Source organism: Capricornis sumatraensis, chromosome 18, assembly GCF_032405125.1.
Source record: "Capricornis sumatraensis isolate serow.1 chromosome 18, serow.2, whole genome shotgun sequence".
Taxonomy (NCBI): domain Eukaryota; kingdom Metazoa; phylum Chordata; class Mammalia; order Artiodactyla; family Bovidae; genus Capricornis; species Capricornis sumatraensis.
In genome coordinates, this window is record NC_091086.1 from 44,735,479 (window position 1) to 44,795,156 (window position 59,678).

The 59,678-nt window shown below is 36.0% G+C and overlaps 1 protein-coding gene across 1 annotated transcript; it reads left to right on the plus strand.

Annotated features, from left to right (window-relative positions):
* Positions 1-14,881: 14,881 nt before the first annotated feature.
* Positions 14,882-48,313, plus strand: LMBRD2 (LMBR1 domain containing 2). Its single transcript, XM_068990688.1, has 17 exons — positions 14,882-15,055; positions 15,306-15,403; positions 17,003-17,098; positions 19,814-19,981; positions 20,888-21,098; positions 27,553-27,627; positions 30,509-30,622; positions 30,978-31,161; positions 31,551-31,732; positions 32,589-32,722; positions 36,450-36,555; positions 37,197-37,294; positions 41,475-41,578; positions 42,761-42,807; positions 44,085-44,190; positions 47,200-47,329; positions 48,253-48,313. Exons 1-17 carry the CDS (start codon positions 14,882-14,884, stop codon positions 48,311-48,313), a joined length of 2,088 nt encoding a protein of 695 aa, XP_068846789.1.
* The last annotated feature ends 11,365 nt before the right edge of the window (positions 48,314-59,678 follow it).

Genomic DNA, 59,678 nt, shown 5'->3' on the forward strand with positions numbered 1-59,678 from the left:
AGGAGTGTGGGTCCCAAACCCTGTAAGGCTGTGGCGGCCGCGGGGTTTCCAGGCCCTTCTGGACGCTGTCCGGCGAGATCGGACGGTGAGCCCGAGGAGGAGAGCGTGAGGCACTTTGAGGTGTGGGGCCGAGCGCGGACTGAGAGAGAGGGGCCCCGGAGACCCCGAGAGGCCGCCGTCGCGGGGCCTACGTCCCAGGTAGCTGAGTGGAGGCCGTGGCACGCCCTGCCGGCCAGGTGAGAGGCTGCGGCCGTGGGCGTCACACCTGCTCCCCTCTCTGCCTGGAGCTGCGTACTCCACCCGGGTGAGGGCGGCCCTAAGGACTAGGTCTGTGGACAGGATCCTTTCCTTACGTGTAAAATAGGCACCACGGCAAGAACGCTCGTTTCACAGTCGCCGTCAGATCAGAGGAGGCTCGTGAGAGCGTTTTGTAAACGAAAGCGCGGTTCAAACGTCAGGCGGAGGTTTAATTTTAGGGGAGCAAGAGATTGCGGTGAGTGCCAGGGGAAAGCTCAGCATCCCTGGCAGCCTTGAGAAGTCTCATAAATGCTAGCATGAGAACCAATAAGGTGACTGTTGTTTGCAAAAGGCTTTCCGTGCCACGCTAGCGGCCACCAGCAAAACCATTCGATTACTGTCTCAAAAAAAAAAAAAAAAATTCTGTTTGCCTCACGTCCTAAAAGCCAGCTGCTTGCTTTTAGACTATATCCACGGAGAAGAGTTTGGAGATGGTTAGAGAGTGCCATTTTCTGGGTAGGATGACCGTGCGAAATCCATTGTGCAAATGTTCTATAACTGCGAGCCTGGGAAAACAGTGGAAGAGAGAAGTGGAATAACTTCCAACACTAATAAAAATGGAGAGGATTTATAAAGTTCAGAAATAAGCACCCAGCGTCATCACAAAAATACTAGAATATCACTTAAGCATGCTGTGTGGCATACCTTCTTATTTCTTAAAAAAAAATTCAATTTACACTGGAGTTAAACCTCCCCCGCTTGTATATCAGCTTGTTTCAGGCTTGGTGCATAGCTTGAAATGGAACCACCTCTTGACAGAGGAGGGCGTTCGTGATCCTTTAGTAGTTGATTCTTGAAACTAGGTAAAACTGGGGTAAAGAATGGATCTGTTCACTGATTGATTCTAGTTGAAACTAGATGAAGAATACTAAGCTGAATGTTCACAATTCATTAAGCTAATGTTACATGGAAAATATTTTAAAATTCAGTGTTCTATTTTTTACATAAAGTTATCTTCATGATATTGTGGCTAAGGAGAAAGCAGTAGCCTGCTTGAAGTCTACATCCTTTCTCTTAAAATTGACAGTCTAGGTTCGATGCAGGATACAGGATGCTTGGGGCTGGTGCACTGGGATGACCCAGAGAGATGGTATGGGGAGGGAGGTGGGAGGAGGGGTTCAGGACTGGGAACTCATGTACACCCGTGGCGGATTCATGTTGATGTATGGCAAAACCAATACAGTATTGTAAAGTAAAATAAAACAAAAAGTCAAACAAAAAAAGTGCAATTCAGAGGAAATATTTAGTCTTCTTCAGGAAAGTGAACAAGACAGAGGGAGCTTATAAACTAATGGAGGAGAAGGAATAAACAAAATTTTAATGCCATGATGAGAGTAAAGTTTTGAAATATAATTGGAAGAAGGCACTTCAGATAGAGGTCTTATAAAGTGTTAGTCGCTCAGTCCTGTCTGACTCTGCGACCCCATGAACGGTAGCCCTCCAGACTCCTCTGTCCATGGGGATTCTCCAGGCAAAAATACTGGAATGGGTAGCCATTTTCTTCTCCAGGGGATCATCCCAGTCCAGGGATCGAACCCGGGTCTCCTGCATTGCAGGCGGATTCTTACTGTCTGAGCCATCAGGGAAGCCCAATAATTGGAAGAGGGCACATAGAGCTCTTATAAGGAAGGTTTAATAGGATGATTCTAAATTTAAAAATGAGAAATATCCTTGTGCTAGGATTTAGCCTGAGAGCTAGGAAACATTTCTAGTTTTCAGAATATTTGAAATATCTGAATTAGTGGAAACAAGGTCCTTTATAGGGCTTCAGAGAGAGCCTGTCAACTAGGAAAATCAAAGTGTTCAAATTCTAGAATAGATATGGCTCTAATAGTTTGCCCTGGCTGCAGAAATATTTTAGCTTATGAAAATGGAATCATTTCTGCATTCCTTCTAATCATGGCTTTTCTTTTAATATATTAAGTGAAAGTTTAACTTGGTAAATTGGTTCTTTAAAATAAGAAATTGTGTCCATTGAAGGTTTGAAATTATTAGCTACATAGAGTTTCCTGTCTGGTCTTTCCAAGAACTGCATTGTGATTGCTACTGATGTGGATTATTTTGTTTTCCTGATTAAGCTTTTTATTTAATACACTCAGTGTACCCCAAGTGCCATTTTAGTGAGAGAAGTATACCATATTTCTAGAATTACTAGATCAGTATCTAGGACAAATCAATTACATTTTAAATATATCTACAAATGTCATTAGAGTGAGTAATTTCTAATACTCTTCGAAAGTTTCAGGTAGAGGACAAAGTGACTTTGTAAATTGGAAAGGTGTTTCTCATACCTGGGACAAGAGCATAGTTACAAGATGGTCAATATTAGGGCATAGAACTAGCTTATGTGCACATATTTATATATACATATATATTCAGCATTCAGTAGTATATTATATGGGGTTCCCTGGTGGCTCAGATGGTAAAGAATCTGCTGCAATGTGGGAGACCTGGGTTTGGTTCTTGGGTAGGGAAGATCCCCTGGAGGAGGGCATGGCAACCCACTCCAGTATTCTTGCCTGGAGAATCCCTGTGGACAGAGGAGCCTGGCAGGCTACAGTCCATTGGGTGGCAAAGAGTTGGACATGACTGAGAGACTAAGCACAGCAGAGCACAGTATGTTACTGTTTTTGAAAATCAAATGTGACAAGGAGATTCTATTAAATAGCAATGTGATGTGCTTTTTCCTTAGTTCTGTAATGGCATGAAGTAAATCTTAAGATTCCTTTACTTTTTTTATGTTATTTAGCTTAGGTGAACAAAAGACTAACAACAGTTACATAGCAAGAAGTTTCTATCTGCTCATCAAAATTCAAAAGATTCTTTTTCCTTTGGTTAATTTTAAAGTAGATCTTTTAGTTCTTTGCAATTTAATGTTCTCTACAATGGGCAAGTTGGGGCAAGAACAGAAGGGTTCTTTCCCAATTCTGTTTTGCTCTGTGCTTTCTTTTTTACTTTCATCTTGTAGATTACAGTCATGTTTTTATCCTTAGATTATGGCAGACTTACCTGCAAAGTTACACAGTTAGTTAGTTAGATTCTGTATTAAACATGACTTTATTAGCGCTCTATCTTGATATATCTAAAAGAATAACAGGAGAATGTGTCTACTTTGTTCATGGAAATGAAATTAACAAATGAAAGCTGAGCAAAAGGAATGACTTAAACAGTCTAACTTGCATTAAAAAAAAGTATGTCTGGAATGGATTAAAGACTCCAGTATCCGGTATCCTAATTGTGAGCCTGGCTCTGTAGTCAGCATGCCTCTGTTTGAATCCCACTTCTTACACTCTCTTGTACCATTTTCTCTGTTAAATGGGGATGCTAATAATCCTTTCCTACTGGGTTGTGAAGTCTAATTCGATAAAACATGTTAAATGGTAGCAAAGTGCTTGGAATCTATTTAATACTAAACTCAATATTAGCTGCTGCTGCTGCTGCTAAGTCACTTCAGTCATGTCCGACTCTATGTGACCCCATAGACGGCAGTGCACCAGGCTCGCCTGTCCCTGGGATTCTCCAGGCAAGAACACTGGAGTGGGTCAATATTAGCTACTCCTTTAAAAAAAAAGTATTTTGCTGCTAGGAAATAGTCTATGGGTTATTTTCTAATTACTGAAGTGAATCTTATAATCTCTACTGAAAATCTTTAAGAATTCATTACAATGGATCCAGTTGTTTTCTTCTTACCTGCTTAATGATTGCTGCCTCTCATGCCTTGCCAAAGGTGAAACAGTTTGAATATGTCCATTTTTCTTCAAAAGGGCTTGTTACACTTCGGAATTCAGTTCACCTGGTTGGTTTGCCAACTCGGCTCATTTATTAAAGATGGCTTCAAAAGATGTTATGCCTTTTTTGCATTTTTAGAGTGGGAGTTAACGTTCTCTTGTGGTATTCTATCTGTATCCTAAGCTGAATTGTCCTTATACCTGAAATCGTTTAATGTGGAATTAATGATTATCTTTTGAAGATTTAAATTTTGACTGGTGGTACTGTTGACTTTCATTACTCACATCTGGTTCTGTTCTAATTCTTTTGATTTTTCATTGTTTGGATCTCAAGTTGTCTCCTAGTTCTTATGCACATATCTGAGTAAAGATACATATTTAAGTTAACACAGCCTGTGTGATGAATCATTAGGTCTCGTTGAAAATTTTTTATTCAATTTCAGAGTCTGGTTTTGATAAAATGTTTGTCTGTGTTCTCTTGTTCAGTTGATACCAATCTTTCCTTCCTATCTCCCCCACCTCCCTTTTGGAAAATATTTGGGATGGGATGTTTCAGATTCCAAAATGATCTTAACCTCTAAATTTTCTACTTAAAGTGTGTTTAGTCTGAAAAATTATTATCAGCCATAAAGTACTCAGGAAATAGTACCCAGAGGGATTGGGGGCAGGAGGAGAAGGGGACGACAGAGGATGAGGTAGCTGGATGGCATCACTGACTCAATGAACATGAATCTGAGTGAACTCAGGGAGTTGGTGATGGACAGGGAGGCCTGACGTGCTGTGATTCATGGGATTGCAAAGAATTGGACACGACTGAGCGACTGAACTGAACTGAACATAAATAGTACTTAGTCCTGACCAACTCTTTGCCACCCATGGACTGCAGCCTACCAGGCTTCCCTGTCCTTAACCATCTTTTGGAGCTTGCTCAAACTCATGTCCTTTGAGTCAGTGATGCCATCTAGCCATCTCATCCTCTGTCGTCCCCTTCTCCTCTTGCCTTCAATCTTTCCCAGTATCAGGGTCTTTTCCAGTGAGTCAGCTCTTTGCAACAGGTGGCCAAAGTAGTGGAGCTTCAGCATGAATCCTTCCAATGAATATTCAGGGTTGATTTCCTTTAGGATTGGCTGGTTGGATCTTCTTGCAGTTCAAGGGACTCTCAGAAGTCTTCTCCAAGCCCGTAGTTCAGAAACATCAGTTCTTCCGCACTCAGCTTTCTTTATGGTCCAACTCTCACATAGTGTCTTGATGACTGGTAAAAGACTGAGTTGAGACTTTATGAGCTGGTCTTTTCAAAGGCAGACTGTGCCTGCTCATCAGGTACTAAAATTTGAGTGAATGGATTGGCATTTTGATTTTTGAGTAAAACCTACTTTTGCTACTGTGGTATTAATGTCTATTTATGATATTAATAGCTTTATGTCTCCTTTTCCTTTCTGATCATGTGAAACTAAATTTTGATTTGCCTCTAAATTTTAGTGGTTTTTTTTTTACCTGTTAGTCTAAACACAGTTTAAATAAACAGTAGTATTTCAGAAGGACCATTGTTGTTGTCAAAGAAATATTTGCCCTTTTGTCCCTGATTGTGTTTTTGCATAGCTACACCTCATTGCAGTCAGCAAGTGATTCATTTTGATTCGCCTCCATTTTGATACTTTGCCTAGAAAAATGGATGACATTGGTGTGTCAAGTGCTCCTCTTGACGTGGCTTTGAGGTGTGTTCTGTCTCTTCACAAGGGATAGAATACGATAGATAGATGAAAGGGTGTTTGGCCAACTTGTAGACCTAGAGAGGTAACCTTACTTTGTCATGCGAGGCAAGGAGAGCAATTTCTGTGAGCACGAAGCTTGTGTTTTGTTTTATAGGAATAAATGTGACACAAACTGTCGTAACCACAGAGAATGAGAAGCAAAAGGTCTTTGGTATCCACTCATTGTTTTTTGGGGGGGCCGGGGGGGCTGAGGTGGGGAGACCATTTAGGGTAAAGCTATGCTTTGAGACCATTGAGGCAACTAGTTATCTTCTAGAAGCACAAGGTATGAAGGAGGTGGAGAATAACAACTGGCATTTGTTGAAGACCTACTATGGAACTCTTATTTGGTGTTTTATAATTCATTTGACCATCATAGCAATGTGTGTGAGGTGATCATATATTCTCATTTAACAGCAAAAATGCCTAAAATCACATAATTATTAGAGTTGGGATTTGGAATCCAGGTTTCCCATGATATATAATAAAACATTTGTGTTTAAAAATAGTTCTAATTCTAGGCACTTAATAACACCACAGCAAAAATTTTCATTGTCTAGTTGCTATGTGTTTTGCTTTTGTATTACTACACATATTTAATTGTATTAAAATTACAAAAATGCATGTTTATTAGTTTAAATGAAAAGCTCACACATACAAAAGAAAGCACAAGGAAAATAGAAGTAGAAGTCATCTCTTTACCACTTTGTGACAACTGCTGTTAGTATTTTGATGTATATTTGTCCATGCATATATGTGTGTTTCTTTTGTATACTCCCTGAGATCCCACTTAACATCTCTAAATCCCTCTGGATCTCATCTTTATTCTAGACTGAAGGAATCTGGTGGGCTCCTTTCATCATTATCTTTCTGTTAGGTGGTCCTTGACTCTGTCACAGATTCCTGCTCCCATAGGTCATGGCTAGGTTAGCAAGATTAGTGATTTATGAAACCCTTTGTCAAAAAAGATAATGGACAACAATGAGACTGGTGGATATTCTTAAGACTTCCTGAATTATTTAGTACAAATATTTCAGTTGTTTCTATGTTTCTAATGTTTAAATAATATTGCTATGAAAAATAATATTGTAGATAAATTTTTACCTCATTTTGTTTTTTTCTCTAAGTTATTTGAAGAGGAGTTGCTAGGACAAAGGCTATGTACCTTTTTTAAGATTTTTGATACTGCCAAATTTCTGTCCTTGGCAATGAGTTTTGAAATATGCCAGACTTGAATTGTTCAATATTTATTTTTATTAGATTTTAATTGACAATTATTTTATGAATTTAATATACAGGTAACTAAATAAGATGGAGATAAAGTGCCTTCAGCTTTGAATAGAAAATTATTCATTTAAAACAACCAAAGCAGGCTATAGGAATTCATAAGGAACCTTGGAAAGTACTATCATTCTGCACTGTAAAAAATAAAACAGTTCCTTGCTTGCAGTTAGTTACAAGGTCAAACGTATGTACTTTTAAACTGTTATTTTTTCATCTCATGTTAGGGTAACCCGCAAGTTTCATTTCTAGTTTCATGGGACACCCCCCTAGGCATAACACTGTGTCAAAACAAGACAATAAGTATTCAGTTTGAAGAGAAATAGATGGTGTGGTAAACAGAATAATAGAGCCACCAAGGGTATCTATGCCTTAACTTCTGGAACCAGTAAATATGACTATTAATAGATTATTCAGGTGGGTCCAGTGAGGTCAGGTGAACCCTTAAATGCAAACCTTTCTCCCAGCTAAGGGCAGAAGAGAAAGTCAGTGATTTCAAGCCTGAGAAGGATTTGACAAGCCATTACTGGCTCTGAGGTATATACGACCACATGCAAAGACTGGGAAAAAGTCTCTAGAATTAAGGATAAATGCTAGCAAGGAAATCAGGATCTCAGTCCCATAGCCATAAAAACTGAATTTTCAGTTCGGTTCAGTTGCTCAATCGTGTCCGACTCTTTGCGACCCCATGGACTATAGGACACCAGGCCTCCCTGTCTATCACCAACTCCTGGAGTTTACTCAAACTCATATCCATTGAGTTGGTGATGCCATCCAACCATCTTTACCAACACCCTAAGTGATCTTAGTGCTGGGGTCCAGCCCTGGTGGATCCAGGGTGATTCGAAGATGGAGACGGCGTCGGCATCCTTGGAAAAATACATATTTAATTACAAATATATAGAGAGATTAGAAACGGATAGTGTAGTAGGAAGATTGTGTGGAATAGCATTCATGCTCCAGATGGGAATTCAGCCGGAAAAACAGGGAGCAAGAAAGAAACGACATGGGGGAATCAGTCTTTCTGGAAACTGATCCGATTTCTTTATTTTTGGGTTTGCTTATATACCTTTTGTTACACATAGGGATGAATACAGAGTCACGTGGGGGTCAGCAGTCCTGACCTTTATCAAAATCAGGTGCTTCACATAAATGTATAAAAAAAATGTCTTAGGGATATTACATCATCTTCTGACCATGACTGAGACCTGCTGACATTTTATGATCCTTTCTTTCTGATAACCAAAAAACTTATTTTTTCCAAGGGTGCTTTTTCTTAGACCAGGCACCACCCTCCAAATAAAGTTACATTCCTATAGGGTGAGGGTGTAGTGAGTTACAATCAAGAAAGGAATTTATTTAACCCAAGGTTAACATGATTAATCTTAAAGGTTAATACGTATTTCTCCTATATGCTTAAAGGTTAATGCTTATTTCTCCTATATGCTAGTTATATTCATTATAAGGGCAGGGAATATGGAGATTTAGCAGCAAACGTCAGCCCAACAAATAAAAATCCTTTCACCAATGTTCCCCTTAAGATCTATTTAGTCTTAAGATAGTGATAAAGTTACATTTTCACATAGCAAGGACACAGTGATTTATAACAAAGTACAGTAATCTATTACAAAAGAGAAAATTCATTAACTCAAAAAGTCTAGTATTGCTAACATCAAAAACTACTTTATTTCCTTTTCTATATTCCAAATACATTGATTAATATATTCCCAGGTGCCTAAGGATATGGAGGCCTGGCGGCAATCATTGACTCAAGAAGAAGAAAAAGCCCTATGCTAATTAAGACTCTCAAAATACTCCAAAACTCTCTGTGCTGTTTATGGTTGAGAGATAGTAAACAATCATGAGTATGGATAATCCTGTCACACAAGCTAGTCTGTCAGCAGAGAGGTTTGACCTGAGACATCCTTGTCCCACCCAGGGCAGGGAATTAGCAGCAATTATTGACACAACAAATGAAAAACCCTTCACCAATATAATTCCTAACCAACGCACTATACTAATAATTTCCAACTCCCCCAAAGAATTTGCCTTTAGTAAGTCTAAAACATCTCATGCCTCTCAGGTTGGGAGGCTGTAAACAATCACATGTGGCCAGACGAACCTATACAGGCGGGCTAGATAACCTTCAGAGGAGTCCCTAAGCTGAAACACTCTTGTCACGCCCAGGAATTTTTGTTGTCTTGGAGCTGCACGTTTACTCCTCCGAGAGAAACGGTTATGGGAGAGAGCCCCCCGTAAAGTCGGAGGTGTAGGTGAGAGCATAAAACAGACTCTGGTTTTGGGGTAGATGCTCGGGAACAGGGGGTTTCCTGAGGCTTGATCATGCCTTTGCGTATGCCAAGCCTCCTTCCTCATGACCTTTGCCATGGGCGGAGTTCCTCAGTCTCCAGAAAGGAACACCTGCTGGCACTTTAATTTCAGTCTTGAGAATTTAGTTGTACCATACTCTGCTTAGATAGCTGACCCACTGAAACTGATGTGTGGGTGTTGTTTTAAACCACTGAGTTTCTAATTCTTTACAACAGCAATCAGTTCAGTTCAGTCACTCAGCTGTGTTCAACTCTTTGCGACCCCATGGATTGCACCACGCCTCCCTGTCCATCACCAGCTCCCAAAGCTTGCTCAAAGTCATATCCATTGAGTTGGTGATGCCATCCAACCATCTCATCCTCTGTTGACCCCTTCTCCTCTGCCTTCAGTCTTTCCCAGCATCAGGGTCTTTTCAAATGAGTTGGTTTTTCACATCAGGTGGCCAAAGTGTTGGGAGTTTCAGCTTCATCATCAGTCCTTCCAATGAACACTCAGGACTAATCTCCTTTAGAATGGACTGGTTGGATCTCCTTGCACTCCAGTACCACAGTTCAGAAGAATCAATTCTTTGGCACTCTGCTTTCTTTATAGTCCAACTCTCACATCCATACATGACTACTGGAAAAACCATAGCCTTGACTAGACAGACCTTTGTTGACGAAGTAATGTCTCTGCTTTTTAATATGCTGTCTAGGTTGGTCATAACTTTTCTTCCAAGGAGCAAGCGTCTTTATAATTTCATGGCTGTAGTCACCATCTGCAGTGATTTTGGAGCCCTCCCCCACAAAATAAAGTCAGCCACTGTTTCCACTGTTTCCCCATCTATTTGCCATGAAGTGATGGAATTGAATGCCATGATGTTAGTTTTTTGAATGTTAAGCTTTAAGCCAACTTTTTCACTCTTCTCTTTCACTTTCATCAAGAGACTCTTTAATTCTTTGCTTTCTGCCATAAGGGTGGTGTCATCTGCATATCTGAGGTTATTGATATTTCTCCCGGCAATCTTGATTCCAGCTTGGGCTTCATCCAGCCCAGGATTTCTCATGATGTACTCTGCATAGAAGTTAAATAAGCAGGGTGACAATATACCACCTTGGCGTACTCCTTTTCCTATTTGGAACCAGTCTGTTGTTCCATGTCCAGTTCTAACTGTTGCTTCCTGACCTGCATACAGATTTCTCAAGAGGCAGGTTAGGTGGTCTGGTATTCCCACCTCTTTCAGAATTTTCCACAGTTTGTTGTGATCCACACTGTCAAAGGCTTTGGCATAGTCAATAAAGCAGAAGTAGATGTTTTTCTGGAACGCTCTTGCTTTTTCGATGATCCAGTGGATGTTGGTAATTTGATCTCTCATTCCTCTGCCTTTTCTAAAACCAGCTTGAACATCTGGAAGTTCACGGTTCGTATTGCTGAAGCCTGGCTTGGAGAATTTTGAGCATAACTTTACTAGTGTGTGAGATGAGTGCAATTGTGCAGTAGTTTGAGCATTCTTTGGCATTGGATTTCTTAGGGATTGGGATGAAAACTGACCTTTTCCAGTCCTGTGGCCACTGCTGAGTTTTCCAAATTTTCTGGCATATTGAGTGCAGCACTTTCACAGCATCATTTTTAGGATTTGAAATAGCTCAACTGCTGTTCCATCACTTCCACTAGCTTTGTTCGTAGTGATGCTTTCTAAGGCCCACTTGTCTTCACATTCCAGGATGTCTGGCTCTAGGTGAGTGATCACACCATTATGGTCATCTGAGTTGTGAAGATCTGTTTTATACAGTTCTGTGTATTCTTGCCACCTCTTCTTAATATCTTCTGCTTCTGTTAGGTCTATACCATTTCTGTCCTTTATTGAGTCCATCTTTGCATGAAATGTTCCCTTGGCATCTCTGATTTTCTTGAAGAGATCTCTAGTCTTTCCCATTCTATTGTTTTCGTCTGTTTCTTTGCACTGATCACTGAGAAAGGCTTTCTTATCTCTCGTTGCTGTTCTTTGGAATTCTGCATTCAAACGGGCAATAGCAATAGGAGACACATACACTGAGTATGGGAAGAAATGTAACCAAATCATTTCTTTTTTACTAGAATAAAGGATCCATAATTCTGCTTATTCATCTATGACATTAAAAGTAGTATGAATCAAGCTGAAAAATTGACAGCCATCATAAAAGAATAATTAGTAACTACCAGGAAGTTTGTAACTGATTGTGTTGTTTGCTTAAACTATTATCTTACTACCCAATGATTATTAAGGTCTCCATGTATTTCACTGTTGTTCATTCATTGTTATTTTTATGCATATTATGTAAAAATACATGAATCTAGTTTTTCTGTTAATGTTATGGTAGTTTTCTAATGTTATTACATAATCTTAACAAGTATCATTTCTTATACTTTAGTAACATTCTATCATTTCAGTCTGCCATGCTTTAGCATCTCCTTGCTTATCTCTGATATTCATTGTTTTTTTCTATGGTTGTCGTACTCCTTGTGTTGAACAATTTCAGGGAAAATAAATATCTAAGTCAAACCATAAAAGGGGTTTTCATATGATAATTATATTTAGTAAATTCACACTGAATAATTTTTTTCCTAAAAGTGCTGTATTTTAAAGATGGTAATGGTTTTCATCAGCATATTCTACATCTGGCTGTCACTTAACCTATTCTTGGCTTAAAAATAAGATTTGGCATACCGTAATGATATAAGATTTTCCTTTGATATTGAAATTTGAAGTTTTGAGTAGTAGTTAGTAATGAGCAGAATTTTAAGCCTTTTGAGTTGTAATATTGTTGTATAGTTGCTAAGTCATGTTTGAGTCTTTTGTGACCCTTATGAACTGTAGCTTACCAGTCTCCTCTGTCCTTGGGAATTCACAGGCAAGAAGACTAGAGCAGGTTGCCATTTCCTTCTCCAGGGGATCTTCCCAACCTAGGGGTTGAACCCACGTGGAAGATCCCCTGGAGAAGGGAAAGGCTACCCACTCCAGTATTCTGTCCTGGAGTATTCTGTAGACTGATAGTCCATGGGGTCTCAAAGAGTCAGACAGGACTGAGTGACTTTCACTTTACTCTTTACTCCTGCATTGGCAGGAAGATTCTTTACCACTGAGCCCTTGAGGGAAGCCCTCAGGGAAGCCCTTGAGTTGTAATAAATATATGTAAAATCAATTTTGGAGACAATAGTGGGTGTTATGTTATCTTTGAAGTCATCAGTAATAATAGTGTATGTACTATAGTATACAGTAATGTTTCTTATTCATTTACTTATTCACTTGACAGATATTTTTTGAATAGCAACTATATGCCAGACACTATCATATAGACATAGAGTACAGTACTGAACAAAACAGTGAAGCCTCTGCTCTCATGGGGCTTCCCAGGTGACGCAGCGGTAAAGAATCTGCCTGCCGATACAAGAGATGCAAGAGACTTGAGTTCGATCCCTAGGTCAGGGATATTCCAATATTCTTGCCTGGAAAAATCCATGGACAGAGGAGCCTGGTGGGCTACAGTTCGTGGGGTTGCAAAGAGTCAAGACACAACTGAGCATGCCTGTGCTCTGCTCTCATGGAGAAACAGAATGTGTGTTTATGTGTGTGTAGTGGGGGTTTTTACAGGGAAACAATAAAGAACATACATTGTATCAGCTAGATAAGTGCTTTGAAGTAAAATATAGAGGAAATGAAGATAGAGAATGACAAATGGGTTTGTATTTTAGATACCTAAGAATGAAATTAAAAGATGCTTACTCCTTGGAAGAAAAGTTATGACCAACCTAGATAGCATGTTGAAAAGCAGAGGTGTTACTTTGCCAACAAAGGTCCGTCCAGTCAAGGCTATAGTTTTTCCAGTGATCATGTATGGATGTGAGAGTTGGATTGTGAAGAAAGCTGAGCACTGAAGAATTAATGCTTTTGAACTGTGATCTTGGAGAAGACTCTTGAGAGTCCCTTGGACTGCAAGGAGATCCAACCAGTCCATGCTGAAGGAGATCAGCCCTGGGATTTCTTTGGAAGGAATGATGCTAGAGTGGAAACTCCAGTACTTTGGTCACCTCATGTGAAGAGTTGACTCATTGCGAAAGACTGTGATGCTGGGAGGGATTGGAGGCAGGAGGAGAAGGGGACGACAGAGGATGAGATGGCTGGATGGTATCACTGACTCGATGGAAATGAGTCTGAGTGAACTCCAGGAGTTAGTGATGGACAGGGAGGCCTGGCGTGCTGCGATTCATGGGGTCACAAAGAATCAGATGCAACTGAGCAACTGAACTGAACTGAAGAATGAAAATATTGGTTGAAATCCACAGAGGGATGGAAGGAAACTACTTCAGTAATATAAAGAAATAATGAAGTAAATAGTTTATTAAATGTAATTTTCATTTGTGATATTCCATAAAAGGGTATTTCTTACATAAATTTAAATTTAACCTGTAAAGTACTCAGACTTTCCTTATTCTTTTAATAACTAGCTTTGGTTGGGAATGTTTGTTAATTTGACATATTTTATTGATTCTACCTTGTTTTATTTTGGTGGGTTGCATCATGATACTGATTCTCTATGTTAAGATATTAATTTTTCCTTGGGATATTGTAGTTAGTCCATAGACACCCAGAAATGCCTGACATTGATTTTATAGAGGTGGAAAGCACATATATTGTCTTTAGTTAGTAAAGGTAAATTATTTTAGAAGAGTAGAGAGATATCAAATAAACCATTTTCTGATGTCTGTATCATCAACATTTATAATTAAAATATTTTCAAATATATAACTTTATTCACTAATCATTGATAAATTTTTCTGCCTATAAAATAGGGGAAGTAACTTTAAAGACAATAAGATTGATATAGATAGATGGAAAAGATAAGTGTATTTTGTGGCACAGGAGATGAATAAGAATTTCAAGTCCTGAAATTTAGACAAGATTTATGAAAGAAAAATACTGCTTCAAACAAAGGAAATGTTACTTTCAAATGGTTTCTCTCTTTCTGTTTCTCCCTCCCTCTTTTTTAGAAAATCTGAAGTAATGATTATGGATGACTTAGAAACCTTTATTTTACAAAATATCTAATTTTGTAGGATCAGTCAATAGTGTATTTATATAAAATGTTAGGATTTATAATATTAAGGAACAACTCCAAGTGACACTATATTTAAACTTCATATCTAGTATTCTTTGTAATATTTTTGGAACTAGTGTTATTTTTGCTAAAATAGTTTTTTTCCTAAAGATATAATTTATGCAAAATTTTCAACATATGCTTTAAAAAACAGAAGTACTTGAGAATAGGGTTTATCCTTTTTATCTTACTAAGAGTCAGGTGTAAAGCCTGACAGTTTTCCAAAGAATTTGTTAGTACATGAATAAAAAATAATTGGGAAATTTCCAAGTGGTCATTTTATATGTTAACACTGCCTTATTTTTTTTCTTCTTGGCTTATAGAAATGATCCAGGCCTATATATGAATTACTTTGTTGAATCAAAGGAAACATTGAATAATGAGTGGTGCAGCTTTGGGACTCGAGATTGTTTTTGTCTTTTTCCTGGCGTTATTCCTACTTCATCGATATGGAGACTTTAAGAAGCAGCATAGACTTGTCATTGTTGGAACACTGCTAGCTTGGTATCTCTGCTTTCTGATTGTGTTTATTCTCCCTCTGGATGTTAGTACGGTAAGAGGTGAAACTAATTTTCACAATTTAAAAGGCAGTTGTAATCAGACAGCATGTTTGAGATATGTTTTTTTTCTTTATATAAAAGTTAAACTTATATTTTAAGCAAGTGTTAATCATATGAATTTGATCACTAAAAAGCATAGCCAGGAAGGTAATTTTGGGTAAAGAGCTTGATACATTCCAATATCCCTTAAGTACTTGGTAACTTTTTGGTTTTCATTTTTAAACCATGCCTTTATTGCTTTAGACAATATACAACCGGTGCAAACATGCTGCTGCAAACTCAAGCCCTCCTGAGGGTAGCAACATGACAGGATTGTATGCAACTGCTACCCCAATCCCAAGGTACTTTCTTCCTTTTTAAAAAAAAATGTTGTAGGGGGCAATTTGTTTAAAAATTGTCAGTTTTAGCATCTGGGTTTTATATTTATAACTTTATCCTCATTCTCTACTCACCTCCCTTCTTCATCCTTCGCTAATAGACTTTTCATTACCTGTATCCTATTTAAATTTTAATCTTGAATACATTTTAAATATTTATTGGCATTCAAGACCTCTCAGCAGATGCTAATAGAAACTTGGAGAAGACCTGATTTTTTTAGTTCTTTATTAAGAATAGATTTCCAAAAGCTGTTTTTCCAATCCAGTAAAAAAAAAATGGGGTGTGCATTTTCTTGTTTTCCTAATTTACAAGGTTGTAATGAAGGAAGAGGAGGTTATTCCATACATAGGATATTCCTTTGATATATGCGCATCCTTTAAAAACATTATGGTTTTAGACTGAGCATAAAGTGCAAATTATCAAAAGGTTATATTGAATTCATATCAAACTTCCCAGTAAAAAACTAATAAGTATTGGCTATAGGAAATGGCAACCCACTCCAGTATCCTTGCCTGGAAAATCTCATGGACAGAGGAACCTGGTGGATTGCAGTCCATGGGGTCGCAAAGAGTCGTGCACGACTGAGCGACGAACACACGTAGTTTTTACTAGTGCTTTAAGTAATATTATATACTTCTTTATGCAGCTTTTACGGAGAAGGCAATGGCACCCCACTCCAGTGCTCTTGCCTGGAAAATCCCATGGACGGAGGAGTCTGGTGGGCTGCAGTCCATGGGATCGCTGAGTTGGACATGACTTAGCGACTTCACTTTCTTGCATTGGAGAAGGAAATGGCAATCCACTCCAGTGTTCTTGCCTGAAGAATCCCAGGGACGGGGGAGCCTGGTGGGCTTCCGTCTATGGGGTCGCACAGAGTCGGACATGACTGAAGTGACTTAGCAGCATGCAGCTTTTATTTATTTATTTTAAAATCAAAGCTAGATAAGGGTGAATTTTAAATGTAGTAGTTATTCCCTTTTGAAGCACCACTGTGGAGTGTTGGAAGCCCTTGGACTGAAGAATAGCTTTACAATTTAGGAATGCTGACTATTACTGAAAGAATCTATGGTCAGATAAACATGTTTTCAGAAAATTCAAACAGAATTATGTATAGATGCTAGGATCTGTCTCCATAGGACATATGCTATAGTGACTGATAAGTTAGGGTTCCAGTTTCTAGGACTTAATCACCTGATAACCTTTATTTCTTGCCACCATAACCAACCCAATGAAGTGAGTGTATATTTTAAAGGTAATCATCTCAAGAGTTTGATTTCATAATGCATTTACTTTTAAAGCTGTCACTTCATTAGTCTATTAGTACATTATATCCTCTTTTTATTAAAAGACTTAAAAAAATTGAAAATTTAAATGCATTCCTCCTTAAAAGAGTTTTGTTCCCTTTGTGGGTTTTTTGACAGTTTTGAATTTTAATTTTCTATAAAATTTTACAAGATAGAATCCATAATTTAAAGCTGAATGTAAGTGAACTTTGCCAACACAAATTAATTGTGCAGTTCATTTAAGTAGCATTTGATTAATTGGTTTTAAATTGTTATTAGCCAACATCCGTGTTTCAAGCCATGGAGTTACATTCCTGATGGAATCATGCCAATTTTCTGGAGAGTAGTATATTGGACTTCACAATTTTTAACATGGTAAGTGGTGGTGAAGGATAAAATTTTCAATATTTGGGCTAAATTTTAAAAAGGGATTATTTTTTCAGTGAACTTTCATATTTTAGAACTTATTTATGTATATTTTCCCTTAAATCTATATGCTTTCTCCCCTCATTCAGGTTTGTCTTATCTTAAAAGGAATGAAAAGAAATAAATAAACAAGAAATAGAAAACAGAGACAAAAAATTCTCCTTGTCACCATTTCTTCTTCGTTACTGCCTTCTTTCTGGACTTTCTTCAATTCAGTTTTCTTCAAGCCCCGTTATTATGTGAAACTGGTCTCTTGCTAAGGTCATCGTTAACCCCTGGTTTTCTGTATGCTTAGTACAAACTTCTGGATTTCCTTTAAATGCTCCATTTCTGTGGCCCATTTTCTAAATGTTGGTGTTCCCAAGGGTTCCATCTTTGGTCATCTTGTTATCTGACTCTCCCTGAATAACTGTAATTTATAGCCATGGTTTCATTAACCTGTGATGCATTCCAAATCTTTTTTTTTTTTCTACCCTATATCTTTGTCTTTCTGCTGTGCTCCAGACTCATTCATACTTTTTCCACTGCCTATTGAGCATTTTATAATAAATATAATACAAGTAAACTGGAGGTGGAGAACATGGCAAGAGAAAAATCACACAGCAGAGTATAGCATGCCTGTAGCATGCACATTGAACTTGGCTAGTTCTTCAACATTGCCAAACTTTGACCCTTTAAGTTTCTCATCTGTTTGCTCTTCATTCTCCACAGCAAATCTTTCCAGTTATTGCAAATCTCAGCAGTGATTGTGACTCTCTCTTACATCCTAGAAACAGCCACTTTCTCTCCTTGCAGATGACTTTACTTTCTGCCATCCAGTGAAAAACGAATCGTCAGATGGCACCTCTTTTCAGCTGCTCACCAACAAAGCTATCTACTTATCCTTTCTTTCCTTCCCTCCAAGAATGTAAGAGTCATTCTTAAAGTTAATCCCTCTTCCTGAAATAATGGACCTATCTCCTTCAGCTCTTGTTAGAAAATTCGAGTCAGAGCCCTTTCCAACTTTCTGTCTTCCCCTCGATGATCTACTCATCACTGCTGTAATTTTTTAGAGAGACTTTTTTAAAAGCATAAATTAGTACAGAAAATCCCACAGACTGTATTTAGTTTGACTTTTCTTCAAAGTGAATATACCCATATAATGAGCACTCAGATTGTGATATAGAACATTAATAATATCCCCAGAAGCTTCCCACATACCTCTCTCCCAGTCATTACACTCCCCAAAGGTAACACATGCTTCTGACTTCTGTTACCATAGATTAGTTTTGCCTGCTTTTTCAGCTTTATAAATATGGACTTATACAGTATGTACCTTTTTGCTTCTCTTGTCGCTCATATAATTTGGAAGATTCTTCTGTGTTGTATGTCTCAGTATTCTTTTTTTTTTTTAATTTCTGTGAAGGTTTCTACTTATTGAATATACCATAATTTATCCTACATAGCCAAACTTCTAGAATTGTCTGCATTTTGTGTCTCCATTTGCTCACTGCTTATTCTTTCCACAAGCCACTGGACCCTGTTTCCTGTTCTCCCTTCTCCACTTACACATACAGGCTCTTAATTTATTGACCTCTTGGCACCCTTTGATTTTACTGTTTCCTCTCTCTACTTTCAAACACTTTCTTCTCCATGTACTTCTTTGTTGTCTTCCATAATTCTTGACTGTTCCCTCAGTCTCCTTTGTTGGCTTTTCCTTCTGTTTGTCTGCCTTTCATTTAAAAGTTGATATTTTTGAGGCGTCAGTCTCAGATCTTTCCTTCTCATTCATTCTATGTATATACACCCTTCCAGATCTCATCTACTGATGTTATTTCAGTACCATTGATATGATGATGACTCCAAATCTATCTGTATTTCTGTTCTTTCTCTTGAATTCTGAAACTGAATGGCCAGCTACTTCCTGTGCAGCTCCTTTAGGATGTATCCAGGACACTTTTCCCTGACATTTGGGCTTCCCTGTGGCTCAGTCAGTTGGTAAATAGTCTACCTGTGATGCAGGAGACCCGGATTCAATCCCTGGGTCGGGAAGATCCTCTGAAGAAGAAAATGGCAACCCACTCCATTATCTTTGCCTGGGAAAGCCTGTGGACAAAGGAACCTGGCAGGCTACAGTCCATGGCGTTCCCAGAGTCGAACGACTGAGGGACTAGACCTACCTTTACTTCAAAATCAGTATGCTGACAGCCACCCTTCTCTCCTGCTTAGCACACCACCACCCCTTACCCATTCTAAATAGTTACAGTTTTGTTCCATTTAAGCCCATTCTCCATGTTGAACCCGTATCAGTCCATAGAAAACAAAACTTTGGTCGTGTCTCCCTTCAGTTAAAGAAAATGATTCCTCACTATTCTTTGGATGTAATCTAAATTAATTCAAAAAAGCTTTAAAGGCCTTTTTCAGATTCCTTGTAAGTCAGAGAGTACTGTTGTACTCTCTGTTGATCATTGTTTTTGCTCCCAGGAATATGCTTTTTTCTCCCCAGAATTTAATGTTAGAAAATATTGAGCCCTCTCTTATAGTTTGGTTCAGTGTTATTACTCAAAATCATATTGATTCATGAGAAGAACCACACATTAAAACTGAGATTTAGATGTTTCCAGTGTTTTGAAATTATACAGACATGTCAAGTGTTTTCTAATCATATTTTTTCTAATCATCCAGGATTCTGTTACCTTTCATGCAGTCATATGCAAGATCAGGAGGGTTTTCCATCACTGGGAAGATCAAAACTGCACTAATTGAGAATGCAATCTATTATGGCACCTATTTGCTGATTTTTGGAGCATTTTTAATTTATGTAGCTGTCAACCCACACTTGCACCTAGAATGGTAAGATAAACCATGTTCTTAACATTGTTTCTGTGTACATTTGAATTTTTTAAAATGAAATTTTATTTCATATACAGGTAAACATTTCATTGGGAAACCTACCATGACATGTTTTATGGGTTCCCCCAAAAGAATATCATAATACCCCATATTACTGAGAAGGAAAATATAGAATAACTTCTTTGAATATACATATTAGACAAAGAACTGATGTTTTATCAAAGAGCTATGTTAAAAGTATTAACTCTCATGATTTTTTTCATAGACTTTAAAATTTTGCATATGACTAAATACCTGGATTTATTTTTCATTGTAAGTTGTGAATATTTTCTTTTGTTCTGATTATAATATGAGGGCCTATTTCTCTTTAACTTTAGATTTGTCATTAAAATAAAGTTGAAATCTGTGTTATACTTGTTATGTATTATGATATGTGTGAAGAGTCATATCTGAAAAGTTTAGGAATAGAGTAGTAGTGATTATCCTTACTGTTGGATTCTTGAGATGTGTGTGTGTCTGCTTCAAAACAAAATTTTTTCAGGCTTAAAATTCTTTTCAGTCTTCTCTTGGTTAATATTAAATAAGAAAGTGCCTAATGAAAAATGTATTTTCTTCAGGATAATTTTTGCCATAAATTTTCCTAAGATTCTAATTTTAACTCTAATAGAAGCAGTGTTTGCTGTGTCTATTTCTGCAGTCACACTCTAACTTTTCATTACAACACAGATTATCTACTGTTACTAAAAGAGGAGCTGAGATTTGAAGGTTGAAACTTTTCATATAACATTGGATCTATATTGTAGGGCAGTTGTTTTCTGAAAAACCCTTTAACACTAGTTAGTTTCATTTTATGTTTTTGTTAGAAAAATGTATCACAGCTATCTGCTTATGTTTTCTTTTTCTAAGGAACCAGCTTCAGACAATTGGGATAGCAGCTGCAAATACATGGGGTCTGTTTCTTCTTGTGTTGTTGTTGGGGTATGGCTTGGTAGAAATTCCTCGGTCATACTGGAATGGCGCAAAAAGAGGTTATCTACTCATGAAAACTTATTTTAAGGCAGCCAAATTGATGACAGAGAAAGCAGATGCAGAAGAGACTTTAGAAGATGTTATGGAGGTAAGCAAGTTTAAATGCTGGAGTCAACAGTCATCAAGTTTTAAGTATCACTTTGTGTATACACTGTTGGTTTTGTTGGTGGTGGTGGTGTTAACAGCATACTGGTGGACTTTAGACTGAAAAATTGATGATGTGTAATTCTAAAGAATTTCTCACCCATTCAGATGACTCATTGGCAGTTCAACTTCGTAAGATATCATCTCCATCTTCTAACTGACAAAGATGCAGGGTGAATGTATTTAACAGTGCAGGCTTATGCTTGTTATCCTGGGGTAACTTTTAATAGTTAAAAGTTGAGACTCAAAAAGTGGTCAGAGTTAGATGATAAGTTACATAGTTACTATGACTATAGTAGAAATGAAAATTGCTATTAAAGGTCGGGGTTCTTCCTGAATGTTTGACCCAAAGTAATCCCACCAAGTCTGGAAACCTCTTTAGAGAACAATATTCATGGGAATTTGTATGCCTCAGTTTTGTTTCCTGTGTATAATTTTAATAAGGTACTTCATTTTGCTCACTTGTAATATGCATATAATTTGAACAAATCTCATAAAGTTGTTGAAAGTATAAATTTCAATAATATACACGCAAAATACAACAAAGTACAAAATTTTGCTGTTTAATAATTTAGTTGATTTTAAAAAAGAATGTAGTCACCTCAGATTTTGCTCTTCTGTGAAAATATGCTATTCCAATAATGTTATCTTCAGCTTAAAACCTTATACTAAAGGCTTTCATTCATGTTAGAATAGTCTCCAAGATACTGTAATGTGGCCAATCAAAAAATGATTTGACCCATGTCAAAATCTCAAGCCTTATCTCAAGCCCCTAAAGTCTTCTAACACTGGTCAGCTTTGGTTCCTTAAATTTATTAATGGTGATGATAATAGCAAACATGTAGGCAAACAAATATATAGACTTATAGACGTATTTGCCTATGCCTTTCTGAGCACTTTATGTATATTAATACATTCAATTCTCAAAACAGCCTTATAAGGGAGGTTTTTTATCCTTATTTCCATAAAGGAAAGTGAGACACAGAGAGGGTAAGTTTCCCATGTTCACACAGTTACCGAGTGATGGAGCCAGGCAGGCTGACTCTAGTTCGTGCTTTTATAGGGACAGGCCCTTTTCTGTAAAGGGCCAGATAGTAACTGTTTTAGGCTTTCTGTGCCTTATGCTCTCTGTTGAAACTGCTTCACTGGCTGCTTTAGCATGAAAGCAGCCATACCCAATATGAATGAGCAGTGGATGTGTTCAGATAAGAACAGATGGTAGGCTGGATTGGATCTGTTTTGCCGACCCTTACTCTTAAACATTATGTTCATTGCTTTCTTTGTTCTGTTTTTGAGTGTGGTGTTCCCAGATTCTTGGAACCATCTTTTCTCCATTCACTTTCGCTAATTCCTACTTCATTTTCTGTTCTCAATACAAGTGAGAATTCTTCAGGGAAGCCTTCTCTGGTAGTTTCCTGGGGCTGCCATAACAAAGTACATGAACTGGGTGGTTTAAACAACAGAAATTTTTTGTCTCAGAGGTCTGGGGTGTAAAGTCTAAGATCAAGGTGTCAGCATGGTTGGTTCCTTTAGAGGGCTATAGGGAAATTTGTACCACATCTCCTGTCTTCTGATAGTTAACTGACAATCTTTGATGTTCCTTAGCTTGTAGATCTCTGTCTTCATATTCACATGATATTCTCCCTGTGTGCCTGTGTGTCTAAATTTCCTGTTTATAAGGACACCAGTAAGATTAGGAGCCCACCCCATTCCAGTAAGCCTTTTCTTAATTTAACCAGTTAAAGCTGTGAAAGCCCTATTCCCAGATAAGATTACATTATGAAGTACTGGGTGTTGAGACAACATATGATTTTTGGGGGAACAGAGTTCCAACCCATAACACCTCCCTTGGTTCTCTAAATTCTTAGATACTCAGCAACCATTTTTAAGTGAACAAAAGAATGAATACTGATAAATACTGATTCTTTGATTGTGGTTGAAAATTTTTATGTTGACTTTTCAGCATTTATTTATAAAATGTTAAGAACTGTAGCATTCCTTAGGCGTATGATGGATATTATTATATTTTTCAAAAGAAATTATATTTGGTAATTTTTATACTTGATATATTTGAAAAATTTTCACTGAAGATTTGAATTTTTTACAAAATTTGAAAATTTATATTTATAATAAAATAATTGAAAGATCATTTGATAGCATTCCCCTCAAAAGTTGATATTAAAATTCAGTTCTTTCATATTTAAGGAATATAGATTTCACGAGTTTATTCAAAATTCCTTTACCAAGTATAAATTAAATGCAGTTTATTATTCTAGATCTGTGAACTGGGTGGTTTAAACAACAGAAATTTGGGGAGGAACCTTCAGTATCTTAATAAAGATAGATTTTGTTACTGTTGTTGTTTTTATGTAGAAGTCCTGTACTTAAAAATAGGCTGTGGTAAATTAAGGATTGGAATTGATGCCTTCTTTGCTATTTTAGTATAGGTTTAAGGTGTGAGGGATTTAAAACATTTTAGATAAGAGAAAATTTTCCATGTGAATAAGAAAGCACTTTTTTTATTGAATATATCTGATATAAGTTCAGTTCAGTTCAGTCACTCAGTCGTTAAGCCCAACTCTTTGCGACCCCACGAACTGCAGCACGCCAGGCCTCCCTGTCCATCACCAACTCCCAGAGTTCACCCAAACCCATGTCCATTGAGTTGGTGATGCCATCCAACCATCTCATCCTCTGTCGTCCCCTTCTCCTCCTGCCCTCAATCTTTCCCGGCATCAGGGTCTTTTCAAATGAGTCAGTTCTTCGCATCAGGTGGCCAAAGTATTGGAGTTTCAGCTTTAGCATCAGTCCTTCCAATGAATATTCAGGACTGATTTCCTTTAGGATGGACTGGTTGGATCTCCTTGCAGTCCAAGGGACTCTCAAGAATCTTTTCCAGCAGCACAGTTCAAAAGCATCAATTCTTCGGCACTCAGCTTTCTTTATAGTCCAACTCTCACATCCGTACATGACTACTGGAAAAACCATAGCCTTGACTAGATGCACCTTTGTTGACCATTGTCTCTGCTTTTCAACATGCTGTCTAGGTTGGTCATAACTTTTCATCCAAGGAGTAAGTGTCTTTTCATTTCATGGCTGCAATCACCATCTGCAGTGATTTTGGAGCCCAGCAAAATAAAGTCAGCCACTGTTTCCACTGTTTCCCCATCTATTTCCCATGAAGTGATGGGACCAGATGCCATGATCTTAGTTTTGTGAATGTTGAGCTTTAAGTCAACTTTTTCACTCTCCTCTTTCACCTTCATCAAGAGGCTCTTTAAATTTAAGGTGTACAAAGTGTTAATTTGATCCATTTTTATATCGTAAGAGACACACTTTTCTTAATGGTTGTTTTGCAAATAGCAGGAAGTTCCCCAAAATAAAAGAACTCTGTACCTTTTACCCCCTCCCCCAGTTTATCAGATACGGATTTCTTTGTCTATGTATTTTAAGGAAATTTTGGGTCCTTCCTGTTTTCTGAATGTCTGAAAATTTATAAACTTGTGGAGAAAAATTTTTTTTTATCATTTAATAAATACCTAATATCTTCCTGCCATCTGAAGTGCTATGTGGAACTTGCTATTAGGATACTAACTGTCTAGAGTACAAAATTGTACAGTTCCTCACAGTTTATGGCAAATGCAGTGTAAATGATGCATGCTCTAGTGTTGAGAAGTTTCGCTTCAGAGTAACGATCAGTGGAGATGAAATGGAGAAAGTGAAATATGACCTGGGCCTTGAAGGAAATGTAGAATTTTCATAGCTGACAGCATTCTGCTCAGATATCAGGAGCTTTTTAAACCAAACTAATTAAGCGTAAGATAAAATACAAAGTTTGTAAAGTTTGAAAGATATACAGCCAGGGAGGGCCTTGAAAGTCATACTGAAGTCCAGACTATATTTTGAAAGCAGTGAGGAATCACTGACACCTTGTATATGGTTTAGGATAACCAATCAGATGGAGTTGTGCAGAATAAAGTATGGAATGAAACTATTGATAACTTAGTTTGAGAGAAAACTTGAAATACACTGGTTTTGAATGCATCTTTTAACAGATCACAGTCACCTTTTTAGGGGGTAATTATTAATTATATTTTTCAGCTATCCATAAAATCTCCCAAATATGTTTTATAAAAACCAGTTTAGTGTTTTATGATATGTTTTCCATGGAGTGAATTATGTATATCTTGTGTGTCCATTTCTTTTCTTTGAACCATTAATAAAACTTACAAGCTATGTCAAATCATTCAAAAGAAATGTTTGCTAGATGGCCAGAGGTCACCTCTACCTGCTGTCATTTTTTGAGGCAGATGATTTTGGAGAGGGAAAAACAGGTACTTATTTCCACTGAAAATTGCCTTTTAGTCTGATTAGATGTATTTTGTCTGGTGAAGAGTTGGCTATAATGACACAGGAACGACAGAGTTCAGATTATGTTGAGCTGACTATAATGATACAATAATGACAGAATTCAAATTATGTTATTTTATATGAAGAAAAGAAGCTACTATTTTAAATACTTTCTGCATTTTATAAAAATTATGAACTTTGAAGGAATTTAAACTCATAAGTTATAGCCAATATCAATATTTTATACTTAACTTTTGTATAATAAGCTATTATTATAGCTAAGGAATTTAGAGGAAAATACTTTCATTAATGAAATAAAAACAGACTATAGTTTATATTCAAAGTTATGGTAACAAATCAACAGAACTTTAAGGTAGCTTAGAATGGAAAATTGTAATGATTACTTCAAGCACCTTTTAAAAAGCCAAATCTTTTCATTCTGTTTTTAGGCCTGTTCATTGACCTCAAAATGAACTGCTGCTAAGGCCTTCTGGAGTACTTTGCTCTTACTTTTCAACCTGATCAAGCAGTACTCAGACCATTACTCTCCTTACCTGTTAGTCACTGGATTTCTTTCACTTTCCTGAAACTCCTTGTTCTCTTCTGCTTGGAGACTTTCGTACATGCTGTCCCTCTGTCTGGAATATTCTTACTCTTTCCTTTGGTTGGCTGACTCCAATCCTCAGTTTAGCTTTTTATCTCAGTTTAAATAATCAGTTCATCAGAAAATTTTCCATGTTAGATTATAGAGCAGTTTTCACACCATTTCTGTTTGAATCATACCTGTTTTCTTCACTCAGCTAAGCTCTTTGACAGGAGCAATGTCTGTTGGTACAGATTATTCATGGGTCTGCGTATTTTAAATTTTGGTGGATATTGCTAAGTTATTTTCCAAATAGGTTTTTGACATTTTATTGTATATAGGAGGCCTTTCCCCCTACAGTCTTACCTCATTACAAAATAGCAATTTTTTATAATTTTACAAGAAAACTGTCCTTATTTTTAAAACTTGTATTTTTTTTTAGTGAGATTGAATATTTTTTTCAGTTATTTATTGGCCAGTGGCATTTCTTCTATAGCTTCCCATTTTTCTGTTGATTTTTTAAAATGCTTCATATATTAAGGATAATATTTTTTTCCATATATATTTTATTTTTTCACAGCTTTGTCTATACACCCTATGGTTTCTCTGCCTCCAGTTTTACATCCCTTAAGGCCATTCTCTGCCCTATAATCAGAATGTTCTTTTTAATATCCTGGTTGGTTCACTCTTGCCTCCCAGCCTTTGAACATACTGTTTCTTCTTCCTAGAAAAGTGGTTCCAACTTTTCAAAAATTTCCTGTAGTATTATAGGATATTGTGATTCTTTGAGAACTAGTGCTTCTAAAGATTCCCTTGCCTAATGCCTTCATGCCTTTCTTACTCTTTAAATTGTTTATTTAATTATCTCATCACCACACTGTAATCTTAGTGAAAGACTTACAATACCATGTCTTCCCACTCCACCCTCCAGTATGGACTGTGGTGACCTTTCACCTAGGACAGTGCTGACATATAATGTACTCTTAATCTTAAAAATGTGGAATGAATCATTAGTTGTGACTGCTGAAAGTACTCTGTTGTTGGAAGGGAGCAGGTGCTTTGTGATATTTTTAGCCTGTTCTGCTTCTGGTTTCTTTGCTGCATTTTGGATAATGAGATAATTGAGCTTGAGGAGCAAGGTGGAAGAACAAAGTGTTGTTCTTTTAGAATCGCAAAGTTGGACAGATGGTTCATGAGTTTTTCTAATGCATATTCGTCTTTGTATACCAAATGATAAGGCAGTAAACTTAGAAATATATAGAAAATGTGAGGGTATAGATAAATTTGTTCTATAATTTTATATTTTTATTTTTGTTATTAAGAACTTTTATTCAGAGATGGAACTCTGAGTTTTATATGCTGAGTATAAAATTGTGAGAATATATATAATACCTAGAGCATCCTGATTTGAAACACCTAATCTATAGAAATAGAAATATTTTTATTCCTCTTACTGTTCTTATAGGAAGTTCGTAAAGTGAATGAGAGCATCAAGTATAACCACCCACTGAGAAAATGTGTTGACACAATACTTAAAAAGGTAATTAAATAATATTTTCATCTACTTTCTTTTGAAATATAAATCTACATAATTAATATTATAATAAAAGCATCAGAAAATTATACAGTGTATGATTGATGTCTTCCAGCCTTTTCCATTTTTATGTTAACAGTAAATTAATAGTAATTTGTACATAAAGTTTGTTTGTTATTATATGTTTAACATTATTTATTGGCAGTATTTTCCATTGAAATGTGTCATTAGAGATTATGTTAAATAATGTAAAATTATTGCTGTGACACAGTGATGGAGATGGATGTTTATAGGTTGTAAAAATGTCATTAAATGTAGTCACTAAAAGCATATCTCCTGTAAGAAACTAAACTATGTTTTCAGTAATCACTTTTAAGCAGCTTTGTACATGTTATTTTATAAGCATTTTTCATAAAATAAATGATATTGTAAGATATTTCATATAGATATTTAAAAAGAAACTATACAGTTAAGATTTTGATGCCTTCGTATTGAATTGGAGGTGTTCATATACTTCCAAAAATGATTATTCCATAAATGAGTTTCCCAGTTACCTTCTCAGCAACCATAGAACCACTGAACTATTCCTTTTCCTATGTTTATTTTTAAAGACTTACATGTAAGTCTTTTTTAAATTCAAGTAGCATTGATTTATGACATATCTTAAGTTTTGTGTGTACATTATATTTCTATTTCTATATACCCTATACCATCCTCACCACCAAAATTTATTTTCCATCAGTTACCCATACAGTAGAACCCCTTTACCCATTTTACCCTATCCTTATTACTACTTTTTTCTCCGTATCAGTGTTTGTTTTTATTTAGTTTGGTTTATTCATTTATTTTGTTTTGTTTGTTTATTAGTTTTTTATACTCCACATATGAGTTAAATCATACAGTGTTTTTCTTTATCTGACTTATTTCACTTAGTGTAATACTCTCCAGGTCTATCTGTGTTGCAAATGGCAAGATTTTGCCCTTTTTGATGGCTGAGTAGTAGTCCACTGTGTGTGTGCATGCGTGTGTGTGTGTGCATGCGTGTGTGTGTATGTACACGTATACTGCATCTTCTTTATCTATTCATTCATTGATGGGCACTTAGGTTGTTTCTTGGCTATTATAAATAATGCTGCAGTGATCCTAGGGGTACAGATATCTTTTAGGATTACTATTTTCTTATTCTTTAGATAAAATCCCAGAGGTGAGATAGTTAGATCATATGGTAGTTCTATTCTTAATTTTTTGAGGACTCACCATACTATCTTTCATAGTGGCCTGCATCAATTTACATTCTCACCAATCATGTGTGAGGATTCCATTTTCTCCACACCTTCACCAACACTTGTTATTTCTTATCATTTTGATAATAGCTGATTGACGATTTGCATTTCTCTAAAAATTAGTGATGTTGAACATCTTTTCAAGTACTTGTTGTCCACCTGTATGTCTTCCTTGGGAAATATCATCCATTTAGCTTCTCTGCCCATTTTTCAATCAGATTATTCATTGTTGAATTGTATGAGTTTATATATTTTGTATGCTGCTGCTGCTGCTAAGTTGCTTCAGTCGTGTCCGACTCTGTGCAACCCCATAAACGGCAGCCCACTAGGTTCCTCTGTCTCTGGGATTCTCCAGGCAAGAATACTGGTGTGGGTTGCCATTTCCTTCTCCAATGCATGAGAGCAAAAAGTGAAAGTGAAATCGCTCAGTCATGCCCAACTCTTAGTGACCCCATGGACTGCAGCCTACCAGGCTCCTCCATCCATGGGATTTTCCAGGCAAGAGTACTGGAGTGGCGTGCCATTGCCTTCTCCATATATATTCATCTCTTATTGGATATATCGTTTGAAATTCTTCTCTCATTTGGTAGCTTGTCTTTTCACTTTATTGACGGTTTTCCTTGCTATATAAAAGCTTTTTCAGTTCAGTCGCTCAGTCGTGTCCGACTCTTTGCGACCCCATGAATCGCAGCACGCCAGGCCTCCCTGTCCATCACCATCTCCTGGAGTTCACTCAGACTCAAGTCCATCGAGTCCGTGATGCCATCCAGCCATCTCATCCTCGGTCGTCCCCTTCTCCTCCTGCCCCCAATCCCTCCCAGCATCAGAGTCTTCTCCAATGAGTCAACTCTTCACATGAGGTGTCCAAAGTACTGGAGTTTCAGCTTTAGCATCATTCCTTCCAAAGAAATCCCAGGGTTGATCTCCTTCAGCATGGACTGGTTGGATCTCCTTGCAGTCCAAGGGACTCTCAAGAGTCTTCTCCAACACCACAGTTCAAAAGCATCAATTCTTCGGCCCTCAGCCTTCTTCACAGTCCAACTCTCACATCCATACATGACCACAGGAAAAACCATCACATTTGTTTATTTTTGCTTTTGCTTCCGTTGCCTGAGGAGACAGATCTAGAAAGATATTTGCTAAGAGTGATATCAGAGAGCATCCTGCCTATATTCTGGGATTTTATGATTTCAGGTCTTACATTCAAGTTTTTAATCGATTTGGGGTTGAGTTTTATATATGGTGTGCAATTGTGGTCTAGTTTCATTTTTTTTTTTTTCGCATTTGGCAGTTCTTTTCCTATGTTTTAAATCTGTCATACTAATCATTAGCTAGTGTTTCTTTTGACTGAGATGACAGTCATAAGAATCAATTCTCTAATCATTTCTCTTATATTTGCTATCTTTTGAGACCTATTTATGGAGGTTAACTAACTTGCCCAAGTTCATAGGGGTATTAAATGACTAATAGGGTAGGTGATTCCACCTCTGGAAGATATTTGCAGGAAAATTAGATATGCTTAAGAATGAAAGATTCTTAACAAAAATAAAATTTTTTTATCTATTTTCAAATAAAATTTCTAAAAATCTACTTGTTCCTTTTAGTGCCCTATAGAGTATCAGGAAAAAATGGGCAGGAACATGGATGATTATGAAGATTTTGATGAAAAGCATAATACCTACCCAAGTGAAAAAAGTCTGGTAAAACTACATAAACAGGTAACTTTATATAGCCTTTTTACCTTCTGATGATTTTAGTTAGATTTACTGCCCACAAAAAAGGAGTTTTGAGTGAATGTATATCAGAAACTTCCTTTGATCTTGTCCTTATCATTATTCTTGGAAGTGTTTTAACTTCCTGTTTCTTGACAGGAGTACTGTTGGTATTTGGGGAGGAGAATTCACTGAGCAAACTGTTACATGTATTACAGAATATTAACATCCTCAGCCCCACCCAGTAAATGCCATTAGCACTTCCCTATTGTTGTGACAACCAAAACATGGTCCTTAGTGGGGAGCTGAATCACTGTTGTTTCAGAACACTGACAGGTATACCCCCTGTTGTCTTTTTTAGGTGATTTATTCAGTTCAGAGACATCGGCGAACTCAAGTGCAATGGCAGATTCTTTTGGAACAAGCATTTTATCTAGAAGATGTAGCAAAAAATGAAACAAGTGCTACTTGTCAGTTTGTTCATACCTTTCAATCGCCAGAGCCAGAAAATAGATTTATTCAGTATTTTTATAATCCTACAGTTGGTATGTAATTTTTGATATACATTTCAAAGCTTGATGCTGATAATTTTCCTGGTGGAAAGTGTATATTTTCACCAATGCAGAGTTGAATTATAATTGTGTTTTTTGACTTATACCAGTTTGAGTTTGATGTTTCCTCATGATCAGATGCAGGTTCTGCATTTTTGGCAGGAACACCTCAGCAGTGATGTTGTGTTTTTCTCAGAGCAGGAGGCCCATAATATCAGTTTGTTCTGTTATTGGTGATCATTTGTTTAGAATGCTGTCTGCTTGTTTCCACCAGTATGTTTCTTTGCAATTATGTATGTTGTGTGGGGGAATTTTGAAACACTGTAAATACACTGTTGCTTCTTTATGGTTTTCTTAATCATTTTTTTCTTTTTATCTTACAGAGTGGTACTGGGAATGCCTTTTGCGACCCTGGTTTTATCGGGTACTTGCTGTGGTGTTGTCCATATTCTCCGTGATAGTTGTGTGGTCAGAGTGCACATTCTTTAGCACTAGACCTGTCTTATCCCTCTTTGCAGTCTTCATACAGCTGGCTGAAAAAACATACAATTATATTTATATCGAGGTCAGTTTATATGTGTCATAAATAAATGCCAGTTGTGGTTTAACTTTAATCCTTAACTGTTGTACCTTTTCTCCACATATTTCTTCTAGTAATGAAAGCAGTGAAGTTCCCCACAGTGTTATTATTCAGATTTCCAAAAATGAGCTTCATTATTTTACCCAGACTATAAAAACTAAGGATTGTATTTGAAGAGAGATGAAAAGATGCAAAATAGTGTACAATATTTTTATGAGAATATTTTGATCTACTTTATGCCAGTGAAGGAGATCAGCCCTGGGATTTCTTTGGAAGGAATGATGCTAAAGCTGAAACTCCAGTACTTTGGCCACCTCATGCGAAGGGTTGACTCATTGGAAAAGACTCTGATGCTGGGAGGGATTGGGGGCAGGAGGAGAAGGGGACGACAGAGGATGAGATGGCTGGATGGCATTACTGACTCAATGGACGTGAGTCTGAGTGAACTCCGGGAGATGGTGATGGACAGGGAGGCCTGGCGTGCTGCGATTCATGGGGTCACAAAGAGTTGGACACGACTGAGTGACCGAACTGAACTGAACTGATGCCAGTGAAGCTAGATAAATTATAGTCTTCATGTGAAGAGTTGCCAAGGGAATGAGAGAACAGGCTCACTTCAGGAGGTAGATTTGAAACTTATGGATAGGATGTGGGACTGATTAAGATCTAGATTTTTTTCTCATAATTTCATTTTCTTAGGTGGTTAAAAAGCTGCTATTGCTGTGTTTAAATTTTAGAATGTCAATAAATGTTAGTTGGAATGAAAAGATAATGCTTATAGTAGTATATAAAGTACTGAAGTCTGTTAGTCTGAAACTGGGTTTTTGTTTTGTTTTTTCAGATTGCTTGCTTTCTTTCCATCTTCTTCCTCAGTATCTGTGTTTATTCTACTGTGTTCAGGATTCGTGTATTTAACTATTACTACCTGGCTTCACATCACCAGACTGATGCGTATAGCCTTCTCTTCAGTGGCATGTAAGTAGACTGTGTTTAGAAACAAGGAAAATGTTTCCATTACATGAATGTCTCTTTTATTTTTTGTTGTTTATGGCTCTTTTACTAACACCTATATTTCTATGAGCTAGTTGCTTAGGTTTAAGTATTAATTAGATGCTTGTTGAATGCTAACTAAATCCTGCTTGAAGTTTAGGGTTAAAATAGGTATGCTAGATTAGGAACGAAAAGAAGGGCATAGTGAGTCTGGATTTACCAATTAGAAGTCAGTAAATAGGTTAGTAATAATAGAAACATTTGATATTTTAGAGACTTAAGTCTAGAAAGTGTTCTGAGAATCAGAAAAATTCAGTGGTCTCACACTGAATTGTAGGGGACTAAGAAGACCAAAAGAATGATTTTTGGTAAGAGATTTAGCAGAATTTTAGAGAGATGGCTCCAGCTTGGGCTAAATTGCACAATCTATTGTTTGTCCATATTATTAAACTAGTTATATTAGGTTTTTAGGACTGGAGTTTGGGAACTTCAAGAGGAATCAATATCTGAAGCATCTCTAAGACTTTTTTTTTAACCCATTTTCCCCAAATAATTATAGATTCAAAGGAAGTTCCAAATACAATACAGAATCTTGGTAACCTTCACCCAGCCTCCCCCAGTAGAGACATTTTATATTGCTGTTGTACAATATCAAAAGCAAAAAATTTACACAGACACATTACTGTTAACTAGACTACAACAGACTTTATTAGTTCTCACTATTTTTTATACTTTATTCATTTGTGTGTGTGTGTGCGTGTATGTGTAGATTCCTGTAACCACCACCATAATCGAGATACAGAACTATTCTGTCCCCACAAAATAACTCCTCATCACCTCTTTATATTCATACCCTCTCTTCATTTTCATCTCTTCCTGTTCTCCAGCTCCTTGTTTTGTAAGGTTCTCTTTTTAGCTGGTCGCAACTCTCCAGAAAGTAGGCATAGAAGGAACATACCTCAACATAATAAAGGCCATATATGACAAACCTACAGCAGACATTATCCTCAGTGGTAAACAACTGAAAGCATTTCCTCTAAACTCAGAAACAAGACAAGGGTGCCCCCTTTTACCACTGTTACTCAACATAGTTTTGGAAGTCCTTGCCATCACAATCAGAGAAGAAGAAGAAGAAATAAAAGGAATCCAGACTGGAAAAGAAGTAAAACTCTCACTGTTTGCAAATGACATGATTCTCTACATAGAACACCCTAAAGATGCCACCAGAAAATTACTAGAGCTAATCAATGAATATAGTAAAATTGTAGGATATAAAATTAATACACAGAAATCCCTTGGATTCCTATATACTAAGAATGAAAAATTAGAAAAAGAAATTAAGGAAACAATCCCATTCACCACTGCAATAAAAAGAATAAAATACTTAGGAATAAATTTACCTAAAGAGACAAAAGACTTGTATGCAGAAAACTATAAGACACTGATGAAAGACATCAAAGATGGCATGAACAAGTGAAGAGATGTTGGCACAAAAACAGAAATATAGACCAAAGGAACAAGATAAAAAGTCCAGAGATAATTCTACACACCTGTGAGCACCTTATCTTTGACATAGGAAGCAAAAATACACAATGGAGAAAAGACAGTCTGTTCAACAAGTGGTGCTGGGAAAACTGGTCAGCTGCTTGTATAAGAATGAAATTAGAACATCTTCTAACATCATACACAAAAATAAACTCAAAATGGATTAAAGACCTAAATGTTAAACCAAAAGCTATAAAACTTTTAGAGGAAAATAGAGTACTCTGACATAAACCACAGCAAGAGCCTCTATATTCTCCTAGAATAATGGAAATAAAAATAAACAAGACTTAATTAAACTTAAAAACTTTTGCACAATGAAAGAAGCTATAAGCAACGCTCAGAATGAGAAAAATTAATAGCAAACAAAACAACTGACAAAAAATTAATCTCCTAAGTATATAAGCAGCTCATGCAGCTCAATACCAGAAAAACAAACAGCCTAGTATAAAAGTGGGCAGAAGACCTAAACAGACATTTCTCCAAAGATGACATACAGATGGCTAATAAACACATGATAAAATGCTCAATGAAGCTCAAAATTATTAGAGAAATGCAAATAAAAACTACAATGAGGTATCATCTGGCTCCAGTCAGAATGGCTATCATCAAGAAGTCTACAAACAATAAATGCTGGAGAGGGTATGGAGAAAAGGGAACACTCTTACACTGTTGGTGGGAATGCAAATTGATATAGCCACTATGGAGAACAGTATGGTGTGCTGCTGTACTTAGTTGCTCAGTCTTGTCCAACTCTTTGCGACCCCGTGAACTATAGCCCACCAGGCTCCTCTGCCCATGGAATTTCCAGACAAGAATACTGGAATGGGTTGCCATGCCCTCCTCCAGGGATCTTCCTAACCCAGGGATTGAACTCAAGTCTTCCACATTGCAGGCAGATTCTTTACTGTCTGAGCCACCAGGAAAGCCCAAGAATACTGGAGTGGGTCGCCTATTCCTTCTCCAGGGGATCTTCCTGCCCCAGGAATTAAACCAGAGTCTCCTGCATTGCAGGAGGATTCTTTACCAGCTGAGCTACTAGGGAAGCCTGGAAAACAGTATAGAAATTCCTTTAAAATCTAGGAATGAAGCTACCATACAACCCAGCAAGTCTACTACTGGGCATATACTCTCAGAAAACCAGAATTGAAAAAGACACATGTACCCCAATGTTCATTGCAGCACTATTTACAATACCTAAGACAAGGAAGCAACCTAGATGGCCACTGACAGATGAATGGATAAGGAAGTTGTGGTATATATACACAATGGAATATTACTCAACTATAGAAAGAAATGCATTTGAGTCAGTTCTAATGAGGTGGATTAACCTAGAGCCTATTGTCCAGAGTGAAATAAGTCAGAAAAAGATAGACAAATATATATTAAAACATATACATGGAATCTAGAAAGATAGTACTGACAATCCTGTTTGCAGGGCAGCAAAGGAGACAGACATTTTGGACACAGTGGGGGAAGGAGAGTGTGGGATGATATGAGAGAAAAGCACTGAAACATACGCATTACCAAATGTAAAATGATAGCCAGTGAGAAGTTGCTGCATAACACAGCCCAGCCCAGTGCTCTGTGACAGTCTGGATGGGTGGGATGGGGAGGGGTGTGGGAAGGGGGTTCAAGAGGGAAGGGACATGTATGCCTAATACTGATTCATGCTGATACATGACAAAAGCTGTCACAATATTGTAAAGTAATTATCCTCTAATAAAAAAAATAAAATACAATAAAAAAGAAAAAACTGAGCTCCAACAATTATTTATATCTGTAGTTGTCAGAGTTGACATAATGTGATGCAACTGCAGATCTTTTATATACTGAGTACAATTCACCTTGAGGACTGAGCTAAATTGCACAGAAGAGGCACATACAAAACCGCTCTACAAACTGTTGTGATAAAGCAGTGGCAAACCTCACCAAAGGAGGCATCCTGAGGCTGGAGTTTTGTTTTGTAGGTGTTGATGTTTTTCAGGAGACTGTGGTATTAATAGGACTTTCAGAATGTCTTCCAAGTAAGGGCAGTTCATATTAAGAATTCAAAATACAAATAGATGAGAATAGTACAATGATCTGAAACATTCTCAGTGTATTTCAAGATAACATAAAATATGTGTTGCTGCTTTATTCTTATGTGTTTGTTTATGCTTTATTGCAGGTTATTTTGCCGTTTGACTCCTCCTTTATGTCTTAATTTCTTGGGTTTGACCCACATGGATTCATCCATCTCTCACCAAAATACACAGCCAACTGCTTATACATCTGTAAGTATGGTAAAAAAAAAAAAGTTCTTTAGATTCATTATCTATATGGGATGCTATTGTTGTGAAATTTCTTTTTACTGCTGGCAAACAGTTCTATTGCATTATTAGAATCTTTTTAAAAATTACTTGAACTTCCTTTTACACATTGTATATGTAGTTACTAATGACTGGGTAAAGGTGATATTGCTTTTGTTTTATTATAAACAAAATTTTTTGGTCCAGCTAAGCATATTCACAGACCTGACCTATAATAATATTAACCTTTATGTTTATGGTCTTAATGTAATTGATGATTTTCAGTAATATTTATATAATATTAATTTCTTAGGAGAAAATAAGCCATATCAAGATATAATAGACACATAACGTATTATTTTAAGGTGTACAACATAATTAGTATATGTATATATTGTGAAATAGTTGTCACAGTAAGTTTAGTTAACATTCATCACCTCACAGTCACAATTTTTTTCCTCTTGTGATGAGGACTTAAAAATCATCTATTTAATGCTTCATTTCTACTTTTTTGAAAACTCCGAATTTATTGATGTAGCTGGTTATGGATAAATTTTCTAATGATGAAAAAGAAAGAAATATATAGAGCTGTACCTATTTAACTAATTTTTTTTCTTGCTCCTCAGATTATGGGTTCCATGAAAGTTTTATCCTTTATTGCAGATGGGTTCTATATATATTATCCTATGTTGGTGGTAATTCTCTGCATTGCTACGTATTTTAGGTAGGAAACTTAACATTGCTTGTTTTTTCTTATATACGTATCCTGAACTGGATATCTTTCTCCTTAAAACTCTTTTAAATATTCACTGATTGGGTTTTAGTTGTTTTTGTTTTATTGTGGCTTTGGGAATGCTGAGGATAGTTTAAAGAGATTGCTTGAGTGCTGGGTCAGGGTCTCCCTCCAAAGATATTATCAAGAAAAGAGAGTTATTCTAAGTATTTGGTCTACAAAGTGATAGGATTAAAAACAGAATGTTAACTCTGAGTCCTGGCCTTTGCTCGTGGCAGCCAGTATATCTTATAAAACACTTGCTTGCCTAGCTTCTATTTGGTAACATGTATTAGTCTTAGGGCTTTCCGCATAATAATTTTTGGGTTTCTGAATGTTTCTGACCATAATCAGCACAAAAAATCAATTAAGAAGCAGTTGTAATCAGACAGTACATGGAAAGTACATGGGCTACTCTTTTTATCCGATCAGAAAAATTGGTAGAAGCTTGGCAGAGATCAGACTCCAGAGGAGTTAAGACAGGTGTCCTTGGCTTCTAGCAGCTTGTCTTCCCTACTTCCGCGTTAAGTGCCTTCATCTTGTACTCTGCCTACCTACCTTCTTCACTGCTTCAGTGCTCCATGACACACCAAAAATGCCACTTAAAAAAGTTTTATTGATAATAAGTTTCATCCAACCACTTTTCACTTAAATCTTTCAGTATAATTAGTTATTACAAATAGTTTCAGTTCAGTTCAGTTCAGTCACTCAGTCGTGTCCGACTCTTTGCGACCCCATGAATCACAGCATGCCAGGCCTCCCTGTCCATCACCAACTCTCGGAGTTCATTCAAACTCAAGTCCATCGAGTCAGTGATGCCATCCAGCCATCCCATCCTCGGTTGTCCCCTTCTCCTCCTGCCCCCAATCCCTCCCAGCATCAAAGTCTTCTCCAGTGAGTCAACCCTTCTCATGAGGTGGCCAAAGTACTGGAGTTTCAGCTTTAGCATCATTCCTTCCAAAGAAATCCCAGGGTTGATCTTCTTTAGAATGGACTGGTCAGATCTGCTTGCAGTCCAAGGGACTCTCAAGAGTCTTCTCCAACACCATAGTTGAAAAGCATCAATTCTTCGGTGCTCAGCCTTCTTCACAGTCCAACTCTCACATCCATACATGACCACAGGAAAAACCATAGCCTTGACTAGACGGACCTTAGTTGGCAAAGTAATGTCTCTGCTTTTGAATATGCTATCTAGGTTGGTCATAACTTTTCTTCCAAGGAGTAAGAGTCTTTTAATTTCATGGCTGCAGTCACCATCTGCAGTGATTTTGGAGCCCCAAAGAATAAAGTCTGACACTGTTTCCACTGTTTTCCCATCTATTTCCCATGGAGTGATGGGACCAGATGCCATGATCTTCGTTTTCTGAATGTTGAGCTTTAAGCCAACTTTTTCACTCTCCTCTTTTACTTTCATCAAGAGGCTTTTTAGTTCCTCTTCACTTTCTGCCATAAGGGTGGTGTCATCTGCATATCTGAGGTTATTGATATTTCTCCCAGCAATCTTGATTCCAGCTTGTGTTTTTTCCATTCCAGCGTTTCTCATGATGTACTCTGCATAGAAGTTGGGTGACAATATACAGCCTTGACATACTCCTTTTCCTATTTGGAACCAGTCTGTTGTTCCATGTCTAGCTCTAACTGTTGCTTCCTGACCTGCATACAGATTTCTCAAGAGGCAGGTCAGGTGATCTGGTATTCCCATCTCTTTCAGAATTTTCCACAGTTTATTGTGATCCACACAGTCAAAGGCTTTGGCATAGTCAATAAAGCAGAAATAGTTTACAAATAGCATAAATTATTATACTGATATTCTAACACTTGGATATTGAGTAAAAAGACAAATATTGTTTCAAGTGAATTCTGTGTTGAATTTTTTTAAAGCATCTATATTTTATCTTCTCATAAGTAAAAGAGCCAAAGGATTATAATTTAAAATAAAGCTTAATGTGAACTGGTGAAAATGAAAGTCGCTCAGTTGTATCTGACTCTTTGTGACCCCATGGACTGTAGCCCACCAGACTCCTCTGTCCATGGAATTCTCCAGGCAGGAATACTGGGGTGGGTTGCCATTCCCTTCTCCAGGGGATCTTCCTGACCTGGGGATTGAACCCAGGACTCCTCTGCTGCATTGCAGGCGAATTCTTTCCCAGTTGAGCTATCAGGGAAGCCCATGAACTGATAAAACAATATAATACTTTCAGCTTTTTTCTGTAAGGTAGGAAAGACATAGGTTCATATTTATTGTGAAAATGATGTGTTAAAAGTAAGAGACCAGTCATCCTTTGGATGTCCAAAACTAAACTATTTTTATGTGCTTATTCATTTAAAAAGTTTATAAACTACAAATGGAACATTAAGAGCTTGTGATATATAAATCTTATCTCCTCATCTTAGTGGTTATCTTGGTAAGATTGGCATCTCTATTTAAGGTTAGCATCTTATTAGATTGACATATGCATCAAGGAATAGATGGATGGGATAGTGCCTTGTCAACTATAAAATTTTAATGTAAGGAATTATGTCTAAAAGGAAAATTTTTTAACTTAAAAATATTTCGTTAAAAGTATTGTTTTATAATTAAGATAAACTTTGCTAGTTTGTCTTTAAGGAAAAGAAAGGTCATATACCTCAATTATCAAATTATATTTTTATAATTTATATATATTATATATGTAATAATATATAATATATATTTATATATAAAAATATACTGTATTAAAGGAATATTTGAAGAAACGGCTTGCAGACATTTCAGAATTAACGACTTTATAGGTCTATTTTCTTTTGGAATGCTGCCATAATAGTCTAATTCCTTCATTACTAGCACATAACCATACACAGAGCTATTAATAATATTCAGACTTAACTGCCTAGAGCTTGCAAAGCTGTTTCCTGACACTTTAGACAAAGCTACAGCCTTTCCAGAGACAATGATCTCATCCTGCAGTATAGTATTCCCACAAGTATATAAGGATGATAGGGGAATATTTAAAGTCACAGAATTAGCATGACCATCCACCTGAAACCCCAATCTTACTCACTGGTAAGTCATTCAAGCATTCCTTATATATTAAAACAAGCAGATAATTTATGAACTAGTCAGATTTTTACACATCACTGATGTAAAATGGGAGATCTTTACTTTTTCTTAATTGCTTCACTGTTTTCTCCTCTTCCTAACACACATGCATACACACACACACACACACACACACACACACACACACACACACACACTCACTCCTCTCTTTCTTTTTCCTCTCTCTGCCTTTCTTCATGTATGGTGTTCAGAATTCTGCCATTAAAAGTACATTAGTGAAAAAGTTTGAAAACTAAGGTAGTAAAAAGAACTTGGTCTTTGTTTTGTTTTAGATTTAAATCCTCAGCTCTAAAATTTATTAATTGGTCTTTAGCAAAGTATTTAACGCCCTTTGCTTCTGTTCCTTTATCTATAAAGTAATATTTATCTCTTAGAGTTATAGTAAGAATTAATTAAGAGTATCTGTAAACTATCTGATGCATAATAGTAATTTAACAGATATTAATCCTTCCTTCCTTATGTACCATATTTTCAGAGTATTCCTGTCCTGCACAACAATGAGGTTTAAAGTAAAAACCAGATAAGATATTAATGATAGCCCCCCTATAAGCTATAGTAATCAATTCTGAATTTATAGTAACACTGATTTGAATAGAATTGACTAGTTCTCAGGATTAAAAAAATAGAACATGAAAATCAGTTTGCATAATTAAGACTTTCTAGCCAAGAATATTCTGCACTTGTAAATACTGGTTGTATATGTGTATTAAAATTGCTGTTTGAATACAAGAAAAGAATAAATTGCTTTTGTATTATAGCTATTGCTTAGCATCCTGGTATAATAACCTTCTGAAAGTATGCTGTGGCCTGACTTAATTTGTGTCTGTAAGAAGTCGGGCTTTGGTGCATACCCTAGTCAGTGGAGTAGTGGGCATTTAAGTTTCTTAGAAAGGGAAATAAGTACTTCTTGAAGAAAGACAGATGTAGCGCTGTATAACTTGACATGATAACTAGAAATACAACAGAGGCCTCTAATTTAAACATTTACAGTATGAAATAATGCTTATCTTTTTGATAATCTACTTTTATTAGCTTGGGAACTCGTTGTTTGAATCTACTTGGTTTCCAACAGTTCATGGGAGATAATGATATGACATCAGACTTAGTTGATGAAGGAAAAGAATTAATCAGACGAGGTAAGATTTGTCTTTTAAAATAAATGAAGAGAAAGTACTGATTCAAAATATAAAATTAATGTTTGTATGATTTGAAACTTCTATCTTAAAAAATTACAAATTTATGTGTTTTAGCTAAAATTCTATGGAAAGCCTTCATAGCAAAAAAATTTGATAACATACATGGTTATTTCATCTGTCTTTAAGAAATTCTGTAGCAGAGATTATTAATATGTCTGCAACTAAATAATACCCTTGTTTAGTATTGGAGTCATTTTCTTGTTTTCTTTGAAATAGATTTGTCAAATTGAATACAATATAAAACTCATTAAAGAATCACCATTAGTTTAATGCTGCATAGTTTTTCATTCAAACCAAGGCTGGTTTTTAGAATGTAGTGATCATTAACAGCCTGTTAGAATGCATTGTGCTCTACTGGAATCTAATCTCAAAACTGAGTGTATCAAATTTCTTGATGTTCAAGTGATGGTAGAATAGGGAGGAAAAGAAGAACAAAACTTGAGTTTTGGGACATTGGTTTTTAGGCATTCTTCCTAGTTGAGCATGGGGTTCTTTATGATCTTATTTAAACATAAACCCCAAATGTATTATGGCTCTAAAATATGCTAGTCTAGCCTTCACATGCTCTCACAGGAACATGGTGTCTAGTTAATGTAATAGTTCTTATGCTGTTTGCATTAATCAGACTTCATCTGGAGTATCATATCCAGTCCTGGATAAGATTTTCAAGAGTAGGACTGATAAGTCAGAAAGAATCTAGAGGAGGGTAGGCAGAATGATGAGTGTGTCAGGTATATCTTATGGGAAAAATCCACTGAGTATATAGCCAGAAGAGAGTAATGGAAAAAAAAAATCTTATGCAGAAAAAGTATGAATTTAATTTAGAAGACAAAACAAAAAAAAGAGAAGCTGCCTAGAAGCAAATTTCAAGTCACCATGGGGAGAAGTTCTTCCTCACTGAAACTGTTTAGATAGAGCCTAAGAGCGATCTCCAGCAGAAGTTGGGAAGGTATTCTCTACGGAGTTAGGTGACCTCTCTGGTTCTTTCCAACAATAACCTATTACCTTTGACTTTGTAGTAATTTAAAGGAAATTGGTCATAGCCTGATACCTTTACTTCAGTTACTCTACATCTAATTAAACCATATTATACCAAATTTGAGACCACTTTTCTGTCTCTAGAGAAGAGAAAAAGGCAACGGCAAGAAGAAGGTGAAAATAGAAGAAGAGTAAGTATAGTACTTACTAACTTGCTATAACCTAAAGATTAATGTGAACTATCATAAGAATCTAATTGATTTTGGCTGAAAACTTTGGGACAATGACATAGGATGTATTTTTACAGAAAGGCGATTTTAATAGTTTCAGATATACATGCTAGGAATTCTGTCAGACCTGTTCTAAAAAGTCATTAGTAATAAATTACTTCATGTCCAACATCTAACAGTTTCTTGCCTAAGCTAGGGGCAGTAAATATTTATTGAGTAAGTGAATAAATTCATGCAGTCTTGCTGTTGAGGTAATTTTGATTGCTTGAAAAATGTGCTTTTTTGTTTTATGACATTAATTTTATTCCTCTTTAATTTTTCTTTAGTCCTTTGTTTGCTAAGGCAAACTAACTTCCTAGAGAATTGAAAAGGCAAAAATTGAGAAAAGTCTAGTCACAGTCACTACAAATTTTCAATACCTGAGTGTGTCCCTACTGGAGAAGTGAAGACTCAGGAGACATGATAGTTGTCTTTGTGTATTTTAGTGTATGTCATGGAAAGGGAGACTTGTTCTTTATTTCGGAAGGCATAACTAGCACCAAAGAGTGGAATAGAATTCACCTCTATGTGAAAACTCAGAGTTTACCACAATTGGAACAAGATGATCAAACATAGAATTTTTCATGTCTTCTAATAAGAGGGCCAAATAGCATCTGGCATGGCTATTTTAGAGTGAAACTCTGCACTGCATGGGTTCCTTTCAATTCTAAGAATTTAATGAGTAGAATCCCAGTTAATAAGATTTTAGTGCAGTTAAGACACAATGCCACGTGAGTCATTACCTAAGTATGTTTATCTACAACTTTAATTTTGCTATCAAAAATGACTTTTAGAGTCTCTATGATTTGTAGAATCGTATTTGGGTAGAATAAAATTTTATTAACATCTTATTAATTATTTTGAGTTTCATAATCCTTCCATGGTCAAGATAACCTTACTGTAGTTATATTATTTTGACATTTTAGATAGAAGTCAATTACTTAAAATAATCATAGCTAGCAAAAATGTCTATAAATCTCTGCAAGTTAAGTTTGATGACTATTAAAATCATTTATAAATAAAGGAAATTATCTATGATTTCTAAAGGTACTGTGCTAATTATATTGATTATCTGACAAATTCCTGATGAAAAAGAATTAGATTATATTACTCTACATATATAATCTAAATCTGTTATCACTGATGAATTATTTTCTGACTGTGTGTTCTCATGTTATATGTTCGTGTTTCTTTTCTAGGAATGGAAAGAGCGTTATGGACACAGTAGAGAAGATTCCACTAGAAACAGAAATGTTCATATTGACCCGAAAGAATCAAACTTCTCAGAAATGAGTACCAACCGATGTAAGTAGTTTATTATCTAGTTCTCTTAAGAAATTTTTTTCTTATTCTTGCTTGTATAGAGACTGAGAAAATGCCTTTATAGAATAATAAGTGAGGTTCTGCAGTAACTTTCCTTTTTTCATCCCTCAGTATATGGGAGGAAGAGGAAAGTCAAATGTGCATTAGGTAGGAGAAGGAGACCTCTGGGACATCAGATGAATAGTTGTCATTATACTATCTAAACAATAGTACGTATCCCAGGCATATTTTTGGCAAGTATCGGTTTCTGTTAACCTAGATGTTTTTCAGGCTATTTGGTCATTTTTATGATAAATTACTGACTGACTCTTATGTGTCAGGTACTTTCCCAGAAGTATGAAGAAGACAATTTCCATCCTTGGTTTGCCCTTACTTGAATGAGGAACTGATACCAGGCAGAAGACATTGGCCAGTGGGTTGAGTCAGGAAGCCTCCCCACATTCTTGATTTTGTCATAGGGTTCTGGAAGGGTGACGAGAGACCTATTTGTGTGCAGGTCCAGCACTGAGTAGAAGGCAGAGGAGAGATGCAGAGATGTTGAGAGAGTGTAAGGCTGCACACATGATGCTGAAGGACTCAGCTCAAGGGAGGAAAAAGAATTCTTCGTTGGGAAAGGATTTCTGTTATAAAGAAATACTGTTTAGGAATGAATAGTACTTAGCCAGTTGAAGGGGTTTTTAGGCAGAACAAAGAATGAGCAACATGAGAGAATTTTTGGGGAAATGTAGATTTTCCTGTATGACTAGAACTTGAAGTATGAGAAGCTTGATGAGAGGAAAGCCTACAGAGATAGTTGGGAAATGTGTTATCACACTGAGAAGTTTGGATTTTATCCCAAAGGTAAGATTTCAGTATGGAAAGAAGCATGCTCAGATTTTTGGTTTAGAAAGATGAATTTGATATCTATATAAAGTATTATTTCCAGGGAAGTGAGACACAACCCAGTTTAGTGTCTGTTCTAGTAATGCAGTCAGAAAATGATGAGGGCCTTAATACACAGTATATGTTTTATGGAAGAAATCAACACAACATTGTAAAGCCATTATCCTCCAATTAAAGATAAATTAAAAAACAAAAAAATGATAAGGGCTTAAAATAAGCATCCTTGAGATAACCCTGGAGATAAAGAAGCGAGGATGTGTTTGGATGAGATTTAGCATAAAAGAAATAAGAGAATGCTGAAGTTTCAGTTAAAGCTAGGAAATAGAGGGATAATTCTACAAAGATATTTGGAAGCTTATCTTGGATTTGGACTTAACAGAGTGCAGAGATCTTGGGGATATAGGAGAATGGTTAAGAGGAAACACAAAACTTTGGGATGAAGAGTTAGAACCTGGCATGTGGGAGGCAACCAGTATTTGCTGAATGAATAAGAGAAACAGTGGAGGAGGGCAGAGTCCAAGATGACAACAATGTAAGGTAAGAGAGAATTGGCTTGCCTTAAATTTTCAAAAAGAGCTGTGTCATGGTTTGTTTTGAAGCTGTTGAGCTGCTCAAAATAACACTGTGAAAATTTTTTTATGGAGAAAACATCATTCATATAGAGAAAGGAAAGTTAGTTTTCTAGATCTGTGCTGACCAAGGTGGTAACCATTAGCCACATATGACTGTTTAGCATTTGCAGGGTAGCTGGTGCCCATATTGAAATGATAATATTTTGGATATATTGGGTTAAATATGTTAAAATTAATTTCAACTATTTCTTTTTACTTTTTAAATGTATTTACTAGTAAAAAGTAAATACAGGGCTTGCAATTTATTTCTGTTGGACATTGAGTGAGTGAGTGAAGTCGCTCAGTTGTGTCTGACTCTTTGAGACCCCATGGACTGTAGCCTACCAGGCTCCTCTGTCCATGGGATTTTCCAGGCAATAGTACTGGAGTGGATTGCCAGTCTAGGGGCTGCTACATCTCATTTCTCAGCTACGATTTTAAGGTGCAATCAACTCAAACTCTCCAAGAAAGGACTAACTCTTTTTTTCCATGGGGCAAGAATTCAGGGAAGCAATGTCCAACCCTGAATTCTTACCCCATGGAAAAAAAGAGTTAGTCCTTTCTTGGAGAGTTTGAGTTGATTGCACCTTAAAATCGTAGCCGAGAAATGAAATGTAGCAGTCCCTGGATTCACTATGAAACCAGCTGAAGCTTATTTAATTGTAAACAGTTTCACTGTTATGATTGCTGTTGTTGTTCACTCGCTAAGTTGTGTCTGACTCTTTGCAAACCCATTCACTGCAGCACACCAGGCTTCCCAGTTCTTCACAATCTCCCAGAGTATGCTGAAACTCATGTCCATTGACTCTGATGCCATCCAACAATGTCATCATCTGTCATCCCCTTATCCTGTTGCCCTCAATCTTTCCCAGCATCAGGATCTTTTCCAATGAATCAGCTTTTTGAATCAGGTGACCAAAGTACTGAAGGTTCGGCTTCAGCACCAGTCCTTCCAATGAATATTCAGGGTTGATTTCCTTTAGGACTGACTTGCTGTCCAAGGAACTCTCAAGAGTCTTCTCCAACACCATAGTTCAAAAGGATCAATTCTTCAGCGCTCAGCCTTCTTTATAGCCCAACTCTCACATCATACCTGACTACTAGAAAAACCATAGCTTTGATTATGTGGACCTTTGTCAGCAAAATGATGTCTCTTCTTTTTAATATACTGTATAGGTTTTTCATAGCTATTCTTCCAAGGAGCAAGCGTTTTTAATTTTGTGGCTGCAGTCACCATCTGTGTTGAAGTTAAATACTAATTCTGTTGTTGTAGCTGCTTCTGAGCTTAGACTACATACAAGGGAGAACTCTTCTTTCTTATTTTCTATCATACTATTAATCATTTTAATATAATTTTAACATAACCATGTAGTTATCCTTTCTTAATATTGTCTTCACAATGAAAATTCAGATCCTTTATAATCTTGACTTTCTGTGTGTCTGTAGACTGTGACCCATAAAGACAATAGAAAGTGGAAATATTTTTCTTCTTTTGCAGCGACATCTAAATATACCAGGGCTAATAACAGGACTGAAAGGGACCGAATAGAACTTCTTCAGGATGCAGAACCTTTGGATTTTAATGCAGAAACGTTCACTGATGACCCACTTGAATCTGAATCAGGAAGGTAAGTTCCAGTTTGTCCTTTTGACTCCAGTATTCCTCTAAAAATTTGATAACATTCTGACTTGACAAGATAAAAATAAGGAAAATATTCATCTTTATTGCTAATGTAAAACATATTAAGCAACGTTTGATACCTTTTAACACCTGCTAATCTTTTATATTTTAAAAATTATATCATCCAGTGGTAGTAATTGAAATTAGTACTTTCATAAATTATTACTAGTAGTATGATAAATAACAAAGAATTGAAACATTTGGTAGAATCTTAATATTTATATTCCTATTTCTGACAATTCCATTTATGAAATCCATCATATTTGGCAATAGTTACATAGATATGACTGGGTGGCACTGTATTCTGTGCACTTTAACAACAGTAATTGTATTTTATGGCTGTAAGTCCAATTGGAATTGAATCTAGAGAGGCTCAGTAACTTAACCCAGGGTCACACAACTTTTAAGTAACAAAATCAGGCATTTAAACCCCAGGACTCTGGCTTCAGAGTCTGTGCTTTTAGCTATTATACCAAGTAGAAACAATTAAACAAAAGCAAAACATCATGGGCATGAAGATATTTGCTTATAAATAGCAAGAGGAATATTCTGTTTATATTCAACAATATAGAGTAGGTATTAAATCCAAAATCCATGATGTGTTTTATATCTCTCTTCTCCTTTCTTTTTAACATCTCTCATCCTGCCATATGTGTCATATCATAGGCTGTAAAACAGTTGTTGGTTGATTTATAATTATAGGTAAATCTCTTTGGGATAATATCCTTGGAGAATAAGTTTCTGATTTCAGCTACTGAGTAGATTTTACAGTTCTTAAAAATTATGTACCCACTTCCTTTTAATGTGTCCTTGTTTTTCTCTCCTTCTTTATTTTTGATGCCTCAGATCATTTCTTTATCCACCTTTCAGGTATCAGCCTGGTGGACGATACCTCTCAATGTCTCGCAGCAGAATATTTGATGATGTTTAAAGTCTGTAGGAATTTATGGAGTAGCTAACCGAGATCAACGAACAAGTTCAGTCTTTATGAACATCCATATGATCTAGAATTAACTACTGAACTCCCAGGGAAAAGTGTCAGGATAAAAAAGGCACGAAAAATTAATCAGATCTTAGTGATAATGGCTTATTATTCATTGAATATCGTCCTTATTTCTAATAGGATTTGTTGCATACCATTCCTGAAATGTCTGTCTTAGAAGTACAGTTACAATGGAAGGATTTAATTCATGATAAAGATCAGTATATGTTGAAAACATGTAGTTCAGTTTGTTTCAGATAAATTTTTTCAGGAAAAATTGTTTTAAAAGTTCAAGGAAGCCATAGTTATAGCTGAATAATATTATAGTTTTATTATTGTGATTTACATATTCTTTCTAAAAAATATGTTGATCCTTTATTTCCCAAAGAGATGGAGACCTCAGTAATAACCATATTTACAAAACCCATGTCTTAAAACAAGGCTTACTTACCAGACATAACTGAATGTAGAAAGCCCTTTTTCAATACTGTATGCAAATTAGTTAGGTTTTTGCATGTATTTAAGACTATACTACAACTGATAGTGTTTGTGTCTTCAGCATGTGTACTTTAATCAGGTGGTGAATTCTTTCAGTCTTTGGTAGTAACTGGAAGTTGTCTTTTGCTTTTGGTATGGCTTTGTAAAAGATGTTCATTTCAGAGAGGAGTGTTCACCTTTACCATTTAGCATAGTGATTTAAGTGTTGATCATTCCATTCAAGGAGAGTCATAATTTTTAATGATAAATAGTGAGGTTTTGGTGGCTCAGATAGTAAAGCCTCTGCCTACAATGCGAGAGACCCGGGTTCGATCCCTGGGTCAGGAACGTCCCCCTGGAGAAGGAAATGGCAACCCACTCCAGTACTCTTGCCTGGAAATCCCATGGATGGAGGAGCCTGGTCGGCTACAGTCCATGGAGTCACAAAGAGTTGGACACGACTGAGCGACTTCCCTTTAACAGCCAAAGAGTCCCACAAAATTCTCAACTGTTAAAAGGTGCCTGTTTATTCCTTTTGAAAAAGAATATCTGATTATTCAAAGATAAAAAGTGAGTCCATTTACTGTTACTACTCACACTTAAATTGTGATTTACAGAATACTACTTTAGAGTGCAGATATGTAAGAACTTGTTGCTTAAACATGTTATCATTTTAAATTGAGTTTTTAAAATTTTGTTTAAGCCAAAGTTAGGTATTACATTTTAAATTATCAGTGTTTTATGCACAGTTCAGCACAACATTTTGCAAAAAGAGTTGTTTATGTCCCTGAAATATTTGCAACTCTTTGAGAATCCATACCATGGATTTACCCAGTGGTGACTGGGCTACCCCACAACCATCTTAGTTTCACCTGTTATCCTTTTAGTAGTGCTCATTTTCACTCTTAAGTATTCCAGTTTGAGGATGAATTATATAGTCACCTGACAATTTGATTATATGTTTCTTGAAGGTCATTTTTCCCTGAATCATAATTTTAAATGTTTTATTTCCCTCTTTTCTTAATGTTATCACATAAATACGTTAGAAGCCACAATTTTAAGTAGATACTGAAAGGATAGTGTATCATCTTAGTTATCGCATTTTCTTAAATTTTTATGATTTTTTTAAGATTAGATCCCCTTTAAAATAATTATCAGTTAATAGATTTTCCTCTCAATCAAAATTATATAGACTACCCCTTTAAGAAGACAGACACACAGCCTTTTATTGTGAAGCGTGGTCAGAGAGCAGTAGTCCAGGAGCAGAGATAATTTAACTGTAATTTCATGACTGACCATTGAAACCTTGGGCAAATCATGTAACCTTTCTGTGCCTCAGTTTCTTCATTTTCAAAATGAAGAGGATACTTGCTGTTTACCTACTGATCTACCTCACAAAGCAATTGTGAGGGTATTGAGTTGATGTTTATATAGTGGCATTTAAAAAGACAAAATAAGTTGTTAGCTATGCTGGTTTTCCACACAAGTGGTATTTGAAGATATTAGATAGGAAACAGATCACCCCAGAAAGTGGTCCAGTTTCTTATTATTACAGAGAAGCTTACAAGTTCCCAAAGCAAAAACTCTTTCTGGAATAAGTAATCAAAATCCTGTGAAAATAATATTGTTCTATTATTTAGTCTTTGAGTTTACTTTGGAATATGTTCCTTAAGTATAATGTTGTTTTTCATAGGTTTTATCATGAAACTCAGATGCTTTTGTAGAAGTAGAAGCAGAAAAAGAGAAGAAATGATCCAGTTACTTTTATAATTTATAATACTCTAAGATATGTTGATAGAAATATGTAAAAGATGTACTACTTTATTTATTATTAATTTTTAAAATTAATATAATAGTTGGAGTGTATGTAATACTTCTATAAAATAGTATAGATCTCCTTTATGACTTTTGAGTTATTTCCAAAATAATTTTGGTTGTTTAAGTGATCCAGAGTATTCAATTGTTTAGGCAGAATTTATGTTACAGGATTTCATATTTGATCATATAGGAAGATTACCTGGCTGGGTAATTTTGTGTTTAGAAGTTAATTATTTAATCCCTGAAGTCTTAAGAGTTTATTGCTGGGCAACTAAGTTAATATTTGTTAAGCAACTTTGTAAAAACTGTAATATGAACAAAAGTTTTCTGTTTTGAGAATCTTACTAAAATGACATCTGCTGCAAAACATTACTACTAAATTCATATACTTTACATGCAAAGTACATTTCTTGAAGAATTACTTCTGACAGTTCCCTTTTGAGTGTTTCTTATATTGTAATAGATTCCTAGTTAAACTTTCTAAATTATTTTTCTAAATAATTATTAGAATATTCAGTAAGCCAGTGTTCAGTAAGCCATTGCAGAAAATAACAAGTAATCTATTAATTTCATGGATCTGTAAGTTGCTATTAACTTTTGTTATTACATCAATAATTTATTAGAACATTTTTTTAAAAAATCATTATTAAAATAAGACTAATTATTAGAATTTGTTTTCTTACCAAATGAACAGAGGCTTTGGAATAATTTTATTATATTAGAGGCCCTCATTTCACAAGAGTCATAAGAACTAAATAAGAACTTTCAAGGGTTTTCAATTTATAAAGAATAGATCAGAGGATTGGACAATCAAAATTTTTTTAAATATTGCTGCCAATTTGTTTTTGGACACTACTCTTTGATTAGATTATCAGTTCTTAAATGTATGCTGCTTGTATACCCAAATGAAATTAGATGTGGATAGGAAAGTCAGTGTGTGTTTTTTAAAGTATATTTTAGAATATTAATGAAGGCATTCATTGATATACAGCAGCAAACCTCATTTTTGTATACGTGTAGTAGATTTAGAGAATGTTCTTGATTTTTATGTAGATTACTGTTTTAAAGGAAAAATAAACTCTCCATAATTTTAATTCACACTGTTCAGTAATGTGAGTTTTATATTTGTGATTTGTGTGGGCCATGCCTGAAAATCACAAGGATAAATATATTTGCACTAAGAGGCAGAACATATCCCTGAGAAATCTTAACGTACTTGAATCTCCAAAGTATAATGGATCATATTTATTAATTCCTAAATGTTAATAAGTAAATGAATCTAGACTTTTATCTTTCCTTTCTTTTCTCCCTTCCTCCTTTCATTCCTTTTATATCGTCTTTCCTCTCTGAAGCCTGTCTTTATAGTATAGCTTATAATGAGCTGACATATTTTTCTTCAGTTTGTTTGGTGTATACAGTTGTTTTTGATGGTCAGTACACTCAAAAGGTAGTAGTTCTGACTGCAGATCCCACTACTTGAATAGCAGTATTGCCCTTAAAGTAGTACAACAGATTTTGCTAGACAACTAAGCAACATCTAGATGTAAATATGAGGGATGCTAGCTCTCTGTGTTGTCTTTTTCGCCACTAAGTAGGACACTTCAGTAAAATGAAATAGTCTCAGTGTAAATGTTTTAACATAAAATTATATTTCTAAAACCAGTGATTATTAAAAACAAGCAAACAAACCCCAAACATTAAAAGACTTGAGACCTCATTTTATGAAAAGGAGTTTGTAAACAACATACATCGTTGTCAAAGTTTTCCTTAGAAGGGGTTGAAACAATGTAAGAGTGTTACAGGGAGCCTTCTGAAATACTAATGCCTGTTGTGTGGGTTACTTCTTTTCAATTCAATGACTTATTTTTCTGCTCAGAGACCTGGAAGGCTAGGCAGTGTTATTCCCTTTTACTAACTCCTGGAAACCAGGTTCTGTGAGCCATCTCTACCGGCAGAACAGCTATTAGCCCTGCCCCATCCCCAGTCCTATTGCAGTGCGAACATACCCACACCCCTAATTCCTTTTCTGTTCAGCTTGGTTTTCCTAACATTTTATATCCATTGTGGTAGATTGACGCCTCATCGAAGTTTTAAATTTGTTAATGAAACAAGAATAATGGCATGTTCCTCTTCTCATAGATATCCTAAAAGACTTTTGTTTTTAACACACTCCCTGGAGAGAATTTACCTTTTTTTCTATGAAAGTCTTTTCTTTTGTGATTATCCTGATCTCACATCATTTTGCAAAAGGAGATTTTTACTGTACTTAGTGCAAAAGAGTAGAAAGAATGGTTTACTGTGGCAGACATATATAAAATAAAGTCATAATTTGTTAACCTGACTGTACAACACCATTTTGAGTTGGTATTATTGACACAAATCTTATCAGTCTAGTCACTTAGAGCTGTATTTCTCAAAAGAATGCTGGCTAGCATCTTCCCTACTTAGTATACCAAACTGTAGGGGAGAGACTATGTATTTTTTTTTTTGGCAATCCAATGGATTTGTTTTTGTCCATATTTTGTAAACAACTTGAAGAACTTTTCTCATTTCGAAGATAGAGAACACGTGGACCTGTCTTTTAATTGTAATCTAATATATATATTTATAAATTTTAGCATTGGAAAAAGAGCTCTAATAATGTTGTTACTTCCTGGTATTTAATTTTTGTAAAATGTTTTTGTAAGTAACTAATTGTAGTATTGCTTTTAAGTAGTTTAAAAATCTTTCTCAAATAAGTTCTGCCCAGGACTTATTTCCTTGGGTCAATATTCTAAAGTTCAGTAGTCTAGTATGAGTTTGAAATATTCCTACATCTCTTCAGTATCTTTTTATATATACCAGTACTCAAGCAAAGTATACCAAAAGCCTAGGTTCTGTGTTGCATTAATAAAGTACTTGTTACTTATCTTATTCAGTGGATTAGGTGAAGTAGAGAGTAAGTCTTTTCAAATGTGCATCTGATCATAAATTTCAAAATGTTTATTATGTTCATTTTTGGTGCATGATGCCAGATTTATCTTTAATCAGCCACTACTACCTGATTGTTGTTTAGTTGCTGTTAATAAGTTGTGTCTGACTTTTTGCAATTCCATGGACTGTAGCCTACCAGGCTCCTCTGTCCATGGAGTTCTCCAGGTAAGAATACTACCTGGTATGTAATGGCAAATGTTTCCCTTTCTGATCAATGGGTTGTAGATATAACTATTTTTTCTCTGCAGATTCTCACTAAATAGGTATTTGAAAAAAAACCTGCAAAGTGCTACCTGTAATTAAGTTAGCATCTTTGGCCTTATCTATGCATAATGTTCTCTCAATTTGGTTTTGACAGACTCATGGACTTGGATTTGCTTTGTAGTATTTTAACTTATTGTAATGTCATGGATTTTTTGAGATGTTTATTTGATTAGCTGTTAAAATACAGGAAATCATGTAGCTTTGCATGAAATAAAGTACATTTCTACAAGTTACTAAGAACTTTGCTGGTCATTTATGTGTTTTCCTTCAACCATCTTTGAGATTATACTCTTTTTAGTAAACTAAGACTTTTTTTGTTCCTTTCAAATTATTAACAGGTATCACAAAAGAAATGTTTTAAGATAAATAACTGAATACCTATAGTTTAGGCTCCACCTTACTTCCTTCAATGAAGTTGAAAACAGGAAAATCAATGAAACCAAATACTGAGTGTTTGAGAAGATCAATAAAATTGATGAAACCCTAGCCAGGCTGACAAAGAAAATAGAGAATTGCTTTTCCATACACCAAAAATAACAATGGAAATTTGAGATTAAAAACAACATCATTTGCATCCATTCTGGTTAATAGAGTAAGAAGAAAAGGAAATAAAATAAATAAATAAATAAATAAAAGAAAAGGAAATAAAAGATATGCAGTTTTGGAAGTAAGAAATAAAACTGTGTTTGTGTGCAAATCATATGACCATCTATGTAGCAATTTAAAAGAACTGGCTAAAAAAATGAAAACAAAAAACAACAACCGCAAAAAAACCTAGAATGAGTACATGATTATAGCAAATTTGCAGGATATAAGGCTAATATAGAAAAGTGAGTCCTTTTCCCTTTTACCAGCAATGGAAGAGTAGAATTCAAAATTAAAGATAATACCATTTACATTAACATCCCCTAAAATGAAATACTTAGGTAATAAATTTAATAAAATATATCTAAGATCTATATGAAGAAAACTACAAACTACCGATGAAAGAAATCAAAGAACAGAATAAACAGAGATTCCATAATGAGCAGGAAGGCAGGAAGACCTAATATTTACAGGATGTCACTTCTTCCCAAACTGACCTATTGATTCAGTGTAATCCCAGTTAAAGCCCCAATAAGTTATTTTATGGATATTAACAGACTGATTCTAAAGTTTATATGGAGAGGCAAAAGACCCAGAAGAGTCAACACAATACTGAAGGAGAACAAAGTTGGAGTACTGACACTAGCCAATTTCAAGACTTCCAATAAAGCTACAATTATCAAGACATTGTGAGACTGGTGAAAGAATAAACAAGTAGACAATGAAACAGAACAGAGAGCAGAAGTACACCCACATAAATATAGTCAATTGATCTTTGACAAAAGAACAAAGGCGATTCAGTGGAGAAAGGAGTCTTTAACAAATGATGCTGGAACACTGGACGTCCAAATGCAAAAATAGTCTAGATACTAACTTTACACCTTTTACAAAAGTTAACAAAATGGTTCATAACCTGAAACACAGAACTTCTAGAAGATAACATAGGGAGAAACATGGGCTGGGCAGACAATATATATATCACACAAAAATGTGGGGGTGTATATATGTACCCAGAGATATGTACAGGAATGGGATTATTCATATAATTTCAACCATAGATAATTCAGTCAACAGAATAGGTTTATTTATTCAACGTGATGGATATGTGCATGAATAAGTAGAAGTGATTAATTATTAATACAACTGTGTAACAACATGGATGAAGCAAAGATATGGAGCCAAACAAGTCAGACATGAAAATTATAGTATGATTCTGCTTGTATGAAGTTCAAAAAAAGATTAAGTTGTAGAGTTAAAAAATGAATGCTTTGTAGTAAAATCATAAAGAATAAAAAACCAGAAATTACCATACATATCAGGCTATTGCTTACCTTTAAAGAGAAGGAAGGGATTAGTGACTATGATGAGCACAAGAGAAACTTCTGGATTGCTACCTGTGTTCCCTTTCTTGGGTGGTGGTTTTACAGGTATCCACTTGGTGGGAATGAATTCCTAAACAGTATATGCATCTGGTCCCATCACTTCATGGGAAATAGATGGGGAAACAGTGTCAGACTTTATTTTGGGGGGCTCCAAAATCACTGCAGATGGTGACTGCAGCCATGAAATGAAAAGACGCTTACTCCTTGGAAGGAAAGTTACGACCAACCTAGATAGCATATTCAAAAGCAGAGACATTATTTTGCCAACAAAGGTCCATCTAGTCAAGGCTATGGTTTTTGCTGTGATCATGTATGGATGTGAGAGTTGGACTGTGAAGAAAGCTGAGCACCAAATAATTGATGCTTTTGAAGTGTGGTGTTGGAGAAGACCCTTGAGAGTCCCTTGGACTGCAAGGAGGTCCAACCAGTCCATTCTGAAGGAGATCAACCCTGGGATTTCTTTGGAAGGAATGATGCTAAAGCTGAAGCTCCAGTACTTTGGCCACCTCATGTGAAGAGTTGACTCATTGGAAAAGACCCTGATGCTGGGAGGGATTGGGGGCAGGCGGATAAGGGAATGACAGGATGAGATGACTGGATGGCATCACCGACTCAATGGACATGAGTTTGAGTGAACTCTGGGAGATGGTGATGGACAGGGAGGCCTGGAGTGCTGCGATTCATGGGGTCGCAAGGAGTCGGACATGACTGAGCCACTGAACTGAACATGCTTTATGTGTGCTTTGCTATATGTACATCTTGTTTTATAATGAAGTTTACAAATATAGAGATTTAAATTACATAGCTTAAAACTTGGGACTGGAAGAAACTGTGTTATATAGTGTTCCAAGGTCATGATAATATTCAGGAGGAGTAAAGATGTTGCTTTAAGCTAGATTTTCAATTGAGGATGCATGCTACAGTCTTCTTTGGTAATCATTAAAAGAACAGAAATAGGATATAGCAGCAAATAAAGGAAAAATTAAGCGACAAAATTTTTAACTCAAAACAGCAAAAGAACAGAACTACCCAAGACTGGAACTTTTTGTTTAGAAATGCATACATAGTTGAGAAAACTGTAAGTAAAGTCATGGGAAGTGATTTAGTATAGAAATCAGAGTGTGCCTCTGATAGGGACGAACATTCAAAGGTATCACTCAGAGAGCCTCTGGGTTACTATGGGCAATGTTTTGTTCCTTATATGTGGGCATTTTGTACAAGCATTTTTCTATTTATACTTATCTACTATACATTTATATCTTACGCACTTTTCTGAATATGTCTATATTTCAAACTAGAAGTTTTCTGAAAAGAAAAATCTGTAAATCACATTAATAAGAGTAAAATCACATCTCAAATAGTTGCATAAAATATTTTTATATAATCAACACATTAAAGTTATATTTTTAAAAAAGCATTTTTTTCTGATAATGCATATCTGCATGCATACATAGAGACATGTATATGTGTAAGAACCTAAAACTACTGCAAAACAATATTGGGAAAGAACAGAGCTGGAGGAATTATGCTCCCTGACTTCAGACTGTGCTACAAAGTTACAGTAATGAAAGCAGTATGGTACTGGCACAAAAGCAGACATAGATACAGTGGAAAAGAATAGTTAGCTCAGAAATAAACCCATGCACTTATGGTCAGTCTATGACAAAGGAGGCAAGAATATACAGTGAAAAAAGTCCCTTCAATAACTAGTGCTGGGAAAACTGGGAAGCTACATGTAAAAGAATGAAATTGTGATTTTCTCTAACACCATATATAAAAGTAAACTCAAAAAGTATTGAAGACCTAAATGTATGACTGGAAACCATAAAACTCCAAGAAGAAATCATAGGAAGAACATTCTTTGACATAAATTGTAGCAATATTTTTTTGATCTGTCTCCTAAAGCAAAGGAAATAAAAGCAAAAATGAATAAATGGGACCTAATTAAACTTAGAAGGTTTTGCACAGCAAAGGAAACCATAAACAAAACAAAAAGACAGCCTACAGTTTGGGAGAAAATATTTCCAAATGATGCTATTAAATACCAACAAGGGGTTAATAGCCACAGCTCATACAACTCAACATCAAAAAAAAGAAAAAAAGAAAAACCCAAACAACCCAGTTGAACAATGAGCAGAAGACCTGAGTAGACATTTTCCCAAAGATGATATATAGATGGCCAACAGGCTCATGAAAAGATGTTCAACATTGCTAATTACAATGAGATATCACCTCACACTTAGAATGGCTATCATCAAAAAGAACACAAGTAACAAGTGTTGGCTAGGATGTGAAGAAAAGGGAACCCTTTTAACACTGTTGGTAGGTAAAGTTGTGCAGCCTTTGTGGAAAACAGTGTGTGGAGCTTTCTCAAAAAACTAAAAATGGAACTACCATATGACCCAACAATTCCACTCCTGGGAATTTGAAACAATACACACATCGCAGTGTTCATAGCAGCATTATTTACAATTGCCAAGATATGGAAGCAACCTAAGAGTCCATCAACAGATGAATGGATAAAGACGATGTTCTATATACATACAACAGAATACTACTCAGCCATTAAAAAGTATGAAATTTTGTCATTTGCAACAGCGTGGATAGTCTTGGAGGATATTATGGTAAGTGAAATAAGTCAGGCAAAGACAAATAATGTATGATATCTTTTACATTTGGAATCTGAAAAAGACAACAAAGTAGTGAATATAACAACAAACAAACAAACAACCAGATTCATAGAAAACAGACTAGTGTTGACCAGTGGGGAGAGGAAAAGGGGGAGGGGCAATATAAAGGTAGGGGATGAAGAGGTACAAACCATTATGTAGAAAATAAGCTACAAGGATACATGAAACAATACAGAAAATATAGTCTATATTTTATAATAACTATAAATGAAGTATAACTGTTAAAAATTGCAAATCACTATTTTATACTATAACATATGGCACATCAACTGTATTTCAATTAAAAAATGAAAAAAGACAACAATGAAAAGCAATCTTTTCTGATAAAAGAACACATATATTCATACATATATAGAGACATATATGTGTATAAATGAATGCAAAACTACTGCAAATGTCATCCTTTATGCTATAATCTTTACCTTTAAGACCCAGAGAAAGCCAAGGATACCTACCATCACCACTTCTATTAACATTGTATGTTCCATAATCATAAGAGAAAAATAAAAGGCCTAAGAATGAGAAAGTTTTATTTACTCTGACATGATTATGTATGTGGAAGATCCAAAAATACACAAATTATTAGAATTGATAAGAGTGGCATCTCTTAATATGGTGTTTGGGGCCCCGAACCCTAATTAGTTCAGAGACTCCCCAGTAAACCCAATCCTCACACTTGTATTTATTTTAAAAAGGGGGTGGGATGAGTGAGATGGCTCATTAGTGTGAGGATTATAATCAAATAATGGATGTACCAAGCAAAATGCTGGCCCACAGAAGATTCTCGTTATTTAAGAAACACCAAGTATCTGTGTGGTTAAGTACCTCTTCCTCCAGGTCCTTATCTGGAAGTCATTTCTTAGGGAACATCCCTGCTTAATTTTTCTTCTTAGCACTTAGCACTTAGCACTATCTAACATACTGTGCTTAGTTGCTCAGTCATGTCTGACTCTGTGATCCCATGGATTACAGCCCTCCAGGCTCCTCTGTCCATGGGGTTCTCCAGGCAAGAATACTGGAGTGGGTTGCCATGCTCTCCAGGGTATCTTAACACAGGGATTAAACCCAGATCTCCCTCATTTACTATCTGAGCCCCTAGGGAAGAGTATTCTGCCTGGCCAAATT

Coding starts and splice junctions, on each gene's coding strand:
- LMBRD2 (XM_068990688.1), top strand. CDS start 14,882: ATGAGTGGTGCAGCTTTGGGACTCGAGATTGTTTTTGTCTTTTTCCTG. Junction 37,295..41,474: donor TGCATTGCTACGTATTTTAG/GTAGGAAACTTA, acceptor TACTTTTATTAG/CTTGGGAACTCGTTGTTTGA. Junction 44,191..47,199: donor AGAAATGAGTACCAACCGAT/GTAAGTAGTTTA, acceptor CTTCTTTTGCAG/CGACATCTAAATATACCAGG.